The sequence below is a fragment of the Brachyistius frenatus genome, unplaced genomic scaffold (genome assembly GCF_029030835.1).
Source record: "Brachyistius frenatus isolate BFR_SWC_R1_liver_20210118 unplaced genomic scaffold, ASM2903083v1 Contig_59, whole genome shotgun sequence".
In the NCBI taxonomy this organism is placed as follows: Eukaryota; Metazoa; Chordata; class Actinopteri; family Embiotocidae; genus Brachyistius; species Brachyistius frenatus.
In genome coordinates, this window is record NW_027210658.1 from 2,408,524 (window position 1) to 2,470,089 (window position 61,566).

The 61,566-nt window shown below is 47.0% G+C and overlaps 9 protein-coding genes across 12 annotated transcripts in view; 5 read left to right on the forward strand and 4 right to left on the reverse strand.

Moving 5' to 3' along the window:
* LOC138625154 (ribonuclease inhibitor-like) overlaps positions 1-2,847 on the forward strand; it is an 11,381-nt gene extending 8,534 nt beyond the window's left edge. Inside the window, exons 6-8 of the mRNA XM_069705894.1 lie at positions 704-877; positions 1,067-1,240; positions 1,797-2,847. Of these exons, the coding sequence (XP_069561995.1) occupies positions 704-877; positions 1,067-1,240; positions 1,797-1,812 (364 nt within the window). The 3' untranslated portion in view covers positions 1,813-2,847. The remainder of the gene's footprint in view (positions 1-703; positions 878-1,066; positions 1,241-1,796) is intronic.
* A 1,907-nt stretch (positions 2,848-4,754) lies between these two features.
* On the reverse strand, positions 4,755-15,027 carry slc35f1 (solute carrier family 35 member F1). Its single transcript, XM_069705883.1, has 8 exons — positions 14,722-15,027; positions 13,548-13,723; positions 10,550-10,677; positions 10,163-10,322; positions 9,848-10,004; positions 8,103-8,155; positions 6,836-6,990; positions 4,755-5,889 (listed from the first exon to the last, which is right to left on the reverse strand). Exons 1-8 carry the CDS (start codon positions 14,814-14,816, stop codon positions 5,656-5,658), a joined length of 1,158 nt encoding a protein of 385 aa, XP_069561984.1. The 5' UTR covers positions 14,817-15,027; the 3' UTR covers positions 4,755-5,655.
* A 3,291-nt stretch (positions 15,028-18,318) lies between these two features.
* nus1 (NUS1 dehydrodolichyl diphosphate synthase subunit) lies at positions 18,319-22,350 on the reverse strand. The gene is made up of 5 exons (XM_069705890.1): positions 21,696-22,350; positions 20,158-20,289; positions 19,448-19,600; positions 19,226-19,325; positions 18,319-19,040 (listed from the first exon to the last, which is right to left on the reverse strand). The coding sequence occupies exons 1-5, from the start codon at positions 22,093-22,095 to the stop codon at positions 18,950-18,952; spliced, it is 876 nt and encodes a 291-aa protein (XP_069561991.1). The 5' UTR covers positions 22,096-22,350; the 3' UTR covers positions 18,319-18,949.
* A 3,774-nt stretch (positions 22,351-26,124) lies between these two features.
* LOC138625149 (mRNA decay activator protein ZFP36L1-like) lies at positions 26,125-28,373 on the reverse strand. Its single transcript, XM_069705887.1, has 2 exons — positions 28,108-28,373; positions 26,125-27,176 (listed from the first exon to the last, which is right to left on the reverse strand). The coding sequence occupies exons 1-2, from the start codon at positions 28,159-28,161 to the stop codon at positions 26,244-26,246; spliced, it is 987 nt and encodes a 328-aa protein (XP_069561988.1). The 5' UTR covers positions 28,162-28,373; the 3' UTR covers positions 26,125-26,243.
* Positions 28,374-28,420: 47 nt separating this feature from the next.
* psmc6 (proteasome 26S subunit, ATPase 6) lies at positions 28,421-33,801 on the forward strand. The gene is made up of 14 exons (XM_069705879.1): positions 28,421-28,544; positions 28,900-28,979; positions 29,361-29,400; positions 29,593-29,645; positions 30,244-30,311; positions 30,701-30,815; positions 30,960-31,047; positions 31,133-31,194; positions 31,304-31,427; positions 31,728-31,789; positions 32,622-32,742; positions 32,822-32,902; positions 33,295-33,366; positions 33,441-33,801. Exons 1-14 carry the CDS (start codon positions 28,460-28,462, stop codon positions 33,557-33,559), a joined length of 1,170 nt encoding a protein of 389 aa, XP_069561980.1. The 5' UTR covers positions 28,421-28,459; the 3' UTR covers positions 33,560-33,801.
* On the reverse strand, positions 33,092-37,364 carry cgrrf1 (cell growth regulator with ring finger domain 1). Its single transcript, XM_069705884.1, has 6 exons — positions 37,063-37,364; positions 36,275-36,411; positions 35,869-36,046; positions 35,502-35,643; positions 35,317-35,424; positions 33,092-35,196 (listed from the first exon to the last, which is right to left on the reverse strand). The coding sequence occupies exons 1-6, from the start codon at positions 37,164-37,166 to the stop codon at positions 34,843-34,845; spliced, it is 1,023 nt and encodes a 340-aa protein (XP_069561985.1). The 5' UTR covers positions 37,167-37,364; the 3' UTR covers positions 33,092-34,842.
* Positions 37,365-37,654: 290 nt separating this feature from the next.
* Positions 37,655-50,297, forward strand: ddhd1b (DDHD domain containing 1b). Of its 4 annotated transcripts, none has more exons than XR_011311211.1 (14): positions 37,658-38,639; positions 39,088-39,264; positions 40,025-40,153; positions 40,498-40,645; positions 40,724-40,833; positions 41,479-41,585; positions 42,434-42,690; positions 43,207-43,282; positions 43,527-43,676; positions 43,783-43,847; positions 43,921-44,096; positions 47,163-47,420; positions 48,008-48,333; positions 48,655-50,297. XR_011311211.1 is itself a non-coding variant. In XM_069705869.1 (13 exons), the coding sequence occupies exons 1-13, from the start codon at positions 37,931-37,933 to the stop codon at positions 48,190-48,192; spliced, it is 2,547 nt and encodes an 848-aa protein (XP_069561970.1). In that variant the 5' UTR covers positions 37,658-37,930; the 3' UTR covers positions 48,193-50,297. The 4 variants fall into 4 exon arrangements, 2 of the variants coding, with proteins under 2 accessions (XP_069561971.1, XP_069561970.1); XR_011311212.1 differs by having other exon boundaries at positions 50,083-50,297; XM_069705869.1 differs by having other exon boundaries at positions 48,008-50,297.
* A 751-nt stretch (positions 50,298-51,048) lies between these two features.
* Positions 51,049-60,150, forward strand: stxbp6l (syntaxin binding protein 6 (amisyn), like). The gene is made up of 7 exons (XM_069705889.1): positions 51,049-51,227; positions 52,881-53,048; positions 56,013-56,143; positions 56,265-56,574; positions 56,650-56,748; positions 59,019-59,176; positions 59,273-60,150. The coding sequence occupies exons 2-7, from the start codon at positions 52,895-52,897 to the stop codon at positions 59,294-59,296; spliced, it is 876 nt and encodes a 291-aa protein (XP_069561990.1). The 5' UTR covers positions 51,049-51,227; positions 52,881-52,894; the 3' UTR covers positions 59,297-60,150.
* LOC138625156 (uncharacterized protein PF3D7_1120000-like) lies at positions 57,342-58,889 on the forward strand. Its single transcript, XM_069705895.1, has 2 exons — positions 57,342-57,416; positions 57,461-58,889. The coding sequence occupies exons 1-2, from the start codon at positions 57,342-57,344 to the stop codon at positions 57,887-57,889; spliced, it is 504 nt and encodes a 167-aa protein (XP_069561996.1). The 3' UTR covers positions 57,890-58,889.
* Positions 60,151-61,566: the final 1,416 nt, after the last annotated feature.

A 61,566-nucleotide genomic window follows, 5' to 3' on the forward strand; every position in this document is an offset into this window, starting at 1 on the left:
TCTGTCTTCGGCCAGCCTCCCCGGATTGCTGTTTCTTTTTGCTCTTTTTCTTTCCTTTCGTCCCGGCTACAGTGACTGTGACTCCCGGTACCGGCGTGTTGCTCGCGGGTTTGTGAGCTGACGCGCTTGGAGGGGCTCATGCAGACACGAGTTGTCTGACAGCAGGGATAACACCGTCGGCCCTGTTGAGCCGACATCTCTCTGGGCGGCTGTGATTCCCTATACTGGCGTATTGGTCCTGGGTTGTGAGCTGGCGCGTTCGGTGGGGCCCGTGTTGAGCGCAGCACCTTGAGAGGTACAGGTGCTTTGTAGGTAAACCGTAGGGCGTGATTGGGCAAGCCGGTGTGATGTATCCATGTACCCTGACAGGCTGGGGATCATTCCCCGTACATATGAAATATGTAACGGAGTGGAGAGATGGTCTCTTCACTCAGACAATCATGGTTACAATGCAACCACATGTTTGCCACTGGTGGAGCTGCAGAGTTTAAGAACTGAAGTCACTCCGTCTTTACTGAAGCAGCAGCATGTTGTCATTCATATTAATGAGAGCTCTTCTTCACTGCTTCTGTTTCACTGTTTCAACCTGCAGCTGTTTCGAGTTTCCATTTTCTAAACTTGTACATTGTGAATCTTCTTCAGCTCTGAACACACCATGAAACACTGAATGATTCTAAACTCACTGCTTTTATTCTTTATTCAGATTGAGGAGCTGCAGTTTGTCAGAGAGCAGCTCTTATTGTCTGGCCTCAGCTCTGAGGTCCAACCACTCCCATTTGAGACTTCTGGACCTGAGTTTCAACAGCCTGCAGTATTCAGCAGTGAGGCAGCTTTGCGGTATTCTGGAGAGTCCACACTGTAGGCTGGAGACTCTGGAGTAAGTTCACACTGTGTTACTGTTGTAGATCTTCTATGTTTGTTGCAGAAAGAGTAGAAATTGTCCACTGATAGTTGCTAAAGTAAATTAATGTTGTGCTGTGAAAAGCTCATTGATGACAACCAAATTCATTTAAAACCTAAATGCTAAATAAATGATTTTGTCTCCATCTTTTATTCTTTTATTCAGATTGGTGTCCTGCAGCTTGTCAGAGAGCAGCTGTGATGCTTTCAACTCAACTCTGAGTTACAGGCCCTACAATCTGAAACACCTGAACCTGTGTAACAGCCACCTGCAGGATTCAGCAGTGAAGAAGCTGAGTGGTTTTCGTGAGAGTCCAAACTGTCGACTGGAGACTCTGGAGTAAGTTCACTGTCTCTTACTGTTGTAGATCTTCTATGTTTAATCACCAGCTGAAGCTTGTTGTGATGGTGTGTCTGAGTTGCTATGGAGACGACTGTTGTTGTTGAGTTCATGTCTGCAGGAAGTAAAGCTGGTTCCAGCTGACAGGAAGTAGAGAGAATCAGCAGTCCTCATCCATCACATCTGATCTTAGACCATTTGTTCTCTTATTTCAACCCTGAACAGCTGATCACGTTCATCTGTGTCACAGCTCTGAGATCAGTCTGAAGCCTGAACATCACAGAACCATCATTACATTAGTAATCAAGTGTTGGTTAAGCAGACCTGAAGCTCTGCTGAAGTCCAATATCTGTACTATCTATATTCTTTTATATTCTGAACGGGATTGAAGTCTCTGAACGAGATTGAAGTCTCTGAATGAGATTGAAGTCTCTGAACGGGATTGAAGTCCTCCTGCTGTTTTTTCTGCATGTGCTGCATCACTGATTGACAGCTGATGGAGAGAGTCTCTGCAGACACTCAGCATCTCCTCTGTTCACTCTGCTTCTCTCTACAGCTGGTTCGACATGTGATCACAGGACGGTGTGGCGGACAGACCCAAACATTCCTCCCTCCAGGTCAAATAGCCATCCACCCCCTCTTCAACCCTTCATCCGGAGACACCATGATATCCGGCCTCTCTCCTCCTCAGGACCACAGGTGTGGACCTGCTGCAAATTTCCCCTCATTCAAGATCCTAAAACCCCTTTTAGTCTCAACTCTCCTAGATTTAAAGCATTGTTAACACCTTTTAGGAACTTTAGCTGTCAAAATGACAACCTCCCAACATGCAGGACACTGTCTCCCTCTCTCTCTATTCATTATATTTTAACGTATATTAAAATTAACCAACACTTGTATTAAATGTAATCTTTACTATAGTTTAAATAGGGTTTGGTGGAGCGAAACAAGGAAATCTTTTATTATTGCGTTTTCAATTGACCAAACAAAATCAAAGAAATCTCTCCATGATCACCCAGAGGAGGTCTTTTCATGGAGACTGTAGTCTGGCCAGCTGCAGTTAGCCATTGAAGTTTCTAGCCTGCAAGCTATCATTTTATCTTTGTAAGCTGTCCAGACATCACCCAGCTCAAAGTGGTCTTCCACCAACGTACCAGTCACTGGTCCTCTCCTGAGCCTGCCAACGTCCTGCCGAGACCGCTGAGGGACAGAACCATCGAAGAGCCAGGATTCTCCAAGGAGACGATACAGGAAGGGAAGCTCTTGGATCCGCCGTCTCTAGAAGAGAACTCCATCTCTGAACCCCTCGGCCCAACTGCAGCTCACAGGCAGGACAACGACGGGACTCTCCAGTCCCGTGACCTTCATCAACAGTAGGACGGTATCTTTGATCAAATCGGTGCTGTCTCGATAGATTATCAACTCCGACATTAATTTCAAAACAGTTAGCGCCACCTTCAATATTCCTTCTTTCATTCCACGACCAAATCAGCTCATGAAAGTTTGTTTCTGGTGTATTTGTAATCTCATTATATTCATCACATTTATGTAATCCTATTTTCATGTTATTCATATATTTGTGTACTCAATAAACACCCTTAATTAGACCTAGTCATCACTGTGATCATTTTCAGAGTATATCGAAGGATTCGATTTCTTATGCGAGAATTCATGTTTCAGATCATGTCTGACTGATTTGTTTTAATTGGAATATATATACATTAAAAATAAGTGTGATATTGGCTCCAACGGTGTGTGCCGAGAGGAGGAGCGGCTCTACAAACCACCGCAGTAAAGAACAGTTGGTTCAAATGTCTGATCCACACATTGATTTAATACAGTTTGAGATATAGTGGTTGTAACTACAGATTTCAAATAAGTGCGTTATGTAATGACATAAAAAAATAACAGAAGTATGTAAAAAGATTTGAAGATATTTATTGTTTATTTCCATCCACAAAAACACCAATTATCCTTCTATTTCTACAGGGATTGTGTGTGTGTGTGTGTGTGTGTGTGTGTGTGTGTGTGTGTGTGTGTGTGTGTGTGTGTGTGTGTGTGTGTGTGTGTGTGTGTGTGTGTGTGTGTGTGTGTGTGTGTGTGTGTGTGTGACAGTGATCACAGCTGGAGGGCTGATGACACTTTATTGACTGTGGGTTACATCATTGTAAGCACATTGTTAGCAGTAACTCGATGCACTACGTCAAACAGGATACAAAAAGTCATCGAAAGAGGAGCGTAGTGGAAGTCCTTTGTAAATAGTCCTGGCAGATTATACACATTCAAAACGTGAACAAACCCAACCGGAGCTGTCAATCAAAGATATATCATGATGTTTTTAACAGATTTGGGACAAACAGGCAAAAGACAGTCTCATCTCATCAGCATGCACACTGAGCTGACCCGGTCTGACCCATCTCTTCAGGTGGGTAGACCACCTCGCAGGACCTTTAAACAGACGCTGTACATGGGAACACCCTTCAGTGTCTGGTTCTGCCTATCGGCCACCAATCTGAAGAAGACTAAATGTCCTTCTCCAGCAGGAGAACGGTGAAGTCATGGTTGGCATCAGAGATGAATACAAGGTGGTTGACAGAGAATATTCAGCCTCCTCATCACTGATGGTCCATCCACACCAACAACATCTATCAGCAGCAGAACATAGTTTAATATTCTGCCTCAGCAGTGGAACATAGTTTAATATTCTGACTCTCAGCAGTAGAACATACTTTGATCAGCAGGTAGATTTGCTTCCTGACAACAAGATCCACATGGTCTGATGGAGCTGACACACCTAAACAATCCGGATCAGTGATGTCATGAGGTTGTTTAAGATGGAGATTGAAGACTAGCAAAACACCTGCATGACACCATGAGCTGTAGAGTTTGGACACGGAGACAGTTCTCCTGTCGGAACAGAGTTCTCCAGTCAGAACAGAGTTCTCCTGTATATCTCTCCATGGTTGAATTTGAATATGACTTGTATATCAGCAGTTCATATGTGCACATGTAAAATAGTATGATTTGTTCATGAACACGTTTTATTGTTCTCACGACACGTGACATAAATCTGATGACCTGTTGATCTCAAATCAATTCTAACAAACATACCTGTAAATCCTATTTCGTAGCTGTCAGAGTGTTTTCTCTACAGGGAACCACAATAGAAATAGTTTGTAATTGTTATTATTGATATTTAGATTTTTCCTTTATTTGTATTCTGCACATTGTCAGCATGAATCTCCATGTTGTTTGAAAGCAGCCGGCCTCCTGTTGGAGGCTCACAGGACACAGACAATCAGGATGAGACACTGAGGTCGGCCCGGGAACCGCGGCAGAGATCATGTCCAGTTGGCCTGAGACTGTTTCACGACGTCTGTTTGTCCTTCTGTGTTAGCCTAGTGACTCTTTTTGGACCAAGCAGTTAAGAAGATGAAGAAAAAAGAGGAATGAATATTTGAACCAGCCTATGAAATATCCATCGTGTGAAAAAGTACAGAGGTGTTTGTGAGTGATTTACAGATGCATTTAAAAACACTGGATTTCAAACAGGAAATGAAAAAAAAAAAAAATGAAAACAGGAATCAATGTAGACGGAACTCAGACCTCCACTTTACCACTTTATCCTGGAAATCAGGATGTAGTTTCATAACTATAAGATTGATGTTAAAATAAACTTGTGCCAGGCTGAAGCCTCACATCTCAGCCAGTTGTGACCCCACTGTCTCCATGACGACTGCTGCTGAATGAAGTTCAGCAGGTACAGCATCACTGCTCCCTGGGATTGTGGACTGTGATGCCGAGTCATCGTGTTTCTAGAATGTTTTTCACTCCTGAACTTTACGACCATTGACTGCATTTTAAGGAGTGTAACATTTCCTGGAGGCCAAATGTTCTATTCCACAATGTTTATGAAAGTGAAAGATAATTCGTGATTCAGATCCGCTCCGAGCACCCTTCGCTACGTTTCATGACAATCAGGCTGACAACAGACAAACAAACAAACAAAGACACAAGCTCCTCTGTGGAGGTCATGAATGAAACTGGAGCACTTACACAGATATGACCGTACCATCTATTTACATGAAGGCTCATTTACAGTCACTACTGTCTACTCACAGTCTCCGATCACAGTGAACTCAACATTTTCACTCACATTGCTATTTGTTTTCATGACATTCTGCTCAGTCGTTTATCAAATACATACAGAATGTGGCTACATGAACGTGTCTCATCTCGGTCACTGACAGGATGGAGACACCCCTCGAAACGGGCCATGAAATGAAAAACCTCCATCTACCTGGGTGACCTCCCAGCCGCCCTGCTAAGCGCACTGGGTACAGCCAGAACTCTTTCTATGTAAACAACTGTCAGGAACCTGGAGTCTGACAGACCAAACTACCTCCCAGGTCCTCTCAGGCCACGCGTACAGGAAGCCCGTCCCCCGGCTCGGGGCTCAGGGGGGTGTAGGTGACAGAGGGCTCCAGGACTCCTGGACTGAGCGGGGACGGATCACTGGCTGGTTGACTGCTCGTGTTCCTGAACTGCTTGTAGACTCGGGGGTCCTGGGCCACATATGTAGATGAGGAGGAGTAAAAGACCAGGCCCAAGATAATGATGAAGAATGACAACAGATAGAGGCCCGAAAACTGCAACACAGAGACAGATAGACATTAACTACAAGCTTTATTTAGACACTGCTGCTTTCTAATTGTTCAAACTTGTTCAAATCAACATAAATCAGACCATGTTTTCCACATCAGTCCCTCAGGGTTTTATTCTAGGACCACTCCCTTCAGTGTATGGATAAAAGAATCTGTGCAAATTGAAATGTGCACATGCACTGATACTTGGAAGAATTGAATTTATTTATGCATAATTATGAACTAACACATCATCAGTCCTAAAAGTAGATGAAGAAAAAACATATTCAATATTACATCTGAGTTGCAGAAGTCCATGAACCTCCAGGATTAGCAACTAATTTATAGGGGAAAGAGTAGAATAGAGTTTAATACTTTCAATCAATGGGATGTTAATCGGGTGTGAGATTTATTTAAAGAACAAGGATCTATCAAAGTCTGAGCTTCACAACATGTTCAGGCTGGAAACGGTTACATAACCACCTGTAAAGAGTTTGGACTCCACCAACCCAAGGTCAGACAAACTGTGTACAAATAGAGGAAATTCAAGACCATTGTCACCCTCCCTAGGAGCGGTCACCTTCCCCAGAGATGGTTATCTAACACGGCGGTGGTAGTATCATGGTTATCTAACACTGTGATGGTAGTATCGTGGTTATCTAACATGGTGGTGGTAGTATCATGGTTATTTAACATGGTGGTGGTAGTATCAAGGTTATCTAACATGGTGGTGGTAGTATCATGCTTATCTAACATGGTGGTGGTAGTATAATGGTTATCTGGTTATCTGTTAACATGGAGGTGGTAGTATTACGGTTATCTAACATGGAGGTGGTAGTATCATGGTTATCTGTATAACATGGGAAGAATGGAAGAGATTTATGATGGAACTCCGACATAACTGTTCCCACAATGTGTATATCATCAAAATGATTCCTGGCAATTTGATTACCTTGTAGTGAAAGAGAAAGAGGCCACAGAAGAGGCTGTACAGGTCGGCTGTGAGCAGAGAGAGATTCACTGAGGCTGCACTTGTCCTCTTCATCACCACTGGCATGAAACTGTACAGACCGAACATGAAGGCACTGAAACTCACGTAGAGGAGACCTGCGAACAGAGACAGACTTCTTTCAGTGGAACATCCTGTTTATTCCAACCTGGCCTATTTCCCAGTGATGTGGCTCCTGTGACTCCGTTGGTCACACCAACTTTTCACTGTCCACCTCCCTTATACAGATCCAGGGACATGAGGACTTGTGAGAAACTAAACTTACTGCGGAAAATAGCACAAGCCTCCAAATGCTCAGCTCTCTTCATATGGTAGGAGAAGCAACGTTTAAAGGGGAGGTTGGATAGAGGTCTGTGGTAGCCCGTTAGTAAAGATAGATTGATCTGATCTAATATGAAAGATTTAATTGAAGTTAAGTCTTGTTGGGATGGAGTCTGAGATACATGTTGGTGGTTTGGATGAATCAGATGTAGACGTTAGCTCTGAGAGGAGAAGTGAATCAGGTCTTATATACATTTCTAAAGCTGCGAAACTTGATGATACATCGCTGACAGGTGTTGGAAGGATCAACTATTTTATTTGCAAATAGTTCTGAATTCATTTGTAAGGAAGTGTATGAATTCATCGCCTCCTGAGAGCTGAACGTGGCTCTTGAAATATTCTGTTGCTGAGTCACAGTGTTGAATCGGAACATCCATCACTCAAAATTAATATTTGTGCCAAACTTGAAGAAAGTGCCTGGAGGTGGTTTTATCACATCTACAAGAATGGAGTGACCGTAAGCGCACAGTGACCTTGACCTTTGACTCCAGAAGTGTAATGGGTTCATCCTTTGAGTCCAAGTGAATGTTTGTGCCAAACTTGAATAATTCGCTGACACGGAGGCAGAATAAAAATAAAAAAAGCATGTGATGCAGTTCTCTGAAACGGCCACTGGAGGCAGTGTTTACTTTGGGTCGGACTCAGACAAGTGTGAAACATTTCATGCAAATACGTGCTTATATGGAAAGCTGTAGGACGCTTGCATTGCTTGTTCTTTTGTCTCTCCCCGTGTCTCCGGTGGTAGTGAGTGTTAGATTAGAACGAACCATGAGCCACAATAACCACAGGTGGAAATACTCCTGGTTAAAATAAACCGGAATCCTCCTTTAAAAGTAAGTCGTGGATTACATTTTGTGGTGATATCACTCCTGTTACCGATATAACTTACCTATCTGCCAGTCCCAGGGTACCTTCAGCAGCTCCTTGTGCTCCATGATGGCCCTGCAACAGAGCATCACCCAACACATTTAGAGGTGAGATTTCCTTCACACATTCACAGCATGAACTACCGGGGAACTCCCACAGAGCTGCAACAATCCACCGACACTCACCTCAACTCAAACGTTCAGTCAAAAGTATTCTTAATGGGGAGTGTAACACAATCTGCTCGGCTGTCTGGAGTCCGAACCCTTCACAGACGTTCTGAAACATCTTCCAGCTCGATGAGCCTCAACAACTGTGTTTGTGACTCTCACTAATCTCCTCTGTTCTTCCACCAATGTGTTGAGAAGCTCAAACTCGGATAGATCTGTTCTTTAAAGGTCCCATATTGTGGCATTTCTGGCGCTTCGTTTATCGTCCTGACATCATGAAGATGTTTTTGTGTTTTCAGTGTCAGAAACCATTTCAATACTGTTTAACACCTCCTCACTGGAGCTCTGCTCACAACAAGCATTAATACTAATGAGAATCTCCTCTGACTGTTTTCTGAGTGATGCCTGACCAGGCCAATCACGGGTGATGGACTGTGGCTCCTAAACTTACAGGCAAACACGACTTTATCACAGAGAAGTAACGTCAGCGCTGTTAGACGGATCTGAGACGGCGGACGAGGAACAACCAGCTTGTCAACCGCGCCAACAAACTACTGTTACAGAATGTTAATAACGTTTTTATCAACTTCCATCATCGTCGTCAGACGACATACTACAGTATGACATTTTCATGAAATTTAGGACGACGTACTATACAATACATTGTTGTTGCAAAAACGAAATTATAATGATAAGCCTACACACTTCATTTGGAGCAATCAAACTTTATAATATAAAAACATATCAGCAGGGAGGTCAGTGGCTCCAGCAGACATGTACATGTATTTCTCTTATTTCATTACATCTTTAATTCTGACAACACAAATCAAACATGGAAAAAAATTGCGTTTCTAAAATCCCTGACACGGTAAATAAAGTACTTTATATGTAGTTCCTGCCACCGACCAAATAACACCAACCCAGTTATATAACATAGATAACGTTATTCTGTTTTACAACCAGCTGCGTAGTGATAAAAGAAACTCTAAAGTATAAAAATGGCTGTGAATCTGCTAACGTGCCTGAGCCGGTGGTACCGGTACTCCTGTCTGGTTAGGATCTAGTTCAAGGTGAAGTTTGGGCTTCTGATGTTTATGGTCCAACACAAACTGGATGGAACAGCAGCTGGAGTAGCAACGCTGACAATCACTGCAGTTTCCTCACATTTTCTGGCTGCTGTAGCTGTTGCACAGCCGTGTGAGGGTGGTGGAGGGGGCGGAGTTACACAGGACGATATGATGTCATAACGTTACAGAAGTACAAACGGCTGGCTGAGAGGGCGGAGACACCGGATTAGGGCTGTGTGTATTCATGAGTTATTAATGAGTGTTACTGTGTACGAAGCAAAGGAAAGTTGAATTTATACAACATGGGACCTTTAAAAAAAAAAAACAGGAAGCCACTCACACCTTATGATCATCTGACTGATGTCACCGTCAAATTCAATGTCATATTTTCCTCAATAATTAGATGTAGTTTGATATTTTTTGCCTCATTTGTTTCTGTTCTCTGTATTTTAGGAGCTGTGTAAAGATCTGATGATGTTTTAGGTTTAAACCTTTGAGCACCACTGTGCGTTGCCACCGTCACACAAACTCACAGCTGGATGCCACTAAAGAAGGACCCAAAGAGTCCCATCATGCCGAGGAACTCGACGCGGCTCCAGCTCTTCACGATGAACTCCTCACACACGTTGGAGATCCCGTACAGCGTGGCTCCGCCCAGAACCAGGAGATCCCCAAACAGCTTCTGCTCTCCTGGACACAATACAGAAGAGGAAGGGAAGAGATATCAACAAAGTGCTGGAGACCCAACGGACTGAGTCGGCCACATGACCATCAGCACTGCCACGTTGGTCCGAGTCAAACCCACCCGACCTGCGTGGACGCCAGGTTAATGTGTGAGAGGTACTTGCCGAGGCCCTGTTGTCGTCCAAGGAGGACGTCAGCTCCCACCATGCAGCCAATACCCAGTAGACACAGCCCGGCACCGACAAAGTGGACTGCCTTGTACCGCACCAGGAGGAAGAACCAGGACAGCAGCAAGACCACCGGGATGACGAAGCAGTCCAACAGCTAAGAGGACGGACGGAGACACGAAGACAAACACACACAGATGTGATAATGAGTTCCTTCACGGTTCACGGTGTACCGTCCTCCTGATTTATCATTGACTGCAGAGCAACATGCAGCCGTCGACTCTGGACTGCTGGTGTCCATGTGAACCTGACTTCTACTGGACCACTGGTGTCCATGTGAACCTTAAGAAACACAATCTCACACTCACACACACTCCCACTCACCTGTACACTGGATAGAGTGGTGTACTGGTAGGCCTTAAGGATCAGGTAGTTGGCCTCGATGTCTATCAAACCCAGAATCATGTATTTCCACCAGCGCTCCTTCAGGATGGCCAGTAAGTTCCCTTCACCTGGAACACAGACACACCACTCAGTCTGTTAATACAACTTTATTCATATGAACACTCATCATATATATATTATATATAAATCATTCATAAGGACACTAATCATGTATATATTATATATAAATTATTCATGTGGACACTCATCGTATATATAATATATAGTGTTTATAAATCATTCATAAAGACACTCATTCCATATATATAATATATAGTATATATAAATCATTCATGTAGACACTAATCAAATATATAGAAGATATAAATAATTCATATAGACACTCATCATATATATAGTATATATAAATAATTCATAAAGACACTCATCATATGTATAATATATTATAGATCATTCATATGGACACTAATCAAATATATAATATACAGTATAGTAGATATAAATCATTCATATAGACACTCATCATATATATAATATATAGTATATATAAATCATTCATATAGATACTAATCATATATATAATATATAGTATATATAAATCATTACTATAGATACCAATCATATATATAAGATATAGTATATATAAATCATTCATAGAGACACTAATCATACGAGTTCTATGGAGAGAAACCCAAAGGCTGGTCCTGAAAGAAGCTCTTTAACAGGAAGAAACCTCGGACAGAACCAGAATCAGAGGAGAAGAACATCTAACAGAACCAGAACCAGCGATGGAGAACATCTGCTAACAGAAGCAGAGGTGGAGAACATCTGTTAAAAGAACCAGAACCACAGGTGGAGAACATCTGACAGAACCAGAAGTGGAGAACATCTTGTTACCAGAACCAGACTCAGAGGTGGAGAACATCTAACAGAACCAGAACCAGAGGTGGAGAACATCTGTTAACAGAACCAGACTCAGAGGTGCAGAACTTCTAACAGAACCAGAACCAGAGGTGGAGAACATCTGTTAACAGAACCAGAACCACAAGTGGAGAACATCTGTGAACAAAACCAGACTTAGAGGTGGAGAACATCTAACAGAACCAGAACCAGAGGTGGAGAACATCTGTTACCAGAACCAGACTCAGAGGTACAAAACATCTATCAGAACAAGAACCAGAGGTGGAGAACATCTGTTAACAGAACCAGAACCACAAGTGGGGAACATCTGACAGAACCAGAAGTGGAGAACATTTGTTACCAGAACCAGAAGTGGAGAACATATGTGAACAGAACCAGACTCAGAGGTGGAGAACATCTAACAGAACCAGACTCAAAGGTTAAGAACATCTGTGAACAGAACCAGAAACACAAGTGGAGAACATATGTGAACATAACCAGAACCACAAATGGAGAACATATGTGAACAGAACCAAACTCAGAGGTGGAGAACATCTAACGGAACTAGAAGTGGAGAACATATGTTACAAGAACCACAAGTGGAGAGCATATGTGAACAGAACCAGACTCAGAGGTTTAGAGCATACAGTATGTTAACAGAACCAGAAACACAAGTGAAGATATGGGAACAGAACCAGACTCAGAGGTGGAGAACATCTAACACAACCAGAACAAGAGGCAGAGAATCTCGAACAGAACCAGAAGTGGAGAACATCTGTTACCAGAACCAGAACCACAAGTGGAGGACATCTGTGAACACAAGTAGACTAAGAGGTGGAGAACATCTAACAGAACCAGAACCAGAGGTGGAGAACATCTGTTACCAGAACCACAAGTGGAGAGCATATGTGAACAGAACCAGACTCAGAGGTGGAGAACATCTGTGAACAGAACCAGAAACACAAGTGGAGAACATCTGTGAACAGAACCAGACTCAGAGGTGGTGAAAATCTGTTAACAAAACCAGAACCACAAGTGGAGAACATCTGTGAACAGAAGCAGACTTAGAGGTGGAGAACATCTAACAGAACCAGAACCAGAGGTGGAAAACATCTATTAACAGAACCAGAACCACAAGTGGAGAACGTCTGCCAACAGAACCAGACTCAGAGGTGGAGAACATCCAACAGAACCAGAACCAGAGGTGGAGAAACTCTGCCAATGACCTATTGGTCCTCGTGTAGAATCTTGAGTGACTCTATGGTTGTGACATCCTGCTGACATTTTCTCTTATAACATTTCCTCTAATAACATTTCTCTATTAGCATGTTCTCTAACATGTTCTCTGACAAATGTTCTCTATTAACATGTTCTCTAATAACATGTTCTCTGATAACATGTTCTCTATTAGCATGTTCTCTAACATGTTCTCTGACATGTTCTCTATTAACATGTTCTCTATTAGCATGTTCTCTTATAACATGCTCTCTATTAACATGTTCTCCGATAACATGTTCTCTATTAGCATGTTCTCTAATAACATGTTCTCTGATCACATTTTCTCTATTAGCATGTTCTCTAACAACAGTTTCGCTGACAACATGTCCTTTAAAAACATGTTCTCTAAAAACATGTTCTCTAATAACATCTTCTCTATTAACATGTTCTCTAACAACATGTTCTCTAATACCATTTTCTCTATTAGCCTGTTCTCTAACAACATGTTCTCTATTAACATGTTCTCTAATAACATGTCTCTATTAACATGTTCTCTAATAACATGTTTTCTATTAGCAGGTTCTCTAACAACATGTTCTCTAATAACATTTTCTCTATTAGCATGCTCTCTAATAACATGTCCTCTAATAACATGTTCTCTAACAACATGTTCTCTAACAACATGTCGATATCAATGGAGTCAAAAGCAGCTCGGAGATCCAGAACAAAACTCACTATTTATATTATACTATATATATTTATCTGTTATATCTCTTGAACCACTCAGATTTCAAACAAGAACCCTGAATACACACACAAACATACACACACACACACACACACACACACACACACATACCTTGGCGGACGGCCAGTGTGGTGGTGTAAACCAGGAAGAGCAGGATGTAGTTGAGGAAGCTCTGGAATGTCGGCGTGTTGGCGTGGAAATCATCCGCCAGGTATTTACTGGTCAGACTGATGGCACAGATCAACAACGACAGGACCTGACCCAGAGCCAGGGTCACCAGCAGGTCCCTGCAGAGGACAGGAGGACACATGGACACATGGACACACAGTCCTCAACTGATCACTGATCCGTTGGATGCTGGTCAAACATGTTTAACAAGAGAACGTGCCAAGGAGGAAGAGGAGGAGGAAGAGGAAGGAGGAAGAGGAAGTAGGAATAGAAAGGAGGAAGAAGAAGGAGGAAGGAGGAAGAAGAGAATAACATCAGATACTCTGAGACATCCTGAGTATCTGATCATCGCATGATGCTGATTATTGTTGTTATGAATAATGTCAGAGAACAGAACAAACCGGTTCTGTTTAGTTCTGATGGACCTGGACCTATCCTATCTCCTCCAATACGCTGCTCATCACAGTCTTCTCTAAGAAGATCCATATGAATATTAAAATCAGGTGTCATAACAACACAGTTACACTCATGGTGTTTCTGAACATGACATTAGGCTCCTCCTGATCTCATGGATCAATACAACTGATCTTAAACATCGTGATCAGAAGTCTGCTGGACAGGAAGTGATGCTGCTGAGCAGGAAGTGATGCTGGAAGCTCTCAGTGGAGCTGAAACACTGTTCATATAAAAATATTACTTCTCATGTCTGAATGACATCACATGTGCTGTGTGTTGTCAGAGAAAACACACACTCACACGCGCACACACACACACAGATGAAAAGGTAGGATCAAGGTGTGTGTGTGTGTGTGTGTGTGTGTGTGTGTGTGTGTGTGTGTGTGTGTGTGTGTGTGTGTGTGTGTGTGTGTGTGTGTGTGTGTGTGTGAGGCAGGTGTGCACAGACAGGACAGCAGCCATTGTGCAGCAGAGCTACTGATGAACCTACCATGGCAGCGCGCGCGCACACGCACACACACACACACACACACACACACACACACACCGTGGTGCTGACATCTGTTGCAGCAGCTGACTGATGATGTTGCAGCTCGTGAGAAATAGAAGGAGAAGAAGAGGCTCGTGCAGTGAATGTGAAGGGACACCGTCATCATCCTACCTTGTTAGGACCTTCCGGATCCGTTGGTAGCGGCTCGGAACCGGGATACCCGTTACTCCGGGAACACTCTCCACCGTGGAGATGACGGAAATCATCCTTCTACCGAGGAGCGGAGATCAGAGCATTGTGCTCCGAGGAGGAGGAAGAGGAAGAGGAGGAGGAAGAAGAGAAGGAGGAGGAGGAGGAGGTTTGAGACGCTGCGGTGTCCGTTGAGGGGACAGAGATGAGGATCAGACCTGCTGCTGATGTCCTTCCCTCGTTCACCAGCAGCTCCTGCTTCTAATGCTGAAAGGCTCCACCAGGGGGCGAGGTTCCACACACATGATGAAGACGTCGTGTGGTTTTAATGAATGACGTCCAGCTTTAAAGACACGGTGAACATCGACCAACACGCTGTGAAGAAGTTTTTTTATAATCAGCCTCTAATAAAGAGTTTCATTTAAAGTTCTGTTTATTCTGTGTTTGTTCTGTAAACTTTCCTCCCAGTTTGATTCAACAGCTTTATTTTTTGCCCTCTTTATACTTAAATCTTTTGGATTGTGCCAAACTCAGTCTGAAAAAACTCGTAAAGGTCAGATTGAATTGTGAGGAAAAACATCTTTATGAATAAAAACCCAGTCTGAGACATATTTTAAATATTGTTTAGTATTAGAGAGTAAATGATTAAAGCATTTGAACAGAAACACTTAAAGCCCTCCAGATGTATTTTGGTCCATGCATCTCATGTCATATGAGATGCATTTGGGAACATCTAGACCGCTGAATAAAGTCTTGCAGGTTGGAGTCGGCAGCTTCAGCTGGTGTTCATGAGGAGGAACTTGTTCTCAGATGGACGCACCTGATCTCCTGGATGTTCACCAGAGTCCTGAGTGACTCAGAAAGAGGTGGAAGACTAAAGCCTAAAAAAACAGTTTGTATATAAAAGTGCACTTAGCTTCCAGGCCTGACAAATGAGGCAGATGCAGAATGTCTTAAGCTAGAGGCCACTAGAGGTTAGCTCCAAAAAGCCTCCGGCTCCATAGACTCCCATTCAACTTCTCTCATCAAATCCAAAGTGAATAAAATGTGTCCATCAGTTATCTCGGTGTTGTTAGCTAAAGTCACTCCTTCTTATTAGTTTTCTGGAGGTCCATCTGAAAATAATCCCTCATTCATTAGAAAAGAAGATTCAAAAAGACCTGTTTTGGGGGGCATGTCTCTTTGATTGACAGGCCTGTGGTGCAGTGAGGTTACAGCTATCGGTGGGCGGGCCGTAGTATCATCAGGTTTCCAATCAGATCAGTCAGATCCACTGCTGGCTCCTCCCCCAGCTCGTCCAAATATGGTCACTTCCTGCTCCAAACTGCTCCGAACTAGCGGACAGAATCTGAACTGGAGGCTTCATAACGTTCACAAACCAACAACGATGTCACTGATGGTTGATGGTTGGTCCTACATTTTAATTCTTACACCAGAGTTGTACTCCCTGCTCTGGCAGCATGAATGCATCCAGTGAAGGTGGAACAACATCAGACAACTGTTACTAACATCCTAATGTGTGGAGCAACGATTGGTCATAGTCAGCAAAAATCAAGGCCATATGTTAATACATTGAGTGCTCCAGTTTCTATTGTTAGAAGATAAAAGTCCATGTTTGGATGAATCTGCTCACAGCCACACATCGGTTTAGTGTCGCAGTTAACGAGTCCCTGAAGGTCACACCGATGATTCTACGTCTGTTCTCACAATGCTCTCCTTCACGGTTCATTGTAACATCAGATCATAGGAGGAAAACGAGACCTCCTGATTGGTCATGCAAAAACCTGTCTCAGCGTACAGGTTACATACACACTCATAATAATGTAGTTATGACCACCACCAGTAACCACTGTCCTGGTCTGAACTGGTGTTGGCTCTCTCTTTCTTTGTTGCATTGATGAAGTGATTTTAATGGTTTCTGTTTGTTTTTGAAGACTTGAGACGGTTTTATTGAAGCTGACAGGTAAATAAAGAAAGTTAAAGGATATTAAACGTTTTTTTAATTATGTTCCTCATTTCCATCAGTGAGAACAAGAATAAGTCTGGAGGGACTGTAAGGAGGTGGAAGCAGCAGCATGTCAGTCAGTAAACTAAGATTTATCTGAACAACAGTCTTTATTTCTTCCTCGAAATAACTTGTTCTGATGGGTTTGTTGCTGATCCTGGTTCTGACCTTTCACTCGTTTTTAACAGTTGTCACAGCTTGGAGAGATTGTACTCTGTACAATATTGTAGAGTTCTGCTGAAAGGACTTTAATGTGTTAAGTGCCATGAAATAACCCGTGTTGTGATTTGGCGCTATAAAAATAAAATTGAATTGAACCAGATGTTTTAAAAACCCAATGATAACCAGATGTTAGAAAAATCCGATAACCAGATGATAACCAGATGTTTTAAAAACCTGATGATAAAAACCTGATGATAACCAGATGATAATCAAGATGTTTTCGATAATAAAAACAATGATAACCAAGTGTTTCAAAAACCCGATGATAACCAGATGTTTTAAAAACCCGATAACCAAATGTTTTAAAAACCCGATGATAACCAAGTGTTTTAAAAACCCGATGATAACTAGATGTTTTAAAAACCGATGATAACCAGATGTTATAAAAACCCGATAATAAAACCCCGATGATAACCAAGTGTTTTAAAAACCCGATGATAACCAGGTATTTAAAAACCCGATGATAAGCAGATGTTTTAAAAACCCAATGATAAGCAGATGTTTTAAAAACCAGATGATAACCAGATGTTATAAAATCCAGATGATAACCAAATGTTATAAAACCCGACGATAACCAAGTGTTTTAAAAACCCGATGATAACTAGATGTTTTAAAAACCGATGATAACCAGATGTTATAAAAACCCGATAATAAAACCCCGATGATAACCAAGTGTTTTAAAAACCCGATGATAACCAGGTATTTAAAAACCCGATGATAAGCAGATGTTTTAAAAACCCAATGATAAGCAGATGTTTTAAAAACCAGATGATAACCAGATGTTATAAAATCCAGATGATAACCAAATGTTATAAAACCCGACGATAACCAGATGTTTTAAAACCCGATGATAACCAGATGTTTTAAAAACCCGATGATAACCGATTGTTATAAAAACCCAATGATAACCAGATGTTTTAAAAACCGGATGATAACCAGGTGTTTTAAAAACCTGATGATAACCAGATGTTTTAAAAACCCGATAATAGAAACCGGATGATAACCAGGTGTTTTAAAAACCGGATGATAACCAGTTGTTTTAAAAACCCGATGATAACCAGTTGTTATAAAAACCGGATGATAACCAGGTGTTTTAAAAACCCGATGATAACCAGATGTTGGTGTGAAGGTGAACATAAACTGTGTTATCATCACTGATCGTCACATGTTGGTCAAACCGTGTTGAGTTGAACCGAAACAAAAGATCTAAACTGGAGGTTTCATCCTCCATCAGACAGGAATCGATCCGTTCAGGACACGGAGACAGAGACAGACAGAAAGAGAAAGAGAAACAGACAGAGAGACAGAGAGAGAGAGAGAGAGAGAGAAAGACAGACAGACAGACAGACTGAGACAGTGCACGTCTTTATTTCAGAGGAAACATTGAACATCATCTGAATGTTCCTGAATCAACACCACATATGATCACATGACTGCAGGCCACAGGGACAGAGACACTTCAGTCTCTCTTATTTACACATTTCAGCTTCACTTCCTCTCTGCATGTGCTGTTCATTGTTAGGCTCCTCCCCCAAAGTCCAACTGGATGTCCCAGGACGCCTGGTGAGGACGGACACAAAGCCTTGTTTCTTCTTTGTAGTCTGCTGTAGGAAGGGTTCATGTTGATCAGCAGGAAACAGCAGCTGGACAGGAACACTGAGGACAGACCAGGGTCTGTGAGGACACAATAGAGTCTGTGAGGACAGAACAGAGTCTGTGAGGACTGTGTCCTCGTGGCAGCGTCTCTTGTGTCTCCTGGTGTGCAGAGCGTGTCCCACATGTCCTGGAATGAGAATTTATTATAAGACAGGAAGTGCGCTGGCGACATCTCCTGGTGTCTCTGAGCTGTCTTTGTGTCAGGGGTCCAGGAGGAGGACAGAGGTGGGAGGACGAAGACTGAGGGACACAGCAGGAAATGAAGGGGTCTAGACTGTCCTCTGACACGCATCTTCCTCTCTGAAGGACGTCTCCGTGGCGTCCTCATCACTGTCCCAGCCGCTGCTGACAGGCACCGTACCGCTGCAGGGCCCCCAAAAAGGCCTCATAGGACACATCTCTGTGGGACGGCAGGGAGCTGAGGACGCACAGCGGGATAAACACAAGACATGTCAAACTGTGCACAACACATTCAGAGACAAAAACACACTCAACAGTGCCCTCTGCTGGTCAACCTGAACTCTAAGACAGACAGATGTGAGACATCTCAGAGACAGACAGACAGACAGACGTGAGACATGCCGGAGACAGACAGCAGCTTACATAAACTCGGTGAGTCGGATGTGCCAGGGGAGGAAGCCCAGCGTGCTGTTCACCGGACCGAACTTCACCACCAGCTCAGGGTCCGGGACGTTCTTCGACTCTGAACGCAGCACAAAGACACGCACGTCTTCATGTGTCCAAACTAGGACACGCACGCTTTCACTGGGACACACACATGATGAAACATGTCTCCCGCTCAGATAGACATGGATGAGGACATACCTCTCAGGAGGACATCCAGCATGGACACACTGATGTCTTTGGAGCTCCTCTCCTTGTTCTCCACAGAGCGACACAGCTGCTGAGCGGCCTGGACGATGCTCTGCTTCCCGTCCTCTGGACACAACACCTTCAGGGTCGGTCTGCAGGACACAACTGACAGAGACACAGAGACAGACAGACAGACAGACAGACAGACAGACAGACAGACAGAGAGAGAAAGAGAGTTGATTTATGTATCCTACATTTCTTACAACAACAACAACAAAAGCAGCAGCAGCAGAGAGACGTGATGACATTACAGCCAGTCCAGCTGCAGGTGATAAAGATGATGTCATCTTCACAGTAAAAGCTGTGGGCGGGGCCAGGGCAGGAAGGACACCGAACAGCTGAGGTTTGCGTTGTCACAGGTGGAATACTGAAACCACTCAGCTGTCTCCATGGCACCCGCCGCTGTGTGAGCAGGTACGGGTGTGTCCCTTGGCATCACCGCTACCCCCTTTTGGGTCCTAACAAGGATGACATGTAGGAGGTCCAACCTTCTGTTCATGAATGTCTAACTCTGTCAGTCGTGAATGTTGGAGATGGGGCTCCATGGATGGAGCTGGAGGATTCAGGTTCCTCCTTCACAGGACATTCAGCAGATGAGTTGACCAGAGAGCGTCGGCTGTTTCACTCATTGAAAACAATCAGAGAGGAGGCGGCGGTCTCACCGTTGTGCTGCTGGTTGCCGGTGCCGTTGCTCAGGACCTCCACCCTGTACGTGGACCCGTCTCCACCCAGCAGGTCCTGCTGCTGCCTCACGATCTCCTCCAGCAGGCGAGAGTTATTCTTACGGAAAATACCTGCAGAGGAGGAGCACACAGTTCAGAGGGAATCAATACAAATAGACAGACCGTCTTTGTTGATTGCACAGAAAAGATGGTGGAAAGTTAGTGGAAGCTGAGACAGCTGTTACCTGGATGGAGAACATGTATGTTGCATATGTTGTAACAGAGAACATGTATGTTACATATGTTGTAACAGTTCCCTTTCATGTATGTAGGTGCTGATTAAAATGCTCAGCTGTCCTTAACCATCAACCATCAGTGACATCATTGTTGGTTTGTAAACGTTATGAAACCTCCAGTTCAGATTCTACCCGTCACCATCTTGCTAGTTCCAGTTTGGCGCAGGAAGTGACCATATTTGGACGAGGTGGGGGAGGAGCCAGCGGTGGATCCGACTGATCTGATTGGAAACCTGAGCCAGTAATACAATCAGTAACTCAGTCAGTCCGTAATGCCATCAGTCCATAACTCCGTCAGCCAGTAACAAAGTCAGTCCGTAACTTAGTCAGTCTGTAACAGTCAGTAACTCCGTCAGCCAGTAACTCAGTCAGTCCGTAAATCAGTCAGCCAATAACTCAGTCAGTCCGTAACAGTCAATAACTCAGTCAGTCCGTAACTCCATCAGCCAGTAACTCTGTCAGTCCGTAACACAGTCCGTCAGTAACAGTCCGTCAGTAACAGTCAGTCAGCCAGTAACTCCGTCAGCCAGTAACAAAGTCAGTCCGTAACTTAGTCAGTCCGTAACAGTCAGTAACTCCGTCAGCCAGTAACTCACTCAGTCCGTAAATCAGTCAGCCAATAACTCAGTCAGTCCGTAACAGTCAGTAACTCAGTCAGTCTGTAACTCCATCAGCCAGTAACTCTGTCAGTCCGTAACACAGTCCGTCAGTAACAGTCAGTCCGTAACTCCGTCAGCCAGTAACTCCGTCAGTCCGTGTCAGCCAGTAACTCCGTCAGTCCATAACTTCGTCCGTCAGTAACTCCGTCAGTCCGTAACTCCGTCCGTCAGTAACAGTCAGTCCATAACTCAGTCAGTCCGCAACACAGTCAATAACTCAGTCAGTCCGTAACACAGTCAGTAACTCAGTCAGCCAGTAACTCCATCAGTCCGTAACTCCATCAGCCAGTAACAGTCAGTAACTCAGTCAGTCTGTAACTGAGTCTGTCACTAAGTCTGTAACCGACATCCTCTCATCATGCTGTGGAACAAATTGCTTGAACCCATCATCACAGTCACATGACTCAGAGGAGGAACTCTAATCATACCGAGTCTGACCGGGGAGGGAGAGTCCGGTGACCGGGGAGAGAGAGAGAGCCCGGTGACCGGTGAAAGAGAGCCCGGTGACCAGAGAGAGAGAGAGAGAGAGAGAGAGAGAGAGAGCGAGAGCCCGGTGACCGAGACCGACAGCAGCCATGATTACCGTGATTATCGTAGACGCTGACGTAGGATATCCCCACAGCCATGCACCAAACCACCAGGTTTGCAATGTCCGTGTAACTCGGCTCTTCCTCGGCCACCAGCAGGCCGATGTGCACCGGCAGCTTTTCCAGAGACTTGCCGTCAGACAGCCACCGGGACCGGCGATTGTTGGTGCGACTTCCGGCTGCAGGGTTAGCGTTAGCATCGGGGTTCTGATTTAACTTCTTCTGGTGGTCGGGGAAGCCGGCCAGGGCCACCGGCAGCAGCAGGGCGGCCACTGCCCGCTCCCACAGCCGGCCCTTCCAGCCGCGGACACGGACACGGAGCCAGGACAGCAGCGCTCTGTTGACGTGGACCAGCAGCAGTAAGAGCCGCCATAACAAGCCGTAGAGCAGCGCCATGAGTTCGGTTGTTCTTCGGAACAGAGTCGAAGGACCGCGGTCAGGAGGGGCCGGACAGCCGCTTCTTTCCGGAGTTTATCTGCCGCCAAGTCCGCCTCAGCGCCGACGTGAGTTCCGTCCGCCTGCCGCCATCTTCCCTTTTCCTGGCAACCCCTGACCTCTGAACCCCGGCCTCATACACGGAGCTCTCCGATTGGACAAAATGTGTGACGTAACACTACTAGTCTGACTGACTGAACAGGTGTCACAGATGATCACAGCAGCGGATCATCATCATCATCATCATCATCATCATCATCATCATCATCATCATCTTCTTCTTCGATTTGATTGGCAGATCGCAACCACCTTGAACAAGTGCATACCGCCACCTACCGTGCAGGAGTTTGCAGTTTCAGGTTGATCCTTTCATAACTTTAAATTATGATGATAAAAAATATATATTTTTTAAATAAAGAAATATATAAATATTTTTTTAAATAAAAAAATATATACATATTTTTTAAAATAAAAAACCCTTAAATACACTACTCAAAAAAATAAATAAAGGGAACACTTCAACACATCCTAGATCTCAATGAATGAAATATTCTAGTTGAAAATCTTTATTCATTACATAGTGGAATGTGTTGAGAACAAAATAACATAAGAATGATCAATGGAAATCAAAATCATTATCCCATGGAGGTCTGGATTCAGAATCATACTCAAAATAAAAGTGGAAAAATCAGATCACAGGCTGATCCAACTTCTGTGGAAATTTCTCAAGACAAGTCCAAATGAGGCTCAGTAGTGTGTGTGGCCTCCACATGCCTGTAAGCACTCCCTACAATGCCTGGGCATGCTCCTGATGAGACGACGGATATTCTCCTGAGGGATCTCCTCCCAGACTCCTGGACAGTCTGTGGTGGACGGAACGAGACACGATGTCCCAGATGTGCTGGATTGGATTCAGGTCTGGGGAACGGGCAGGCCGGTCCATAGCATCAATGCCTTCATCATGCAGGAACTGCTGACACACTCCAGCCACATGAGGCCTATCATTGTCATGCATCAGAAGGAACCCAGGGCCCACTGCACCAGCATCTGGTCTTACAATGGGTCTGAGGATCTCATCCCGGGACCTAATGGCAGTCAGGGTACCTCTGGCTAGCACATGGAGGGCTGTGCGGCCCTCCAAAAAAATGCCTCCCCAGACCATCGCTGACCCACCGCCAAACCGGTCACGCTGGAGGATGTTGCAGGCAGCAGAACGTTCTCCACGGCATCTCCAGACTCTGTCACGTCTGTCACATGTGGTCAGTGTGAACCTGCTCTCATCCGTGAAGACCACAGGGCGCCGATGGAGAAGCTGCCGATCTTGGGTGTTCTCCGGCAAATGCCGGTCGCCCTGCACGGTGTTGGGCTGTAAGCACAGACCCCACTTGTGGACGTCAGGCCCTCGTACCACCCTCATGGATGGCAAAATGCAAAAGTGACCAAAAATCAGCCAGAAAGGATGAGGACAGAGAAATGGTCTGTGGTCACCACCTGCAGAACCGTTCCTTTATAGGGGTTGTCTTGATAATTGCCTCATTTCCACCTGTTGTCTGTTCCATTTGCACAACAGCAGGTGAAATTGGTTCACAATCAGTGTTGCTTCCTAACTGGACAGGTTGATTTCCCAGAAGTATGATTGACTTGGAGTTACATTGTGTTGTTTAAGTGTTCCCTTTATTTTTTTGAGCAGTGTATATCTATATACATACACTATGTGTATACATATATATGCACATATTAACAATCAACCTATATGTATAATTAATAACAATCCCTGATAATCATCTCTAACAGACACCTGATACTTTATGATGTTTCCTTGAGGTCAGTGGACGTTTTCAGCCCCGTTTTGTCTGCAGGCTTCCCCACAAAAAGAGCTCCACCCCCATTTGCATCTCAAAGTCTCCACGTCAAAGGTTAAAGACTAGAGGTTGTTTTACAAAACATCAAACTGATGTTAATACTTTGTTGCGGTCTTGTTCAGTCAGCTGAATAAGAACATGTGATTTCACCACGAGACCTGAAACATCAGATTTTGGAGCTCAGGACTAATTTCAGCGTGTGGTCGGTTTCAAGTCCGTCCTTGGTGCCGTGACCGCTGAACGTTCTCCAGCGGCTCTGGGCTCTATCACAACACTCACACGCTCAGTATAAATAATCTTTTATTGGTTTTAATGCGTCATTACAAAAGAGGCCATGAAGCCCGTCATGGTGTAGTGTTACATCCAATGGGTGCTGCTTGTGCGTCCATCCTGTTAAACAACCTACAGGAAGAGATTTAAGGCTTCATCTTATCAAAAATATCAACGCACTACCTGGAATGTCGTTACAGGCACTTCTTCAGAAAAACAAAAAACACATCATCATCATGACTAAAAGTGCTGGTACGTCTGTGTATGATGCCGTACAACAGGCATGATTTACCCTTTCAAAATAAGAGTATAGGATACTTTGACACGGTAAAACTGATGGGAGCGAGACTTGATCCCAGTGAAAGACAGACAGGACTGCACACTGCAGCAGAGGCACTGGGAGGATGTCAGGGTGGAGAAGGTGGAGGTGAGATGGGCTTCCTACAAACTACAAATTCTCAGGATTTAGATGTTCTGCTGTCATCAGTGTCCGAGGAGGACCAAATCTGAGAGCACCGAACGATCTGCTCTCTTCGTCTGGAACTACCGACCGACCGTCCGTAGCTCCTCCAACCGACCAACCGTAGCTCCTCCAACCGACCGACCAACCGTAGCTCCTCCAACCAACCGACCGACCGAACGTAGCTCCTCCAACCAACCGACCGAACGTAGCTCCTCCAACCAACCAACCGAACGTAGCTCCTCCAACCAACCGACCGTCTGTAGCTCCTTCAACCAACCGACCGACCATAGCTCCTCCAACCAACCAACCGACCGACTGACTGTAGCTCCTCCAACCAATCGACTGACCATAGCTCCTCCAACCAACCGACCATCTGTAGCTCCTTCAACCAACCGACCGTCTGTAGCTCCTCCAACCAACTGTCTGTAGCTCCTCCAACCAACTAACCAATCAATCGATCGATCAACCAACCAACCGTCCGTAGTCCTGACGGAGCTCCCGCTGTGTGCTGCGAGTTGTGAGGAGCTGTTAATCAGCCCCACTTGCACCCTGACTGTATTTCTAATCAGTCCATCAGACGATTCACCTGTCTGACACCTGGTCAGTCTGTCAGTACTGAGAGCATCATGTGACCTGGACTGAGGGACACTGATGTCCTCAGACTGAGAGAGAGCAGCCTGCAGTCCACATGAGGGACGAGCAAATAAATACAAACACTAAACCTTTGAGTTTTAAATTAACTTTCATAATAAATCACTGTTACAAAACTGTCTCTGGACTATAATATATTAACTGTGAAAAAAAACAAGAACAGGTCATCCTGTGATTAATACGGAAGATCATAATTTAACAAAAGAAAATATATCGTTCCATTCAGGAGATAAATAGAAAATAAAATGTTTAAGATTAGCAATAAATACATTTAGATAAAAAGCAGTGAGTGCCAAAGCTCTTATTGTGAAGGCTTCGGGAAATAAACTGGACAACATAAGAAAATGAATCATAATGAACTCAGTGGAATGAACAGCAGACACACACTGACCCACTGCTACTATATTAAAGTGATCTGGAGCTACTGGAGAGTTCATCTGGGAGCCATGTTGGACTTCACCCACTGAACACACCTGGTGTGGGGGCAGGGCCCTGAGATGTTAGACTCCTCCCACTGAGCACACCTGATACAGGGGAGGGGCCCTGAGCTGTTGGATTCCTCCCACTGAAGACACCTGATATGGGGAGGGGCCCTGAACTGTTGGACTCCTCCCACTGAACACACCCTATGTGGGGGAGGGGCCCTAAGCTGATAGACTTATCCCACTGAACACACCTGGTGTGGGGCAGGGCCCTGAGATGTTGGACTCCTCCCACTAAACACACGTGATGTTGGGGCCTGAGATGTTGGCCCCCTCCCACTGAACACACCTGGTGTGGGGGCAAGGCCCTAAAGGTGAAACACAATCCTCAAAGTAAAGAAGGCATCTGGTGTTCTGATGAGTCGCCCCCCCACATAAACTTTAATCATCAGAGATTGAGAGCGTGCTGAAGATGGGGAGGCGGTGGGAGGCGTCCAGAGGGGGCGACTCAGAGCCGCTCTGACTGCCAAGGCTGCTCTCCTGGTCAGAATCAGAACCTGGTGGGCTGGGGGGGCCCTCTGATGTCAGGGGGGGAGGAGCCAGACCCTGAGGCTCAGGTACAGGTGGGGGGCCCGGGCTGGGGCTGAATGGGCCGGCCAGCTCTTGACTCTGACAGGTGGAGGTGTTCTGCAGCTGCATCAGGTCCTCCACAGAAAACATGGGTGGCGGTGTGACAGAGGAGGGGCTGTCCCGCGGACCACCCCGGCTAGGGAATCCGGCGAAGCTGAAGCTGTGCTGCAGCCGAGGACGCTCCTTGTTGAAGGCCGAGAGGGGTGGGGGCCCGCGGCGCTCCTCTGCGTTGTGAATGAAGTGGCAGCGCGGGCCGTACGGACAGAACCCGACGCTGTGGAAGGTCCGGCACAGCTCCGTCTTGTACTTCGGGTGGCGGCTCAGGCTGCGCAGCTCCACCACACCGTGTGCGAACTGGCACTTATCTCCGTACTTACAGGATCCGCTCTCCTTGAAGGGCCGGCACAGCTCCGTCTTATAGCGGCTCGAGTTCACCTGGATGCTTCCTCCCACACACACCTGGCTGCAGGGGCGGAGCCGGTCGCCCAGCTCCGAGTAGGAGCGCTTACGGAAGCGGTTCTCCTTGTTGCTGCCCCCCACTACCTCCGATGACTCCGTTTTAAGGCTGAGGATGAACTTATCGGTGGGGAGGCTGACCGAGTAGCTCTGCTGGAACAGGCCTGCAGCAGAGGGCCCCCCCCCCACCTTCCTGTCCAGCAGGGCTCCAGTGAGGGTGCAGGAGGAGCAGGGGACAGATGTCAGCTGGTGTCCACCAGGACCGCTGCTGTCCAACATCTTGGTGTCCTGTGAAGAGAAACACTGACAGTTAGTTTAAGAATCAAGATCAGTTTACAGTCACAGTTCACCCAGCTGGACTCTGATCAGCACACAGATCGCTGTCCACCCCCTCACTCCCAGAGTGATTTAAAGTGAACTTCAGAGGCTAAAGTTCCTCCAACTGAAGTGATTTACTCCAATCAAACAACAATCTATTCGGGTGAGGTCAGGAAATGTTTTAAATGATCACTTGGGGGTTGGACCAGTCGACCACAGGGACTTTTCAGAGGGAGCACTGTCCCTGTTCATCAGCTTGTTGTCCACTAGTCAGGGAACAATCTAATTCCAGCTGGTGTTCCTACAGGCCACAGTGTGTACTGAGATAATGATGAATGACTCTGGGGAAAAAAGTTCAAACTGAACATCTTTACGGATCCTGTTGTCTTGATCTTAAGCTGTGTCCTGCGCACACGGTTAGAACCGGGCTCCCTGGGATCCAAGCAGATCTGTGGGACAGCAGGGACGCCTGCAGCTCTCTGGATCCTCACATTCAAACGGATCTGCTGGCTTCATTAAACTGCAGCAGCCGAAATTTTACTGCTTTATAACTTCTGACCTACTTCACATAATAAAGTTTTCACTGAGCCCGCAGGAGAGTCGACAGACCGCCGTCCACAGGAACATTATGAAGCGGCACATGGAGCTCCTCATTTCGGTGTGAAGTTAACCATAACACCGGGGAGTGTGAGGTTAACCATAACAATGTAGCTCATTTCACCCGGTTTACCGCCGAGTCAGAGAGACATGCGCAGTGGCGAGTCAACAGGTGTGTGAATATGCAGGTGATTCACCTTAAAACTTGACATCAAACTGCAGTAAGAAAAGTTAGTTGAAAGCTAGGCTAATGTTAGCATGTTTTCTCCAGAGGCGTCTTCCCGCGCTTCACTGGGTCACTTACCGCGGCAGAGACGGCTCTGTATTCCAAGAAAGGAGAAAAGGCAGAGGCAGTCATGTTAGTTGTTAAGAATGACTGCCGGTTCTGTCGGTCTTTCAGCCCGGCGGAGAACCCCTCTGCCTCGCTGCGGAGCTTCGCACTTCCCTTTCAGCAGGCAACGGCCATGGACAGGAGATGGGCGGGGCTTCCGGCTGACACGCTGCGGCCCGCTGACTCAGCGAGCAGCGCCTCTACAGGACAACACGCAAGGCGCGCACACGGGCAACCGTCAGAGTGCCCACGGGGGCGCGCGGCCGCCCACAGGCAAACACAACACGTAGTGACGCAGGAGTTTCCCAGCATTCAGTGGGGCATCATGGCGGACACGAGAGAAAAAGCGCTACAGGACTACAGGAAAAAATTACTGGAACACAAAGAAGTGGACGGACGATTAAAAGAATGTAAGGGACGCTTCAACTTTTACATTTCATAAGTTCCGCTGTAACGGAAGTACGTCATGTTTGATGTGATCAGTTACAGGTTATTGGATAACCACCGTCAGCTAGCAGCTAGCTAGTGCTTTGTCATGCAGTTAGCACCCTGCTAGAAATGAATGGGAGTTGATCGGCGGCCGCTAGCAGTGCTGAGTTAGCTTCCGCGGAGCCAACAGACCTCCGGGAGTCGGTGAAAGGGAGCCTGTGATCGGTGCTCCGGTGGTGTCCCGATGTACGGAGGGTTCGGTCCGGCTGATGGTAACCTGCCGGGCCGCCGTGACTCATCGAAAAGTGAACAATATCCGTGTTGTTTGTGTTCCAGTGAGAGAGCAGCTGAGAGAGCAGACCAAACAGTACGAGAAGTCTGAGAACGACCTGAAGGCGCTGCAGAGCGTCGGACAGGTGAGACCGGGGTCATAGATCACAGGGAGGGGTGGGGGGTACACAACAGACACACATCTCACCACAACAAACAGACACACACTTCACCACAACAGACACAACACACAGTCACAACACTAACAGACACACAATACAGACAGGAGGATCACCCTTACCTGCACCAACACGTCTCCTGTGGAGCCACAAACACCACGTGACCTGATCAGTTTAACAAACTGAGCCTCCTGTTACAGGCTGGACATTTAAAAGAGTAGTAATGACCTGCTGTCCCTGATTAACAGCCTTCCTGCTGCCTTGTTGAATCAATGGTTTCCTTTCTGACAGAGTGTCGGTGTGAGAAGTGTGTTGGTGAGCGGCTGATTTCTTCTGTTTTCTCTGCAGATTGTAGGAGAAGTTCTCAAACAGCTGACTGAGGAGAAATGTAAGTCATCAACACCTCTCCTGGTTTACTTCACCTGATGTAGCTGCTGCTAACAGACTGTCCACACACAGACTGACACCAGCAGCAGCAGGAGGAAGAGGAGGTCCTGGTGATCTGCTCCTCTTCTTCTATCCTCCAGCTATCTGCTGTAGCTGAGACATGTGATGTTAACGTTGTTGTCTGTGTGTGCAGTCATCGTGAAGGCCACCAATGGCCCCCGCTATGTGGTCGGCTGTCGCAGACAGGTGAGTCACATCAAAATACTTCAAATATTCAGTGTTGCAGCAGCTTTTTATTAAAAGCTGTGACTCAGTTTGAAAGTTTTTTTTTGAGAATTGCAAGTTGAGAAAAAAAAAAACACATTTTAAAATATATAAATAAAAACAAAAACTCAAAAAATGTCAGCTTTAAAAAAAAAATAATAAAAAAAACCGACTGGAAGAACTACTGTGAATACAGAATATGAGTTCAGGATCAGTGATGACTGACACTTGAGCGGTCGAGATGACCCCATTTGTCTCTTCTGTTGTAAATTAAGCTAGCTCCGTCCAGACGGTGTTACTCTGGGCTCAGCAGAACTTCTGCTGCAGGCACACCACAGGACTGTGACAGTACAGCAGCCTGCTGGTCCAATCCTTATCAATTGTTGTGGTTGATGGATGTGATCTACTGGAGGGACTGGATATTACATTCATGGCTTGCAGTCTGTCTATTAGTCTGTCTGTATACTATGAGGCTGACAGCACATTGAATATGTGTGGAAGACATCCACATACTCATGATGGAGTCAGTGACTGCTGAGTGACCTGGATGTGAGCAGTAATCTGTGATGTTTCATCCCAGTTGGATAAATCCCAGCTGAAGCCTGGAACCAGAGTGGCCCTGGACATGACCACGCTCACTATCATGAGGTAGGCTGGATGTGTTGCAACATGTCCCACAGCACTGGGTCCCCACCTGTCTTTCTGTCTCTGCCCACCTATGTCTGTGTCCGCCCACCTATGTCTGTCTCCACCCACCTATGTCTGTCTCCGCCCACATCTATACACATGTACCTGTTTCTGGAGACAGACAGGTGGGTGTGGATAAATGTGGGTGGAGTCAGACAGAGGTGGGTGTAAATACAGGTGATGATCTGCAGATGACAGTCTGATCCTTGAAGACCAGTAGTTTTGTGTGTTTGTCATCATGTGATGAGTGTCAGAGGTTTGATGGATCACAGCTGCGGTCATCCTGTCTGTGTGAAGTGTGTGTACCTTCAGTGTCATATTACAGTGTGTGTGTGTCCTCTCTGTGACAGGTACCTGCCCCGCGAGGTGGACCCCCTGGTGTACAACATGTCCCATGAGGACCCCGGCAGCGTGTCCTACTCTGAGATCGGAGGCCTGTCTGAACAGATCCGTGAGCTCAGAGAGGTACATCAGTGTGTGTGTGTGTGTGTGTGTGAGAGAGTGTGTGTGTGTGTGTGTGTGTGTGTGTGTGTGTGTGTGTGTGTGTGTGTGTGTGTGTGTGTGTGTGTGTGCGCACCGGTTGTATTTCATGGTGTTGTGTGTCTGCAGGTGATCGAGCTGCCTCTGACCAACCCAGAACTCTTCCAGAGGGTCGGGATCATTCCCCCCAAAGGCTGCCTGCTGTATGGACCTCCAGGTCAGTACCACACTTCTGTTAGTTCTGTTAGTCCTGTTAGTCCTGCAGTCTGGTTCTGATGTGTTCCCCTCTGATGTGTAAACAGGAACTGGGAAGACTCTTCTTGCCAGAGCAGTAGCTAGCCAGTTGGACTGTAACTTCCTGAAGGTGAGTGTCAGCGCTTCCTGCTGGACGTACGGCCACACTGCAGTCAGTCAGTCAGTCAGCTGATGGGAGTGTGTGTGTGTGTGTGCGCGTGTGCGTGTGCATGCTCCAGGTGGTGTCCAGCTCCATCGTAGATAAGTACATCGGTGAGAGCGCCCGTCTGATCAGAGAGATGTTCAACTACGCTCGAGACCACCAGCCCTGCATCATCTTTATGGATGAGATCGACGCCATCGGTGAGTCTGGTGGTTCATCACAGCTGGTTCAGGTGTAAAGTACAGGTCTCGCACACAACCAGAACATGGAGAACATTTAGAACCTTCAGAACATGTAGAAAATTAGAACATGTGGCCCCACATTGAGTTCCTCTGATGAACCTCAGTACAGTTTTAGTTTGTAAACAGATCATCTTCAGTACCAGTAGATCTGTTTGTTTACACTGTTGTAACAGTTCAGTCTGAATCCATCAACAGTCCACTCATGCTGTGTGTATGTGTGTGTGTCTGTCTTGTGTGTATGTGTGTTCTCCCCTGCAGGCGGCCGTCGTTTCTCTGAGGGTACATCTGCAGACAGAGAGATCCAGAGGACTCTGATGGAGGTCAGTGAATCAATGTAGTTTCCCAGCTGTCCCTGAACGCACCAGAGCAGTCCGTCAGTTGTTTCCTGTCGAACACATCATTTTACTGATGTAACATGTGAGAGTGATCTCAAGAGTACTGTGATATTCAGCATCATCAACCATCACTGATTGGTGAACATGAAGCTCTCTTTCTGACCTGTTAGGGGGGCGGGGCTACAGGAAGGTCCTGTTAGTTCAGGCTCTGTTTTGCCCCGGTACCAGTTTGTTCCCCAGCTGTCAGTCAGACTGCTCCGCTGGAGCTGTCAGTCATCAGACTTTGGACAGATGCTGTTGGTCTGTTGTCATCATGTTCTCCCAGCACAGTGTGGAGGCCATAGTGACACAGCCTCACTACTAAAGGTGCTGTTTGTAACACATGCTGTAGTACCACTGTTTACATTAGGGGGTGGTGGAGAGTCACTGCAGTGTTCAGACTTGGCTCACTGTTCCTCTGACATCTGTGAGTGACAGTGTTGTTCAGGTTTCAGTCACGAGGAGTGAGAACAACTAGGCAGGTCATAGAGTGTGATGGAGGACAGGTTTCAGTGTAACACCGGCTCTCAGACTTCCTGCAAGTCAAGTCCTCTTCTGGACATGAAAGGTGGGACTGATTGTCAATCCCTGAACACCACTCATGTCCATGTGTCTCTGTGTCCCAGAGCAGCTGGTAGAGTGAGCTGCAGAGTTTAAATGATTGATGAAGGGTCCAGGTCCAGGACCAGATTCCTGTATTTGTCCCTGTAGGTAGATCTGTTCCGTCCTCCCATCAGTGGACGGACACTAATGGTTGGATGTGTCCCCTATCCTGCAGCTGTTGAACCAGATGGACGGCTTTGACACACTGCACAGAGTCAAGATGATCATGGCCACCAACAGACCCGACACCCTAGACCCTGCCCTGCTGAGGCCCGGCCGGCTGGACCGCAAGATCCGTAAGAGTTCCTGTCCTCACATGTCTGTTTGTCTGCTCCGTGTCCACGCAGCTCAAACCGTGTCCTCTCTGTCCCACAGACATCGAACTGCCCAACGAACAGGCCCGGCTGGACATCATGAAGATCCACTCCAGTCCCATCACCAAGCACGGCGAGATCGGTCAGTTGTGTGTGTGTGTGTGTGTGTGTGTGTGTGTAGGAGGGGGGGGGGGGGGGGGTTCTGGTTCTGGTTCTGTAGAGTGTCATGTAATCGTCACCTCTGCAGCTCCACTCACAGAACCGTATAGTCTAGAGATCTGCTGACTCAACAGTCAGTCAGCTGATGACAGATTAATTAATGACAACATCATCATTAGCAGCAGCAGCTTTATTAATAATGAATACTGCAGGAGGCTCCTCCCTCTGAGGCGGCGGTTCTCAGCAGTCTGTCACTGACTTCGATCAGTTAATACCCTCAGGTAGAGAGGTCACTGTCTGTGGGTGGGGCCTGATGCTGCTATAGCTCTGATCTGATCAGTGATGACATCACTTCCTTCCTGCTTCATGTTTCAGACTATGAGGCCATCGTAAAGCTGTCGGACGGTTTCAACGGAGCGGACCTGAGGAACGTGTGCACAGAAGCAGGTAGGACTCTCATCATCATCATCATCATCATCATTAGTGTCACTCCTCTCACGTGGATCTGTGTTTGTCTACAGGGCTGTTCGCCATCCGTGCCGACCGCGAGTACGTCACCCAGGAAGACTTCATGAAGGCTGTGAGGAAGGTGGCTGACTCCAAGAAGCTGGAGTCCAAGCTGGACTACAAGCCTGTATAAAGCTGTGTGCCTCATCCTCATTACATCATCATCATCATCATCATCATCGCATCCTCGTCACATCCTTAATGGATCTGCTGTGTTCTATAAGTTGCTTTATGTTTGTGTGCAGTGATGTTAGAGAGAGTCCAGTGTTCCAGTCATTAGTCTGAATTCATACCAGACAGAACCAGATCTAACCAGGCTCCTCCTCCTTCACCACTTTAAAAACCTGTTTAAATAAAACACGAAATATACTCTCATACCTGAACTCTGTGATGTACACTCATTACACAGACACACACACACACCCTCTCACGTCCTTTGTAAAAGTTCTACATAATTGCTGAGTCATGCTCCATTCACCTGGTTTCTGACTGACAGGTCAGTGATGTGCTGACTCAGTGAAACCAGAGAGTGAGAAGAACACAGCTGATGATGTCAGTTACCATGACGACCAACCTGCAGCACCACTTTAATGATGTCACTACTGTCTCATCATCTAGTGTGTGTGGTCCAGTCCACACACACACACACACACACACACACTTGAAGGAGTCCTTCACAGTTTAACTCTACACATCACTTTCACTAAATGTCTTCTGAGCAGAACAATGAGTGTTGGACTGATGATGTCTCTGTCCCTCTGGACCCTAAAGGTGTCCAGATGCTCGTCCTCCAGTCTGTCCCATCCATGTCCATCAATCAGGCAGCACTGAACCCTTCATATTCAGAGAACAGTGAAAAGAAATAAAACCTGACAGTCGGTCCTCACGTCCTCTGCAGACAGGATCCATGTTGAACACTGTTAGCTTCAGACAGTTTGTACCACTCAGTCCACTTCACTGGGAACTCAGGAGGGGCTGCACTGTAACCACAGCAACAGACCTGTTCGCTCACTGAGCTCCTGCTGATGCAGCGGGGACAGTTGGACACGTTTCAGACGAAGCGTCTCTGCAGTGGACACAAGTGAATAAAGGAGCGGCTGCAGGTGAGACATCATCACACTAACAGCTGGGAGACAGAGGACACTGCTGCAGCTGCTGGAACAGTGAGACGTCCCCCTGTAAGGGGACCTGTGGGACACCTCACCGCCAGTCTGCTGAGTCATGATTCTGCTGCTGAGTCATGGTTCTGTTGCTGAGTCGGTTCTGCTGCTGAGTCAGGGCTGCGCTGCGGAGTCATGGTTCTGTTGTCATAATTCTGCTTCTGAGTCATGGTTCTGTTGCTGAGTCAGGGTTCTGTTGTCATGATTCTGCTGCTGAGTCATGGTTCTGTTGCTGAGTCATGGTTCTGCCACTGAGTCAGGGTTCTGCCGCCGAGTCAGGGCTCTGTCGCTGAGTCAGGGTGAAGGACTCGAGAATGAAGGCCCTACAGATGGGGCAGTGCTGGAAGCGGTCCACACAGCTGTCACACACACAGGCGTGTCTGCAGGGCAGCAGCACTCGGTTCACAACTGCATTCTGACACACCACACAGTCTCTGTCCGTCCCCTCGGACCAGTCCTCATCCAGGTCCGGTCTCTGCTCGTCTAGTCCCGGTCTCTGCTCGTCCAGTCCCGGTCTCTGCTCCGAGCTGCTGTCCTCTCTGGACAGGAAACCCTGCTGTGAGTCAGGAGGTCCAGATGTCCCCCCGCCGTCCGCTGACATGAAGAGGGGCTGCAGGACACAGAAGGCGGGAGTTATAGCAGAGAAAAACATCAGGTGATGTCACAGTGATGTCATCAGGCTGGCTGCAGTACTACATACCTTTTGACATCACATCACAGCAGGACGTACCTTTAACTCGTACATGCTCCCCTCGGAGGTGAGGAGGTACTGGAAGAGGACACGAGCAGACAGCCTGTATCTGTCATCGGGGACGTGGAGGACGGACACACTGGCCACCTGGAGGAGGACAGACAGTCTCTGAGTCTCCTATCTGCAGGACACACGCCACATGCTGCAGCACGAGTCGGACTCACGATGTTGAACATGTTTGTGGCCTTGGCTGCCGTCAGCACCGCCACCAGAGGGTACCGTTCCCGTGGTAACGGCCCAAAATCAGCGACGCCCCGGGCAGCAGGAATCTGTGTGAGGCGCTCCTCTCTGTCGTCACCGCTGATTCTGAGGGGGCGGAGTCAAAGAGCCTCCATTCTGCTGCTGAGTGTTTCATTATTGGCACGGTAAACTGACCCAACACATACATGACACATACATGACCTCATTACGTGATTCCGTGTGCCTCTGTGTGGTCTGAGTGAACCGAGCCTTTCTGACTGAAGGAGGATCAACAATAGGTATGAAGCGTGTCTTCAATGAGCCTCCCACCTGGGTCCAGGTAAAGGATACTGGAAGCTCTGCTGGTGCAGGTAGTGCAGGTGCAGGGCCTCCAGGAAGTGTTGGGCGGTGCTGAGCCTCGGGCCGTGCTGGTGGGCCTGCAGCGCCCCCTGCAGGGCTCCGACCTCACAGCCCCAGAAGCAGCTGAGGACGCAGGGCTCCAGACAGCAGGTCCTCAGAGAGACTCCGTCTGTCAGAGAAAGGGGGATGCACGGCTCAGAGGTCAAACATATATGTTTACATACAACACAACCACATGTTTCCTGTCCAACTCAGAGGAACCACCTCAGGATGTCGGGACTGTCCTCCTTCAGATACCTCCATCCACAGCAGGATGTTCCCTCTGGAACACTTATTCTACGACACAGCATCACCTCCTCACACCTCCACCTGTCCCCGTGGCGACAGATGGTCTCACCTGTGACACCTGCCGGCCTGGCGCCGAGCTCCAGGGAGAAAGGATTGGTCACCTGGACCATCATCTTCTCAGGGGTTGGGGTGACGGACTCCGCTTCGTCAGAGCTGCGAAGGATCACCGGCACATCGAAGCCGAACCTACGAGACGATGCCGAGGGAGCAGAGAGCATACAGTGTTTACACCTGAGAACACCTGGACACACACCTGAAGGGGGTTCACCTGTCCGTATCAGAACAAACTGAAGAACTACATTCATCTACAGCTGCTGCTGCCACGCCCACTTCACACTCTCATCCTCCTGTCATGATGACCACCTCCTCCTCTACACAAGTCCTGCTCTCATCATCAGTTACACACACACACACACACACACACACACACACACACACACACACATATACACAGTCACACACAAAACACAAAAAAGATTAAACTTGGACCACCTCCTCATCTGGGTCCTACTTTCCTCCTTCTCTGTGCACGTCACGCTGCTGCGCACCGTTCGCGCGCAACAGCAGCAGTCTGAATTTATTGATCCAACGTCTTTCAAACGGTCTACTGCGCATGTGCGATATATAGACTGTACATGTTGAACGGGTCCTTACAGGGCGAATGTTTTTAAGTTGGATCAATAAAGTGACAGCCTTTGATTGCACGTGGTTATGACGTCAACATGTCGCGTGGTACCACGTCATTATGATAAAAGGATGAATAAAAGCAGCCGGGGATGGCAGATGAGTGAGGTGTAGCCGCAGGACGGGCTAAGCTAGCTGAGATGACGGACTTACCAGCCGAGCACCATGGCAGCGGTTACAACGAAACACAGAGACACCACCGTGATGTAGAACAGCGGGGAGTACTCATACAGAGTGACCAGGAACACTGCGGCCATCTCATATCCTAGATGTGTCACATGCAGCCACTTTATGCAGAAGCACACAGGTAAACACTCTCCGCGGCCGCCATGACAGGAGCTCCTCAGCAACAACTACGGTGGCCTACACGGTACAGAAAGCGTTAACTAAAGATTAGACGTATCCCAAATGTATTAGGTTTTTAATATCAACAGCAATCAACATGATAATCCCTGAGTATGACCATCCTGAAACATTTTAGTAATATCCAGAGATGACGTCCAGAGACACGGAAAAGCAAGACCTTCAAAATAAAAGGACGTAAACATAACGAGAGCAAGCTGTTTTAAAATCCGGTTGATGTACCACTTTAAACTACTGCAGCAGTTGTATATTCAGTTCATATGATTCTGTTTTACAGACCATCATTCCTTAATATTGGACGTTTAAATTGAGCTCATTATCGTTCATGCATCCAGACTTTATTTTGAAAGTGTAAACCGGAAGTTCAGTGTGTCCTCTCTAACTTGGCATCATGGGGACACCGTCCTGGCCCGTTCTTTAATTATTCCAGCAGTTATCTGGGCAGCGGGATGTAACGGGAGAGCCTACTTTCGGCGGCGCGCGCGGTTTATGTCGTTGGTGCAGCTGTGATGTTTGAGATGCCGTTGGTTGGTTGGATCAGCGGGGCGGACAGATGTTAGCAGCTGGCCAGAGAGACGCCGTTAGTGTGGAGTGCGAGTGACGGGGGAGCGCGGTGATTTGTTTCGGTGCACCGGGGCGGATCATCTGCGGCCGCACCATGAGCAGCATGAAGGACGCGGCGACCATCCGCCAGCAGAGCTCGGAGAACAATTCGGTGAGCAGCAGCGAGTGGGACATGGCCAATGATGTGTTTGTGTCCGGATACGACGACAATCCGCTGGGAGAGAGCGGAGCCGGGGACCGGACCCCGGACCGACACCTGCCGCTGCTGTCCCAGGAGGGCATGATGCTGGGCCTGCCCGTGGAGGACTACTCCGGCTCCGCGTATCTGGACATCGACCAAGACTACACCGAGAGCGACGGCAACGTCACGACGAAGAAGCGCATCCGGTCCAACAGCTCCAGGCACCGCGGGGAGATCGTCACGGAGCTGGGACCGGAGGAGGTCCGCTGGTTCTATAAAGAGGACAAGCGGACCTGGAAGCCGTTCGTCGGACACGACTCTTTAAAAATCGAGGTTGTCTACCGGAGAGTGTGCGAGCAGAGCCCCGGCAAAGTCACGGCCGAGGCCGACGGGAAAGAGTTAGTCCGGTCCGGCGAGATCCCGCCGGAGAGCGAGGCCGGGGACGGTGGAGGGGTCCGGGCGGAGCCGGCGGTGCAGCCCGGCGGAGGGCAGCGGCGCTCGGTGTCAGAGGAGATGAAGGAGCGGGGAAACAGGAGCATCAGCGTGGAGGCAGTGTGTGTCCGAGGGGGGCTGTACGAAGTGGACATCCGGGAGAAGGAGTGCTACCCGGTCTACTGGAACCGTGAGCATGTCCCCGTTTCTGTCCCTCATGGTCGAGCTGCTTTATTGGGTGGTGCTGCCTGTACGTTCCCATCAGCACCACCCTGATGCTGCCACCTGCCACCACCCCCACTGTCTGTGAAGTACCTGCACCACCTCCTTTGTCTGTAAAGTACCTGACCCCACCTACTTTATCTGTAAAGTATGTGACCCCACCCCCTCTGTCTGTAAAGTACTTGACTCCACCCCCTCTGTCTGTAAAGTACCTGACCCCACCCCCTCTGCAAAGTACCTGACCCCACCTACTTTGTCTGTAAAATATGTGACCCCACCCCTTCTGTCTGTAAATCACCTGTCCCCACCCCCTCTGCAAAGTACCTGACCCAACCCCCTCTGTCTGTAAAGTACCTGACTCCATCCCCTCTGTCTGTAAAGCACCTGACTCCACCCCCTCCATGTGGTGTCCTCAGAACAAGACCGGATCCCCGTGATGAGGGGACAGTGGTTCACTGATGGGACGTGGCTCCCCCTGGAGGAGGATGAGAGTGACCTCATTGAGCTGGAGCACTTGGCTCGTTTCCGGGGGCAACAGATGAAGGACACTTACGAGATGGAGGCGGTGACCACCACGGTGGACAGCAAGGATGGTAAGGGACGGAGGACACAGGTGAAGACGCATGTATGTGTGTCAGACAAAGAAGATGAGGGTTTGTGTGTGTGACAGACAGAGAAGAGGAAGGTGTGTGTGAGTGTGTGTGACAGACAGAGAAGATGAAGGTGTGTGTGTGACAGACAGAGAAGATGAAGGTGTGTGTGTGTGTGTGTGTGTGTGTGTGTGTGTGTGTGTGTGTGTGTGTGTGTGTGTGTGTGTGTGTGTGTGTGTGTGTCAGACAGAGAAGATGAAGCTGTGTCTGAGTGTGTGTGTGTGTGACAGACAGAGAAGAGGAATATGTGTGTGTGTGTGTGTGTGTGTGTGTGTGTGTGTGTGTGTGTGTGTGTGTGTGTGTGTGTGTGTGTGTGTGTGTGTGTGTGTGTGTGAGTGCTCAGAAACACGTAACCGTATGCACAAGCACATGTGTGGTGGGAAGAACCACCTGTTCAGAACACGTACACAAAACAGGGCAGTGATGTTATCTACAGGGAGTTCACCTGAGAGGTGAGCACACACACACACACACACACACACACACACACACACACACACACACACACACACACACACACACACACACACACACACACACACACACACCGTCTCTCCTGAGAATGATGACTTAACTGTACTGGATGAAGTCTGTCAGCAGCTCTTAATCACAGTCTCTGTCTGTGTCTCTGTCTCTTTGTCTCTCTGTCTGTCTCTCGCTTTGTCTCTGTCTCTGTCTGTATCTGTCTGTCTCTGTTTCTCAGCCATCCACAGTCTGAAGCTGAGCAGGAGTCATGTGGACTGGCACAGTGTGGATGAAGTGTATCTGTACAGCGACGCCACCACGTCCAAGATCGCTCGGACCGTCACTCAGAAACTGGGTTTCTCCAAAGGTCCGATTCTACAGAACCATCCTTAAATCCACTGAAGCATGTTAGAGACGTCCAGCGTGTGACATCCACATATTGTTAATGTTTGTGTCCCTGTACGTTTGTTCCTGTAAGTTTGTCCGTGTCCATGTCCATGATGTCCACTATGTCCACGATGTCCATGTTTGTGTACATCTGTTTGTTCATGCACGTGTCCGTGTCCGTCTCCATGTCCCTGTCCATGTCTTCGAGGTGTCTCAGAGAACAAACCTTCCTCGCTGCTGTCAAAAAAAGCTTTAATCTGTCCAGCAGGGATTGTCCGTCCCTCTGCTGTGGAAGATGTTTCATGCTCTGTGTCTTGTCCTCAGCCTCCAGCAGTGGGACGCGTCTCCATCGGGGGTACGTGGAGGAGGCGGCGCCAGAGGACACCCCTCCTGAGACCACGCACATTGTGTTCGTGGTGCACGGCATCGGGCAGAAGATGGACCAGGGTCGGATCATCAGGAACACCAGCATGTGAGTCACTGAGCCAGCAGAGTGGACGAAAGACGTGAGACACGCTGATGATGTAACTGTTGTGTCTCTGCTGGACAGGATGAGAGACGCTGCCAGGAAGATGGAGGAGAAGCACTTCTCTGACCGCACCACTGAGCATGTGGAGTTCCTCCCTGTGGAGTGGAGATCCAAGCTGTGCCTGGACGGAGGTATGCTGTACACTGACCCACTCCACCTGTAGACCGCCATCACAGCTGGGACACATGGTAACCATGGTTACATGTGGGAGAGGTCAGAGGGTCAGCAGAAACCTCTGAACATCTGACCTCCTCTGTGTTCGGTACCTGGTCCTGGATCTCTATCCCTGAGAGACAGGCCCCGGTTTAATGTCCACCGCCTTCAACATGCAGAGTGTTGAGTGGAGCAGTGTGTCCTACTGATCCCTGTCCAGCATGGACCTGTGTGTGTCCGTCTGGTCCCCGTCCAACATGGACCTGTGTGTGTCCTTCTGGTCCCTGTCCAACATGGACCTGGGTGTGTCCTTCTGGTCCCCGTCCAACATGGACCTGGGTGTGTCCTACTGGTCCCTGTCCAACATGGACCTCTGTGTGTCCTTCAGGTCCCCATCCAACATGGACTTGTGTGTGTCCTTCTGGTCCCCGTCCAACATGGACCTGTGTGTGTTCTTCTGGTCTCCTTCCAACATGGACCTGTGTGTGTCCTTCTGGTTCCCGTCCAACATGGACCTGTGTGTGTGCTACTGTGTGTGTTCTACTGTGTGTGAGGGTGTTGCAGGTCAGAGTCCCTGGTCCTGGTCCTGCAGGGTCTCTGACAGATCCATGTCCTCCCTGCAGACACGGTGGACTCCATCACTCCAGACAAAGTCCGAGGTCTCCGAGACATGCTGAACAGCAGCGCCATGGACATTATGTACTACACCAGTCCTCTGTACCGGGACGAGGTGAGTCAGACCGGCGGCGTAGCACAGCCTCACTCAGAACCATATCTTGATCAGAACCACATCTGTTTCAGAACCACATCTGTTTCAGATGCACATCTTTTTCAGAACCACATCTGTTTCAGTGTTTCAGATCCACATCTGTTTCAGATCCACATCTGTTTTAGAACCACATCTGTTTCAGAACCACATCTGTTTCAATCTGTTTCAGATCCACATCTGTTTCAATCCGTTTCAGATCCACATCTGTTTCAGATTCACATCTTTTTCAGAACCACATTTGTTTCAATATTTCAGATCCGCATCTGTTTCAGATCCACATCTGTTTCAATCTGTTTCAGACCGACATCTGTTTCAGAACCACATCTGTTTCAGATCCACATCTAAAACTATATTTCAAAACTATAAATATTTTTGTCTTTTGGATATTTAAACCAAAACCAAAGCAAATAACTCACATGTGTGTCTGTATTGTGTGTATCTCTCTGTGTTGTGTATTATGTGTTGTGTATATCTCTGTACTGTGTGTATTATTATACATTGTGTTGTGTGTGTACATCATATATTGTGTTATAATGTGTGTGTATATTATATATATTGTGTATTGTATGTATATCATATATTGTGTTATGTATTGTGTGTATATCATATATTGTGTTGTAATGTGTGTGTATATTATATATATTGTGTTGTGTATTGTATGTATATCATATATTGTGTTATGTATTGTGTGTATATCATGTATTGTGTGTGTGTATATCATATATTGTGTTGTGTGTGTGTGTGTGTGTGTGTATATCATATATTGTATTGTGTGTATATCATATTCTGTGTTGTGTTGTGTTGTGTAGATCACGCGGGGCCTGACTCTGGAGCTGAACCGTCTCTACTCGCTGTTCTGCTCAAGGAATCCAGATTTTGAGACGAGTGGGAAGGTGTCCATTGTATCTCACTCTCTGGGCTGCGTCATCACCTTCGACATCATGACCGGCTGGGACCCGGTCCGCTTCCATCATCAGGAGGCGCCGGACCCAGAGGAGACAAAGTCCCGCTGGCCCAGTGATGAGGAGCGCCACCTTCAGGAGCAGCTGAGACTAACACACCTCAGGTACTGATCAAATGGTTGACACAGTGTGTGTCTGTGTGTATCTGTGTGTGTCGGTGTATATCTGTGTGTGTCGGTGTATATCTGTGTGTGTCTGTGTATCTGTATATATCTGTGTGTATCTGTGTGTGTCGGTGTGTATCGGTGTGTGTCGGTGTATATCTGTGTGTGTGTGTCTGTGTTTGTCTGTGTGTATCTGTGTGTGTCTGTGTATCTGTATATATCTGTGTGTGTCGGTGTGTATCAGTGTGTGTCGGTGTATCTGTGTGTCTGTGTTTCTGTGTTTGTCTGTGTGTATCTGTGTGTGTCTGTGTGTTTCTGTGTTCGTCTGTGTGTTTCTGTGTGTGTGTCTGTGTATCGGTGTGTATCTGTTTGTGTCTGTGTGTATCGGTGTGTGTGTGTCTGTGTGTGTCAGTGTGTATCAGTGTGTATCAGTGTGTGTTTGTGTGTGTCTGTGTGTATCTGTGTGTTTCTGTGTGTGTGCTCTGTAAGAGTTAACGTGTCCATTCTCCTGTCCAGGCTCAGAGACCTGGAGGACCAGTTCCAGGGTCTGCAGACCTCGTCCTGTGTTGCGGTGCCGGCCCTGAAGTTCAAGGTAAAGTTCAGCATGTGTGACATGATGGTTGTGTGGTTCCTCACACCTCAGTATGATGTCACAGCATATAGAAGGACCACCCACTTTAGTCTGGGTTTGTTGCTGATCAGGAACAGCATTGTAGGAACAGCTGTGCAGGGACAGCTGATCAGGAACAGCCCTGTAGGAACAACTTATCAGGAACAGCTGATCAGGAACAGCTGTGCTCTGACAGGGACTGAGTCTGCTGCTGTCTGTGCTGCAGGTAGAGAACTTCTTCTGCATGGGTTCACCACTAGCCGTGTTTTTGGCGCTGCGTGGGATCCGACCCGGAAACAACAGTGTGCAGGACCACATCCTCCCCACGTCCATCTGCAGACGCCTCTTCAATATCTTTCACCCCACAGACCCTGTGGTGAGCTCCACCTGACAGCCAGGGATGATTCTTTAACACACTGCTGTGTCTCACATGTCTGAAACACATCTGTGTTTGTGTGTGTGTTTGTGTGTGTCTGTTTCAGGCCTACAGACTGGAGCCTCTCATCTTAAAGCACTACAGTAACGTGGCCCCTGTTCAGATCCACTGGTAAGTCCTTGATTGTTAGTGAGAGCGAATCAGAGCAGGGGCCTCTGTGATGACATGTGAATGTGACATTCAGGTACAACACCAGCAGTCCGACTCCGTATGATCACATCCGACCCACCCTGATCAACCCAAAGGAGACCGCCTCCGTCTCCGACTCGGAGAGCATCCCCAGCCCCTGCACTTCCCCCCCCCAGGCCCGACGGCACTACGGAGAGTCCATCACCAGCCTGGGCAAGGCCAGCATCATGGGTGAGTGGGGGGTGGGAGGTGGGGCGTTTATTTATAAGGAATACAAAACCACCAGCAGTAAAAGTCAAGCAAATGCCTGTCAGTCTGATCTGAGCAGAAAGACTGCTGCAGCTTATAATGCAGCAGGGTCAGCAGTGGGCGGAGCTCCAGGTCTTAGCTTATCAATACAAGCACAAGCTCAGAAAATGCCCTGATCAGACATCTGATAACACTGTACTGTTACCATGATGACCAAATATGTCCTCTTCATTCATCTCCCACTGCAGGAGAAGTCTCTGAAAAATAAATAAAGTTAAAACAGATGATTCCAGGGAGAGTAGAACTATGGTGACCTGAGGCGGTGCTGTTCCTCTGGTTCAGAGCTGACACTCAGAAACAGGTCCGGACCAGGAAGTACTGAGAGCTGATCAGTTTCCAGTTCACTGAGGGGCACCTGTCTCACTGGGTGGGACCTGTCTCACTGAGGTCTCACTGAGGGGAACCAGAGGCAGCACTTACAGGAGAAACACAATGGACCCAGAATGGACCCCTGAGGGACGCCACAGGTCCAACGGCCCGAGAGACAGAGAGACAGTGTGATGGATGGATGGATGGATGCATCATATACAGGGCAAAGCAATAAAAATGACAATAAAAAATAGAGGTAGTAAAAATATTAGTTTTTAAAATGCACATTCTATACAATAAAAATTGAATAATATTAAATAAACTAAACTAAACAGTGCAATGAATTAAAACAAAACAAACAGCAGTACAATGGTGTTATTGTTGTGTGATGGATTTGGCGAGGGGTGAGTTATTGTACAGTCTGATAGTGGTGGGCAGGAATGATCTCCTGTGTCAGGAATGATCTCCTGTATCTGGAATGATCTCCTGTATCTGTCCTTGTGACAGAGGAGCTGGAGGAGTCTATTGGAGAATGTGCTCCGCTGTCCCTGCAGCAGGTGGTGGAGAGGGTGGTCAGGATTATCCAATATGGATAATAGTTTCCTCAGTGTCCTCCTCTCCACCACCTTTTCCAGGCTGTCCAGTTTGCAGCCAATCATGGAGCCGGCCTTCTTAACCAGTTTGTTAAGTCTGTTGGTGTTGCCGGCTCCAATGCTGCTCCCCCCTTTACCTCTCCCCCCCAGCAGACTACAGTGACGTACAGTTCACTGGCCACAACAGACTGGTAGAACATCTGGCTGGTAGAACATCTGGCTGCACACATTGAAGCATCGAAGTTTCCTCAAGAAAAAGAGTCGACTCATCCCCGCCTTGTAGACAGCGTTGATGTTGGTCTTCCAGTTCAGTCTGTTGTCGATGGAGACACCAGGAACTTGTACTCCTCAACCATGTCCACCTCCTCTCCCAGAACTCTCAGCGGTTGTGGAGCCGTCGTCTTCCTCCTGAAGTCTTGGTCTTGGCCACGTTCAGAAGCAGCTGAAGTCCTCCACTACTGCCCTGTACTCATCCTCCCGTCCATCCCTTATACACCCAACCACTACAGAGTCATCAGAGAACTTCTGCAGATGTCTTGACTCCGAGTTGTACTGGAAGTCAGTGGTGTATAAGGTGAACAGGAAGGGAGACAGAACAGTTCCCTGTGGAGCTCCAGTACCACTGACCACCGTATCAGACAACACTGCCCAGTCGGACAAACTGTAGCCTGCCTGTCAGGTAGTCAGTGATCCAGGAGACGGTGGACGTGTCCACCCCCACCACCTGCAGCTTCTCACTCAGCAGCAGTGGTTGGATGGTGTTAAATGCACTGGAGAAATCAAAGAAAGTGATTCTCACAGAGTCACCGGTTCCATCCAGGTGAGACTGAGCTCGTTGCAGCAGGTAGATGATGGCATCGTCCACTCCCACATGAGGCTGATACGCAAATTGCAGAGGGTCCAGTGAAGATTTCAAGAGCGGCCTGAGGTGTGCCAAGACCAGCCTCTTCAGCACCTTCATCACATGACATGTGAGGGCAACCGGTCGGTAGTCTTTAAGGCTGGATGGAGTTCGGTACAGGAACCAGGCACGACATCTTCCACAGCACCAGGACTTCCACCAGCTTCAGGCTCAGGTTGCAGGACCTCAGACAGTTGGATGCCGTCAGGTCCTCAGGACCCCGGGGCCGATGCCGTCAGGTCTTTAGGACCGATGCCGATGCCGTCAGTTCCTGCAGCCTTGCACTGGTGGAGTCTCTCCAGCTGTCACAGAGGGGGAGGGGGGGTGGTTAAGGCGTCAGTGGTGGAAGAGCCCTTTGATGTTGAGGGCTCTGTGTCAATGCAGCTCACTAGGGGGGACAGAAGAGGGGAGGGGAGAGGCATCGGAGGTGTTTTTTGTTTGGGAGGTGTGGTGTGTGGAGGAGACAGATGAGGGCTGTGAACTAAACCTCTTGAAGAAACAGTTTAGCTGATTGTTCCTCTCCAGGTTCCCCCTGGTTGTCTCCCTCCAACCTTAAAGCCAGTTTTCTCCTTTATCCCAGTCCACACCTCCCTCATGTTATTCTGCTGGAGTTTGGCCTCCAGCTTCCTCCTGTAGGAGTCCTTGACCTCTCTCAGCTTCTCCTTCAGGTCGCACTGAACTCTCCTGAGCTCCTCCCTGTCCCCAGACCTGAAGGTTGCTTTCTTCTTATTAAGAAGAACTTTCAGGTCACTGGTGATCCACGGCTTGTTGTGGGGGAAGCAGTGTCCAGTCTGGGATGGTACGGTGGAGTGTTCACAGAATTTGATGTATCAAATCAGAACAGGACGAATCAGACAGACCAGGTTTAAACCAGTTTTAACCAGCAGGGGACAAAGACACACTGCAGCTCAGGACGACTGGACAGAGACACTGTGGACACTTCTATTCATGGACAGGTCCTCTCTGTGCTGCTGGAAGGTGTCCAGGAACCTGACATGATGACGGGCGCTGTGATTGGACGCTGTGATTTATTGGACACTGTGATTGGACGCTGAGATTGGTCTGTGATAATAAACCTGACTTGAACTGACTTAAAAGAATTCAGTTGGACGTTATGATAATATACATCTTCTGTGATAACAGGTGTCTTTGTCCCTCCATTTGTGGTGTCCCTTTGTCCCTCAGGTGCTGCGAGTATTGGAAAAGGAATCGGAGGAATCCTCTTTTCCCGCTTTTCCCGGTCCAGTGGTCAGGTGGGCGGAGTGGAGGAGGAGCCGTTGGACTCTGAGGGCGGAGCCTCTGAAGTGGAAAACGTGGCAGCAGGAGAGGACGGACGGCCGGAGGCAGAGAGCGAAGACAAGGACAAACGACTCGAAGAGGGGAGGACGGAGGTAGAGCCTGCTATGTCCCAGTCCACCTCAGCCGTCATGGACAGCAGCTCGTGTAAGTGCTGCGAGACACGCAGAGAAATGTCCCTGCAGCTAGACGTCATGGCAACGAGCCAATCACAGCACTGCATTTATTGTGTCATAACACTGTCCTGTCCCTGTGTCCCCCGACAGATCTGATCTGTCCCAGTGTCCCCTTACAGATCTGATCTGTCCTGTACCAATGTCCCCCTTCAGATCTGTCCTTTCCCCCTACGGATCTGATCTGTCCTGTCCCAGTGTCCCCTTACAGATCTGATCTGTCCTGTACCAATGTCCCCCTTCAGATCTGTCCTTTCCCCCTACGGATCTGATCTGTCCTGTCTCAGTGTCCCCCTACAGATCTGATCTGTCCTGTCCTGTCCCCCTGCAGACTTATCCTGTCCCTGTGTCCTCCAACAGATCTGTCTGGCCCCAGTATCCCCCTACAGATCTCCTGTCCCTGTGTCCCCCTACAGATCTTTCCTGTCCCTGTGTCCCCCTACAGATCTTTCCTGTCACAGAGATGTAATTGGACAGTGAACCAGTGACTGTTATTGGACCCGTCTTGTGTCCCCCTACAGATATGTCCAGTCGTTGACCGTGTTCTTGTGTCTGTCCCAGGTGAGCTGGAGAGACGTATTGACTTCGAGCTGCGAGAGGGGCTAGTGGAGAGCCGTTACTGGTCAGCGGTGACGTCCCACACGGCGTACTGGTGCTCATATGACGTGGCTCTGTTCCTGCTCACCTTCATGTACCGTCCTCAGGAGACGGCCGAGCCTGCAGAGGACAACCCGGACAGCTCGTAACGTCAGAGAGAGGACGGAGCCAGTCTGCTCTCTCCTGCCCCGCCCCTAAACCCTCCCCCCCCTCCCCTGGAGGATGAGCCAGCTGACCTCACCCTCCTCTCATTGGTCCAAATACTTCTCGGTTCACACAGCTTCTGAAAGGTGAAATATAAATAACACAAGATGAAATGAACATTTTATAATGAGAGCTATCGGACGACTGATTCTTATTTACATTATGTTTCCATGATGATTGATCAACTTCACTTTATCAGTTTTTTTTAAATATTTCAGGTTATTTGATATGAATGATGATCACACTTGATGCTGCTTGTATTATTTCTTATTAATTGTTGATTTGATTGGAAGAAGGGGTGAAAACTAAAGCAGTGGACCATCAGTGGACCTACATGTCCTTCACTGCAGCCATCTTGTTGCAGAAGTGTGAGACAGCTGTCTCTGTGTCTCCGTGTCTCTGTCCAGACTGATGTAGAGACGGATGAGAAGCTCCTCCTCCATCAACATCTCAGAGAGCCGATCAGTTCCAGCTGGCAGACACTCAGAGACTGAACATCTTCCTGGAGCTTCACATGTCACAGACTGGCATGTTTCAGATGTTTACAGGGATGATCAGTGACAGTCCAACACGCGTGTAAAACTGGAAGCAGATAGAAATGATGATGACACTTCATGATGACATCATCACACATCTGTACCAACACTCACTGGGCAGCTCTGTCTGTCTGTGACACAGCAGGACAACAACATCCTCTACCAGTGACGCCATATTAAACTGTCCTCTGTCCCGAGACGCCTGCTGAGTCAGCGCCTCCCTTGGACCGGAGCCCACAGACAGAACCGAGACCCGGTCCGCTTCTTCTTCTTCACTGTCAAACACTGAACTCTCACTCACAAAGCATGATGCGGAGATATGTGTGTATGTGTGTGTGCGTGCGTGCGTGCGTGGGACCTGAGCATGCAGAGCTGCTGCTTCTACACGTGATGATGAAAGACAAACCTGCCATAAATTAATTGGTATGTTTACACTGGTTATTTTGTTGTTTTGTTTTGTTTTGTACCTCTCTAGGTGTGTGTACCTTTCAGATGTGTCTACCTCTCAGATGTGTGTACATCTGATGTGTGTACCTCTGATGTTTGTACCTCTCCAGGTGTGTGTACCTCTCCAGGTGTGTGTCTGTTGGAGGTCAGTTGAACCCCATCAGGTTCTCAGTGGCTCCTGCTGTGTGTCTTGATTTAAAACCAACTTCCTGTATTTAAATCAGTATGTTTATGTTCTACAACCTTCATCATCATCTTCTTTAAATATGTAAACAGTGGATCACTCAGTGTAGAAACATGATTCATCACAGCAGGAGGGGGCAGAGTCACTGAGACTCACTGCTGGGGTTCGGTTGGAGGGACCTCCCCTCTGCTCCGCCCCCAACAGCTCCACACCTCCACCTGTGTTCCTTCATCATGAATGAAGCACCTGTCCATCACCTGTGCCATAGAAGTGCACGAGGCCACTCTGTACGGTTGTTCAGGAGGTGGGTGTGGCCTCTGCTGCCATGCCCCCTCTCCACATCTCTTCACTGCGCTGGAAATTAAAATGAAAACATTCTGTTCATCAATATTCTTTTTTTTTTTTTCTCTATTCAGCACCACAGAGATGTGATTGGACAGTGAACCAGTGACTGTTATTGGACTGTGAATCTGTGACTGATTGGACAGACACTGAACCAGTGACTGTGATTGGACAGACATTGAACCAGTGACTGTGATTGGACTGTAAATCGTTGACTGTGCTTGGACAGACAGTGAACCAGCAACTGTGATTGGACAGTGAACCAGTGACTGATTGGACAGACAGGATGATGTTTACATTTTATAGTGTATTTTTCCACTCCTCAGACGTCTCTGATCAGCTGACCGACAGGTTGTTTGGCTCGTCTATAGTTCAGTGAAGGACGTGAGGTGAGAAATGTCTTCACTCCAGGACGCTGTCTTTCTGTGGTCATGCTCTCCTGCTCCTGCTCCTCTTCCTCTTCCTGCTCCTCCTCCTCGCCTGATGTAATTCTTTACCTCCATAGATCTTTGATTTTTAAATAAAGGTGCCTCCACCTCCCTCTGTTCTCCCTCAGTCACTCTGTACACATTTATTTCACGTCAGTCATTCAAAGAATGATCTGTGCTGTGATCCTCTCGTGAAACACTGGTTCAGTGTTTACATCACAGTGAGTGTCTCCTACCGTCATACATTGACTCATCACACCTGACGGGTACAGGAGCTGGAACGGGATGTACTGACTGATGCACCGCCCCACATACTGTTGAGCTGTGTCGGGCTACATCTCCCTCTGCTGGTTGTGGCTCCAGTGTGCACCCACTGAGACTGCAGTTCATAAATAATGAAAACTAGAATCTTTGCTTGCAGCCTTTTGATTCAGTGGATCATATAAAAATGAAGATGATCATTGAGGTGTCTGTGAACCAGACCATTGGCGTGTGTCATGATGAAGCTGACATGCATGTCTGGAGGTTCAGGCTCTGGTCACTGAGTTCATGGTGCTGTGGTGAGAGACTGTGTCCAGCAGGGGAAGAAAGAGGCGGAGTGGGTTCACCTGTGTGAGTGAGGGAGGAGAGGGTTGAAGTCTGTCTCTGGGAGGGCGGGGGGGGGGGGCTACAGATATTGAGTTGTTCAGAGGGACTGGTGTTATAAATCTGAGTGATGGATGTTGTGATGTCTTCATTGATAAAGTGTTGCGAGCTGCACACAGAGCTGTGTGTGTCTGTGACAGCTGCTGACTGTTCTCTCTGAGACCACGTGTCTCACCTCTTCAAATGGGACGGACTGGTGCTGATGTGTCCCTTCACGTTGGGGGAGGGAAAGGGGTGTTTATAAATCCCTGGCAGGACACGGGGACGTATCTAACCAGTTTAACAGGCTACTAATTCACAGGTTTACTAACAGCAGGCTCAGAGTCCAGCAGAGTCCAGCAGAGTCCAACAGAGTCCAACAGAATCCAGCGTGTGGGAGGAGAGCAGGACGAGGACAGGTAGGTTCTACTTTGGACAAGAATGAGGATGGTTTATGAACAGATGAATACAACCAGGTTCATTTTAATGAGTGATGAAATGAAAAAAGTTGAACAGCAGCTGAAAATGTTAAATATTCCATCAAAGAGGAAACAGCTGAAAGAAAGTAGAGTAGATTTACTGCTGATTCTACTGGAGATGTCTATGGACATGTTTCTTTAAAGATGAACATGTGTCTTTAAAGATGAACATGCTTATTTAAAGATGGACATGTGTCTTTAAAAATGGACATGTGTCTTCACAGATGGACATGCTTCTTTAAACATGTGTCTTTAAAGATTGACATGTGTCTTTACAGATGGACATGTGTCTTTAAAGATGGACATGTGTATTCACAGATGGACATGTGTCTTCACAGATGGACATGTGTCTTTAAAGATGGACATGTTTCTTTAAAGATGGACATTCAGTTTAGTTTTGTCCTGAAACACATGATGCAGTAAAGTAATTCTTTAAAAATGGACATGTGTCTTTAAAGATGGACATGTGTCTTCACAGATGGATATGTGTCTTCATAGATGGACATGTTTCTTTAAAGATGGACATGTGTCTTCACAGATGGACATGTGTCTTTAAAGATGGACATGTTTCTTTAAAGATGGACATGTTTCTTTAAAGATGGACATTCAGTTTAGTTTTGTCCTGAAACACATGATGCAGTAAAGTAATTCTTTAAAAATGGATATGTGTCTTTAAAGATGGACATGTGTCTTTATAGATGGATGTGTATTTAAAGATGGACATGTTTCTTTAAAGATGGACATGTGTCTTCACAGATGGACATGTGTCTTTAAAGATGGACATGTTTCTTTAAAGATGGACATTCAGATTAGTTTTGTCCTGAAACACATGATGCAGTAAAGTAATTCTTTAAAAATGGACATGTGTCTTTAAAGATGGACATGTTTCTTTAAAGATGGACATGTGTCTTCACAGATGGACATGTGTCTTTAATGATGGACATGTTTCTTTAAAGATGGACATTCAGATTAGTTTTGTCCTGAAACACATGATGCAGTAAAGTAATTCAGGGACTGAGAGTCCGACACTCAGAAGCCCAGGTCAGGTCCAACAGCACCACCATGTTTTTATTGTTTTTATTTAGATTTAATTAGTGCTGAATTAGCACTTATTTTGATCTGTTTCATGGATTTAATTGTTTTAATGTTCAGTCAGTGAAACAGTCAAGTTCATGTCCTGATGTCCTCATGTCTTCATGTCTTCATTTGTTCATGTGATCATGTCCTCATGTGTTCATGTGTTCATGTCCTCATGTCCTCATTTGTTCACGTGTTCATGTCTTCATGTGTTCATGTGTTCGTCTTCATGTCTTCATGTTCTCATGGCCTAATGTTTTCATGTTCATGTGTTCATATGTTCATGTCTTCATGAACACCATAAAGAGTTGTATGCAAATCACTGTATATAATGCGTATATATAATATAACATATAATGTTAATGAAGTCACCACATGCTGAATATCCTTCATCTTTACAGTCATTCAGTCCTGTTGTTGGTGGACATAAATGACCGGATGTGTCTGTTTGAGTCTTTCACCCGTCTCCACCGTGGGGACATTAGATTGATGATTAAATGTGTCCGTCCCGTGCAGGTCTCCGGACTACAATGAACATTCAGTCCTCCATCAACAAAGAGGTCTTCATCCCTCGTGATGAGCGACTGCTGGTGGCAGTGGAGGTGATGAGGAGGAAGAGGAAGAGGATGTCCTTCCTGCCCGTTGGAGCCAAAGGAGACTACACCACCTTCATCTGTGTCTCAGGTACAAACAGGCCTTCACACCTGCAGACAAACATTTACTGGAGCTTCTGGGTAACATATGAGAGAGACAGGTCCAACCTGAGGACGCATGTCCTCCATTTAAACAGAGCTGTCAGAGGGTGCGGACTAAAAGGAGGCAGAGACTTTAACCAGCACATGACTCATTACATCAAGTCCTGACTTTTCACGGGTAATAATACAACTCTTCAAGCAGGGCTGAATGCACAACCCTGTTTCCAAAATAGTTGTGTTGTGTAAAATGTAAATAAAACAGAATTGGATGATCATGTAAACTCATATTTAATTGAAAATAGATCAAAGACAACATATCAAATGTTGAAGCAGAAATTGTATTGTTTTCTGAAAAATATGTGCTTCTTTTGAATTTGATGGCAGCAACACGTCTCTAAAAAGTTGTGACAGGGTCAACAAAAGACTGGAAAAGTGTAAAGATAAAAAAAAAAACACCTGGTGGAACATCTGACAACTAATTAGGTTACCATGGCAACAGATCAGTAACATGATTGGGTATAAAAAGATAATTTCAGAGAGGCAGAGTTTGTAAGCAGTGAAGATGGGGAGAGGTTCACCACTCTGTGAAAGACTGTGTGAAAATAGTGCAACAATCTAAGAATAATGTTCCTCAACGTCAAACTACAAAGAATTAGTGGATTTCATCGTCTACGGTTGATAATATCGTTAAAAGATTCAGAGAATCTGGAGAAATCTCTGAACGCAAGGGACAAGGCTGGAAACCAATATTGGATGGTGGTGATCTTCGGGCCCTCAGGCAGCACTGCATTAAAAACAGACACAATTCTGGAGTGGAAATCACTGCATGGGCTCAGGAACATTTCTGAAAACCATCGTCTGTGAACACAGTTCATCGCTGCGTCCACAAATGCAGGTTAAAACTCTACAAAGAAGAAACCAGATAGAAACATGATCCAGAAACACCACCACCTTCTCTGGACCCGAGATCATTGAAGATGGACTGAGGTGAAGTGGAAAACTGTCCTGTGGTCTGATGAATCACAATCTGAGATTCTTTTTGGAAATCATGGACGCTGCATCCTCCAGATTAAAGAGGAGAGGGACCATCCAGCTTGTTATGAGGGCTCAGTTCAAAAGCCAGCATCTGTGATGGTACAGGGATGCATTTGTGCACATGGCATAGGTAGCTTGTACATCTGGAAGGAAGCATTAATGCTGAATGATATATTCAGGTTTTGGAGCAACATATGCTGCCATCCAGACAACGTCTCTTTCAGGGGAGGTCTTGTTTATTTCAGCAGAACAACATCCAACCACATTCTGAACGTATTCCAGCAGCATGGCTCCGTAGTAGAATAGTCCGCTGATAAACTGGCCTCCTGCAGTCCAGACCTGTCAATCATTGAAAACATCTGGAGCATCATGACATGAAAAATACAACAAAGGAGACCCTGAACTGTTGAGCAGCTGAAATCCTTTATCAATGGGACCACATTTCACTTTCAAAACTCCAGAAAGTTCCCAAACATTTACAGTGTTGTTAAAAGAAGAGGTGATGCAGCACAGTGGTAAACATGACCCTGCCCCAGCTTTACAGAAATGTGTTGCAGCCATCAAATTCAAAATGAGCAGATTTTTTTTTATAAAACAACAACGTTTCTCCGTTTCAACATTTGATATGTTGTCTTTGGTCTATTTTCATTTAAAAATGAGTTTACATGATTTGCAAATCATCACATTCAGTTTTTATTTACATTTTACACAGCGTCCCTACTTGATAGGAAACGGGGTTCTACATATGCTACAAGAATCATAGTCAAATACAGTCGACACAAATTCTTTCAACAGTGATCCAAACAGGCGTCAGTTGTTGTTTCCTCTGAAACATCACTTACTGAAGAATACTCAGACATCAGTGGTCAAAACTGTTCTGACATTTAATGTCTTACTTATAGTTCTTATAGTTCCTATAGTTCCTACTGTTCTTATAGTTGCTACAGTTCTTATAGTTCCTTTTGTTCTTATAGTTCCCATAGTTCCTATAGTTCTTATAGTTACTATAGTTCATATAGTTCTTACAGTTCCTATAGTTCCTATTGTTCTTATAGTTTTTAGAGTTCCTATAGTTCCTATAGTTCTTTTCGTTTTTTATAGTTGCTGTAGTTCTTATAGTTCCTATTGTTCTTATACAATTCCACTTAACTCCACCTTAACTGCACCTTAAGCTCAGGAACTAGCCAGATGATCCTGTTGTCAGAGCTGTTGAAGGCACTGAGTAACAAGTGGTGTTTAATCAGAAACCACAGTCAAAAATAAAAGCATTTATTTGGCGCCCGACAGCCAGGTAATGTTTCAAATTAAAAGCCTGCCAGCGTTTCTTACTCAGTAAATCTATATAGAAAGTTTAGAGGCTCAGTCGGAACTTCTGCTCCCATTTTTTAACAGCAGCAGATGAGGAAGAACCATGTTTGTTCCATATGAACCATCCGTCGGTACATCCGCAGCTACACTCCAACCTGTTGGTTCGGTTTCTCAGCCTCGCTCTTGCTGACTCAGCATGTGTGTTGTGCCGGTTATTGTCTCTGAGAACACACACATTGTTAACAGAGCATGAGTGCAGCCATTGTTCAGGAGGACACAGGAGCAGAGCTGCAGGGGGACACGCAGATAATGTGACGTCATCTCGTCCATCAGAACCACAAACACAGTGGTTAGTAGTGGATCCAACAGAACCGCTGCTCTCCTGCATCCTCGGTCCAGAGAACAAACTGTTCCTGTAGCAGATGTGTCTCATGTTTATGAACAATTTGTGTAAAACTGCAGCAACACAAAGTAAATAATAGATAAATAATCACGGTCATAATCATAAATAACAGAGATAAAAGCTGCAGTGATTTCATTTTAACTCTGTTAAAGGTTTCTGATTCAGTCTTTAACTACTGTTGATGTGAAAGTTCATGTGTTCACCCAGTGACCAACACCAGACCACATCAGCTCCTCATCACCAAGGTGAAGCAGTTTGCTGGCTCCACCTCCTTCACCAGGAGGTCCCAATGGATGGTGGAGCAGCTCCGACAGGTGAACGGTATCAACCCCAACAAGGTGAGCAGCGTTCGGACGGTCTGTTATACTAGCAGGGTTCTGTTCCTCCCTCTGTGTTCCTCCCTCTGTGTTCCTCCCTCTGTGTTCCTCACTCTGTGTTCCTCCCTTTGTTCTCCTCCAGGACAGCCCTGAGTTTGACCTGGTGTTCGACAGCTCTGCGGACCAGTGGGTGGCCCGCTCCTCTGCAGAGAAGTGCATCTTAGTCCAGATCCTGTACCACGCCTGCCACACCTACTGGGAGGGGAGAGCAGGCGTCCTGGGGAAGCCGGGGAAGCGGAGCAGGTCGGAGCGACAGGGGAGAGCCGGTCAGCAGGAGGTGGAGGCTGGGCCCAGCAACCCCTCGCTGTCCAGAACCCTGCAGGCCCGACGCAAGAGCGTGGTTCCTCCCAGACAGACGGAGTTCATCAACTGCCAGTCCAAACTGACCGGAGGTGGTGTCACACGTCTCGGAGCTGTCGGAGGCTGTGGACAGCAGGCGGCTCACACGTGTCCTGTCTGTGTTTCAGATGCCTGCACCATGAACCTGGTCCTCTACCGCTGCAGAGCCTTCCTCACCCGCATGAAGAACCGCATGCTGGAACACCAACGGAGGCCTCCTGGTCCAGGTGAGGCAGGGCCAGGGGTCAGACAGGTGTCCTGGTTGGTACTGGTGTTATAATGGAAGGTACTGAGAAATGATGATGCCATGATGATGTCATCAGACTGCTCTGAGCTCAGACACTGTGTGATAAACTGAGGTGTGATTAAAACATAGTGTCGGTTGCATTATGGAAAATGTAGTCTCCACACTGACGTTTCATGCTGCTTCATGTGGGCCATTGTGACCTGCTCCCTCTAAAACCTTACAGAGCTGACTCATCAGTTAGAGATGTGTTAGTGGACAACATAGCTGCAGTAGAAACCTCGAGTCTGAATGCACTCATCACTATGAGGGGAAACACAGGTCATGTGATCTGCTTGCAGTTCGGCTCTTATTCCATTGGTTTACACAGTGACACAACATGTTGACTTCCTGTTGGTCACTGCACCGGGTCGGTCTGACCGAGCCGTCCCTGCTGGGAGACGTGAGGCAGACCAATCAGAAACCTGATGTTCAGACATGAGGTGGACCAATCAGAGCCCTGATGTTCAGACGTGAAGCAGACCAATCAGAGCTCTGATGTTCAGATGGTGTCGGTCTGACTCTGTATCACCTCTCATGAATCATGTTTTAAATCTGGTGAAACTGGAGCTGTTGGAGGTGAAGCTGGAGGTGTTGGAGGTGAAGCTGGAGGTGTTGGAGGTGAAGCTAGAGGTGTTGGTGGGGTGTTGGTGGAGGTGAAATTAGAGGTGAAGCTGGAGGTGAAGTCAGAGGTGAAGCTGGAGGTGAAGCTGGAGGTTTTGTTGGAGGTGAAGCTGGAGGTGAAGCTGGAGGTGAAGTTGGAGATGTTGGTGGAGGTTAAGCTGGAGGTGAAGCTGGAGGTGAAGTTGGAGATGTTGGTGGAGGTTAAGTTGGAGGTGAAGTTGGCGGTGTTGGTGGAGGTATTGGTGGAGGTGAATCTGGAGGTGAAGCTGGAGGTGAAGCTGGAGGTGTTGGTGGTCTCTGGACGGAGACAACCCTCCGTGAACAGCACATACAGGATGATGTCACACTCCTTTTATTTTTCCTATCTTCGCTCTGTTTGCTACGAAGCTGACCGACCCACTGTGACCCTGACAGGTTTTAATCAGCAGGTGACCAACTCTGAAAACATCAGAGCCGAGTGAGGTCCAGGTTTCCTCCCTCCCTGCCCCTCCCCCGTGTTCCCCGCTCTGCTTGTCCATTGTCCTGCTGGTGCTGCACCTCTGTGCAGCAGCAGAAAGGCCTCTCTGTGATGGCGGTCAGATGACAGCACACTTTGTTCATTTGGGGAGGTCCATACAATAGGCGGTCTTTGGGAGCAGCTGACGGAGGACGTGTAATGAGGGAGACGTGTCAGGCTGCTGCAAGACACCACTTATAAACACTCTGCTTCAACTCAGCTGACCTCCGAGAGGACCTGTCAGAGGTCACAGCAGGGGAACACCTTTAATGTCAGCAGCATGCTAGAGACCTGTTTGAATGAAAGCTGCAGCAGGAATCAGGAGCTGTCGTCCCTCCGCTGCTCTTCAGTTTGGGGATCTAACAGTTTGAGTTGAAAACTTGAAGAGATCTGAGGCACTCAAGAGGGTGATTCATTAAAAAGCCTTTAATCAGTCATTTCTATTCAATCAGAGTAAAAACTCATGCCAAAGCGTTTCAGCCTCTCAGGCCTTCATCAGGGGAGCTACACATCAGTGTATATATATTACGTGTTGGTCAGTGGTCACATGACCAGTGTGGACCAATGAACTGCCACCGAGTACACGGGAGCAGGTAAAGACTCATGATAGGAAACATGATGTCCGGAATAGAAACCAAATACAGATATTAATCAAAAATCTTAAAATCTCTTCATCGTTTTAAATACATTTAAACATTAAATGGAAAGTAATATTTAAAATGATCCAAAGAGAAACAAAACACAAAGGCTCAGTGACAAAATAGGAGACAAATCCAGTTCTCCATTCAAACATATTCTGTAGTTTTTAATGTGTAGATCCAAAATGATATAGATTGTCTCCTGAGTGGATGTGATGTCTCCCTGTGAATATGGACTGTATCCTGAGGGGAGGTGATGTCTCCTTGTGAATACGGACTGTCTCCTGAGGGGACGTGATGTCTCCCTGTGAATACGGACTGTCTCCTGAGGGGACGTGATGTCTCCTCTGGTGCCTCCCACAGGACAGAGGAGTAAGCTGGATCTTTACTCCCGTCGGTCTGCTGAGTGTCCAAATGAATTTTGTTGACATGCTTCGTGTGTTTGTGTGTTAACAGGTCAGACTGGGCACCGAGTCACAGGAAGAACTCTGGGTAATGTAGTCCATAGGGTGAACGTGGCTCTGGGGGAGCGCGGAGAGCGGCTGACTCGTGCTGAGGACAAAACGGTGGAGCTGATGCACAAAGCCCAGCAGTTCGCTGACACGGCTCATAAGGTAATAAACACACTGTAATAAACACACTGTAATCATCACTGTACATCATATCTGCACTGCTTCTTATTACTCACTCTTATACTGGATGTTTTCCAGCTGTCCCTGAAGTATTCAAAGTAGAGTCATCTGGACGAAGACGTCTCCAGGAGTCCTGTGACGTGGACACTAACAGCAGCTCCTCCTCTCACTAACACCCCGTCCCTGTCCTTTCATGTTTCACTTCCTGTAAGAGACTCTGAGGACACTGAGGACGTCTGCACCAGTTCAGGTTGAAGAGTTTTCTGTGGTCACAGAAATGTGCTGCTCTTTACAGGAAGCTGGTTAACGTGTGGTTTTCAATAATATCTTTTAAACAGGCCTGACATTTATTTTGAAGGTCCTGCAGAGCTTCCTGTGACAGTCACTGAAGCGTTTTACTGTGAAAAGACAGCAGAGTACAGATATGAGGGAGGAGAGGACGCTGTGTATAGTGTGCTAACTGTTTCATTTCATATCAGTCTGCAGTGTGTGTGTGTGTGTGTGTGTCTGTGTGTGTACAGTTTACTGTTATCTCTGTTGTCCTCTGGGTTCATATGTGTGTCTTGTTTCCATTGTGTTATGTCTTCTGTTCTGTGTATGTCTCCGTGTTGTCTTGGAGAGCTGAGTGGAGCTGCAGCAGGTGCAGCAGGTGCTGCAGGTGCAGCAGGTTCAGCAGGTGCAGCAGAGATAGTGCTACATGCCTGTCTGTGTTCATCAGTGTGGGACTTCTAAAGGTTGAAATGCTGACTTCAGTTCAAGTTCTTCATGTTTGCATCGTGTCTGTCAGCAACTTGGTAGAAGACTTTGATATATTACATAAATGAAGGAATAAATGAACCAAACTGCTGTGTAACATTTCGTTCACTGCTTGCTGCCAGTTTGTTGTAAAGTTGTAATGTGCTGCTGACCGTGTTCCCTTCTGCTCTTTGACTGATTAAATAAAAGGATGCTGATCAGTGTGTCTCTTCCTCTCATCCAGGAGATCAGCTGTTCACTGTGTGACCACTAGATGGTGGTCTAACATCAGATACGCTGTGGTGTATCTGAATCAAACCCTTCAGGTCCACTGTCCTCTGTGATGGACATCACTTATAGCCATGAATGTTGGACAGGGGGTCAGACTGGGGCAGCTGCTTATTGGATAAATGTGAGGTCATATTCGGTTCAAAGCTGATGTTTATAAAAATTCAAACAGGAAGTAGGACATGGAGGACATGTCACTGTTCCTGGTAACTGTCCTCTAAGGACAAAGATTATAAAGGTCTGAGTGAATTAGTTCATAAGGACAAAGCATCATGACGTCCAGTCTCTTCTCTGGTTCTCTTTCCTCTGGAGACCGTTTAAGGAGTGTCTCGTGGGCGGGGCTCCAAAATATAATTTATTCATTCACTGAAAGTCTGGATAAATACGACGGCATTGATAGTGTTACTGTGACACCTTAAAATAATACAAGACTCTCGAAGAGCAAAGGAAGCAGAGCAACAACATACCGAGAGGGGACAAAATGACTCGTTATAATAAATCGTCTGAAGGAATTATTTGACATGAATCACAAAGAAAAATGACCAAAAGAAAACACGTCTTCAACTAGGAAGCAAAGAGAACTGAAAGCCTGTACGATGAACGGCAGCTGAAGAGAGCAGCCTCATCACTTTTCATTTCATTCTTGTTTCTTCTCCCACTGTGCGGAATAAAGGTTAAATAACAAATAATAACAGTATTAGTCCTAAATATTAACCTGGGAAAACCTTTTGTCTTTTGATAATTAAAAACTTCTATCAGTCAAATACATGTAGGAGTTAGTAAGCTGTTACAACACTGTCAGAAAGCCAGCTGTGCACAGTAGAGCATGAACAGTAATTAGGTCTCAATCCAAAAAGTTCCATGTCCCATGAATACCGACATGTTTGGTCCAAACGATGATCAAATCCGACAAACACCACCAGGACCCAACACAAACTCCACCCACAACGTTTGACTGACAGCTGGTGTGTTGCCGTGCTTAGTGATGTATGACGGATTTCTCGCTGCTCTTTGTGACAGCTTGAGAACATTCAGAGTTTCATACTGACGTAGGAGCTGCAGTTATTCATCAGCAGGAGTTACGGAGGTTCAGGAAAGACATGTGGGTGGAGAGATACTGTGGTTCAGGACAGACACGTTGATGGAGAGATACTGAGGTTCAGGACAGACATGTTGATGGAGAGTTACTGAGATTCAGGACAGACATGTTGGTGGAGTTACTGAGGTTCAGGACAGACATGTTGGTGGAGATACTGAGTTTCAAGACCGAAATGTTGGTGGATAGATACTGAGGTTCAGGATAGACATGTTGGTGGAGTTACTGAGGTTCAGGACAGACATGTTGGTGG

What these genes read in the sequence shown, in the direction of transcription:
- LOC138625149 (XM_069705887.1), bottom strand. Translation starts at nt 28,161, where the DNA reads ATGACTGCCTCTGCCTTTTCTCCTTTCTTGGAATACAGAGCCGTCTCT. An exon ending in ACAGAGCCGTCTCTGCCGCG is followed by an intron (nt 27,177 to 28,107) that starts GTAAGTGACCCA and finishes TTCTCTTCACAG; the next exon opens with GACACCAAGATGTTGGACAG.
- nus1 (XM_069705890.1), bottom strand. Translation starts at nt 22,095, where the DNA reads ATGGCGCTGCTCTACGGCTTGTTATGGCGGCTCTTACTGCTGCTGGTC. An exon ending in CAGCGTCTACGATAATCACG is followed by an intron (nt 20,290 to 21,695) that starts GTAATCATGGCT and finishes CCTCCTCTGCAG; the next exon opens with GTATTTTCCGTAAGAATAAC. An exon ending in GCTGGATGTCCTCCTGAGAG is followed by an intron (nt 19,326 to 19,447) that starts GTATGTCCTCAT and finishes TGCTGCGTTCAG; the next exon opens with AGTCGAAGAACGTCCCGGAC.
- stxbp6l (XM_069705889.1), top strand. Translation starts at nt 52,895, where the DNA reads ATGAACATTCAGTCCTCCATCAACAAAGAGGTCTTCATCCCTCGTGAT. An exon ending in ACGGTATCAACCCCAACAAG is followed by an intron (nt 56,144 to 56,264) that starts GTGAGCAGCGTT and finishes GTTCTCCTCCAG; the next exon opens with GACAGCCCTGAGTTTGACCT. An exon ending in ACGGAGGCCTCCTGGTCCAG is followed by an intron (nt 56,749 to 59,018) that starts GTGAGGCAGGGC and finishes GTGTGTTAACAG; the next exon opens with GTCAGACTGGGCACCGAGTC.
- slc35f1 (XM_069705883.1), bottom strand. Translation starts at nt 14,816, where the DNA reads ATGATTTCCGTCATCTCCACGGTGGAGAGTGTTCCCGGAGTAACGGGT. An exon ending in ATCCGGAAGGTCCTAACAAG is followed by an intron (nt 13,724 to 14,721) that starts GTAGGATGATGA and finishes TGTCCTCTGCAG; the next exon opens with GGACCTGCTGGTGACCCTGG. An exon ending in TCTTTCTCTTTCACTACAAG is followed by an intron (nt 5,890 to 6,835) that starts GTAATCAAATTG and finishes TCTGTGTTGCAG; the next exon opens with TTTTCGGGCCTCTATCTGTT.
- ddhd1b (XM_069705869.1), top strand. Translation starts at nt 37,931, where the DNA reads ATGAGCAGCATGAAGGACGCGGCGACCATCCGCCAGCAGAGCTCGGAG. An exon ending in GTCCTCTGTACCGGGACGAG is followed by an intron (nt 41,586 to 42,433) that starts GTGAGTCAGACC and finishes TGTGTTGTGTAG; the next exon opens with ATCACGCGGGGCCTGACTCT. An exon ending in TGCCGGCCCTGAAGTTCAAG is followed by an intron (nt 43,283 to 43,526) that starts GTAAAGTTCAGC and finishes TCTGTGCTGCAG; the next exon opens with GTAGAGAACTTCTTCTGCAT.
- psmc6 (XM_069705879.1), top strand. Translation starts at nt 28,460, where the DNA reads ATGGCGGACACGAGAGAAAAAGCGCTACAGGACTACAGGAAAAAATTA. An exon ending in TGGTCGGCTGTCGCAGACAG is followed by an intron (nt 29,646 to 30,243) that starts GTGAGTCACATC and finishes GTTTCATCCCAG; the next exon opens with TTGGATAAATCCCAGCTGAA. An exon ending in GGATGAGATCGACGCCATCG is followed by an intron (nt 31,428 to 31,727) that starts GTGAGTCTGGTG and finishes TCTCCCCTGCAG; the next exon opens with GCGGCCGTCGTTTCTCTGAG.
- LOC138625156 (XM_069705895.1), top strand. Translation starts at nt 57,342, where the DNA reads ATGAATCATGTTTTAAATCTGGTGAAACTGGAGCTGTTGGAGGTGAAG. An exon ending in TGTTGGAGGTGAAGCTGGAG is followed by an intron (nt 57,417 to 57,460) that starts GTGTTGGAGGTG and finishes GTGTTGGTGGAG; the next exon opens with GTGAAATTAGAGGTGAAGCT.
- cgrrf1 (XM_069705884.1), bottom strand. Translation starts at nt 37,166, where the DNA reads ATGGCCGCAGTGTTCCTGGTCACTCTGTATGAGTACTCCCCGCTGTTC. An exon ending in CAGGCCGGCAGGTGTCACAG is followed by an intron (nt 36,047 to 36,274) that starts GTGAGACCATCT and finishes TTTCTCTGACAG; the next exon opens with ACGGAGTCTCTCTGAGGACC. An exon ending in GGAGCATGTACGAGTTAAAG is followed by an intron (nt 35,197 to 35,316) that starts GTACGTCCTGCT and finishes TGTGTCCTGCAG; the next exon opens with CCCCTCTTCATGTCAGCGGA.